Source organism: Chiloscyllium punctatum, chromosome 24, assembly GCF_047496795.1.
Source record: "Chiloscyllium punctatum isolate Juve2018m chromosome 24, sChiPun1.3, whole genome shotgun sequence".
Taxonomy (NCBI): Eukaryota; Metazoa; Chordata; class Chondrichthyes; order Orectolobiformes; family Hemiscylliidae; genus Chiloscyllium; species Chiloscyllium punctatum.
In genome coordinates this window covers 54682683-54754771 of record NC_092762.1, presented here as the reverse complement: position 1 = coordinate 54754771, position 72089 = coordinate 54682683, and the positions used below count along the sequence as shown (strand labels likewise).

General features: G+C 42.3%; 2 protein-coding genes across 2 annotated transcripts; both read left to right on the top strand.

Annotated features, from left to right (window-relative positions):
• The first annotated feature begins 22517 nt into the window (after positions 1–22517).
• Positions 22518–37265, top strand: LOC140494554 (perilipin-3-like). The gene is made up of 8 exons (XM_072593855.1): positions 22518–22623; positions 22912–22996; positions 26605–26800; positions 27996–28078; positions 30538–30823; positions 32296–32483; positions 35535–35654; positions 36686–37265. Exons 2-8 carry the CDS (start codon positions 22928–22930, stop codon positions 37046–37048), a joined length of 1305 nt encoding a protein of 434 aa, XP_072449956.1. The 5' UTR covers positions 22518–22623; positions 22912–22927; the 3' UTR covers positions 37049–37265.
• Positions 37266–47017: 9752 nt separating this feature from the next.
• Positions 47018–62254, top strand: LOC140494553 (perilipin-3-like). The gene is made up of 8 exons (XM_072593854.1): positions 47018–47148; positions 47466–47539; positions 49609–49804; positions 51189–51271; positions 51641–51926; positions 52302–52489; positions 54454–54594; positions 60930–62254. Exons 2-8 carry the CDS (start codon positions 47468–47470, stop codon positions 61296–61298), a joined length of 1335 nt encoding a protein of 444 aa, XP_072449955.1. The 5' UTR covers positions 47018–47148; positions 47466–47467; the 3' UTR covers positions 61299–62254.
• The last annotated feature ends 9835 nt before the right edge of the window (positions 62255–72089 follow it).

Genomic DNA, 72089 nt, shown 5'->3' with positions numbered 1-72089 from the left:
CTAGCTTCCAGAATGCTGCTCCTTCATCAGGTAGCTACCTGACAAAGGAGCAGTGCTCTGAAAGCTTTTACTTTCAAATAAACCTATTGGACTCTAACCTGGCGTTGTCTGATTTTTAACTTTGTTTTCCTCATAAAAATCAAGCCTTTCATCTCTGGAATTAATATACTGAACTGCCTCCAGTGCAATTATATCCGAATACACTAGCCCTAAGGTATGATGATTTCAAACCTCGGGGAACCAGAATCATGACCATTTCTGCTGTGCATCTTGTCAATTGTAGATCTTGCTGCTATACAGTATCAGTGGTTGAATGACTGAATGTTTGTTCTATTGCCAGATTGTTATCAGGGCCCATAGCATTTTTGAAGCAACCATTGTCTCCAACCATTTCTTGATATCGAGAGGTCGGTCATGGCCCACATTAACTCCAGTCTCTCAGCCACCCTCAATCCTCTACAATTTGCCTAGCAATGTAACAGGTCCCCAGCGGGATACCATATCCCTAGCTCTGCACTCATCCCTAGAACATCTGGACAACAAGGACATCTATGTCAGACTCCTGCTTATTGATTACAGCCATGCCTTCAACACCATCATCTTCTCCAGACTGATCTCAAAACTCATTGGTCTCGGCTCCACCTTCTGCAACTGGTTCCTCAGCTTTCTGACCCACAAACCACCATCAGTGAAGAAAGGTGACTGCACCTCCTCCATAATAACAATCAACACTGGAGCCGCCCCAAGGATGAATCCTCAGCCCCCTTCTGTAATCCCTATGTTGCCAAAATCCGACCAAACACCATCTACAAGTTCGCTGACGACTCCAGCATAGTATAAGAGATATCTAACAATGACAAGTCAAAATACAGAGGGGAGATAGAGGGCTTGGTGATGTTGTGCAATGAGAACAAACTCTCCCTCAATGTCAGCAAGAACTGATTACTGACTTTAGTAAGAAAGGAGGAGAACACACCCGCATTTATATCAACGGAACTGAGGTCGAGAGAACAGAGAGTGCCATGTTCGTCAGATGACGATAACTGACAACCTGGTCTTCCCATGTAGAAGCAAGGGTCAAGAAGGCACAACAACACCTCTTCTTCCTCAGGTGACTCTGGAAATTTGGCATGTCCGTAAGGACCCTCACCAACCTCTACAGATGCACAATTGAAAGCATACTGTCTGGGTGAATAACAACCTGGTATGGCAACTGCCATATCAGGATTGTAGGAAACTACAGAGCGTGGTGTGCATAGCCCAGGCTATTACAGGAGACAATCTTCTATCCATGGACTCCATTTGCATGGCTTGCTGCCGCGGAAAGGCTGCCAACATCATCAAACACTCTTTGCACCCCAGTAATGATCTCCTACAAACTCTTCCATCAGGCAGAGGATACATGAGCCTGAAGACACACACCAGGAGGTTCAGGGACAGCTTCTCCCTCAACATTACTAGACTATTGGATGTACCCTCTAGCCTCAAATAATGCTGACCTTGCTAATATTGATCTCTCTTGTACACACTGTGCAATGTTACCTGTATGCCTCTGTCTAAATCTTTTGTTCTGTACATCCTTGTTTACTATGATTCCCCCTTGTACTGCTCGTAAACAAAATATTTCACTGAATTTTCACATGTGACAATAAATAAATAAATATCACGTGGACTGAATTGAATTATCAGAAGACTGGTAACTGTGATGCTGGGGACTATTGAAGGACACTGAGATGGGTCATTCACTTGACACATCTGGCTGAAGATTGATGTGAATATTTCAGCTGAATAGGATAGCACAGAGGTTGGCATTGCTGCCTCACAGCACCAGGAGCCTGGGTTTGATTGAACTCTTGGATCTGTGTGGAGTTTGCACATTCTTCCTGTGTCTGTGTGGGTTTCCTCCCATTGTCCAAAGATGTGCAGGTTAGGTGGATTGGCCATGGGAAATGCAGGGCGTTAGGGTAGGGGGTGAGTCTGGGTGGGATGCTCTTCAAAGGAGAGGTGTGGACTCAATGAGCTGAATGGCCTGCTTCCCCATTGTAAAGATTCTAATTCTTATCTTTTGCACTGGAATACAGGACTCTCCCCTCATTTAGGATAGGGATATTTGTGGAGCCTCCTTCTCCAGTGACTTATTTAATTATCCACCACTATTCACAACTGACATAGTTGGACTTGAGAGTTTAATGGGGAGATGATGGCCTATAGTATTACCACTAGACAAATAATTCAGTGACCCAGTTAATGTTCTGGGGATTCAAGTTTGAATCCCACCATGGCAGATGGCTGAATTCAAATTCAATGAAAATTTGGAATAAGAGTCTAACAATGTCAATTGTTGGGGTTCTGTAATCTCCTTTAGGGAAGGAAATGCAATCCTCACCTGGACTGGCTGACATGTGACTCCAGACGTTCAGCAATGCCCTCTAAGCAGATAGGGATGAGCAATTAGTGCTGACCAAGAGTGATACCCATCTCCTGTGAATGGATTGAAAAATAAGCATAATCATAAAACCCTTACAGTGTGGAAACAGGCCACTCAGACCAACCAACCCTCAGAAGAGTAACCTACCCAGACCCATTGCCTTACCCTCTTACTCCACATTTCCCATGACTAATGCACCTAACCATCCCTGAACACTATGGGCCAATTTAGCATGGCCAATTCACCTAATCTGCGCATCTTTGGATCCGGAGGGAACCCACGCAGACACAGGGAGATTGTGCAAACCCCTAATCTGAGTTGTTAGCTGTAGAATCGCTTAGCTCTGTCTATCACTTGCTGCTCGTGTTGTGTGGCACACAGGGAGTCCTGTTTGGTAACTCCATCAGATTGTCACCTCATTTTTCGGTTCTCCTGCTATACCCTCCTGCACACTCCACTGAACTCCGGTTGTTCCCTCAGTTTGATGGTAATGATAGAGTGCTCGCGTTGGCTTCAGTGACTTTAAAGCGTATTTCCTGAAATAAAATAGTGCAACCAAGTTTAAAAAGATCCAACCTTTAATCTCAGTCTTGTGGGTGAGCTGGCCCAGGTGGCCCAAGTTGCACTAATAACAAAGAGCTTCGTGAAACCTGTACCCAAATTACCCACCAGAGGGCACTATTTCCTTTACATTTTCTGCATTGGGATTCGAGAAAGATTTGCTAAGTGAGTGAAGAATAAATGTTTATGCTCGAGGAGCTTCAGTTTTCACGTGTATGCAGATATGTGTAAAAAATCGCAACTTAGAAATATAAAACAAAATATCCAAATAAGATTAAAAGCAATCAGTGGTGGATTGAAGCACTGGACTTAGGGCAGGGGGTTTCTGCTGAGGGGAGCACTGTGTGCCCTTGTTTGCAACACTCCAGCTGCTCTCCCCACCCTCAGAATAAGGGGAAAACGTAAGCACCTAGGCACACATTTGCTTTGCCTCACCGATGATCCAGAAACTTGCCTGCCCGGCCGTAATCACAGTATCCTCCCAGGAGATGCTGCATGGAAGAGGTGCCGGTCTCCGATGGGTCAACAAACTCCTGCTGCTGAGAGTTGACCTTCAGCCTCGGAACCTTCATAGCAGCCAGTGACAACCTTGTCAATATTTGAGTGGCATTAGATTCATCGGGCCACTCTTGGTAGAAACAGCACAAGCCAGCTCTCCATTTCAAAAAGCCTGGTGCTGGAAAAGCACAGCAGGTCAGGCGGCATCCGAGGAGCAGAAGAGTCGACATTTTGGGCATAAGCTCTTCAGCAGGATTCTTGATGAAAAGTTTAGGCTTGAAACGTCGACTCTCCTGCTCCTCGGTTGCTGCCTGAGTGGCTGTGCTTTTCCAGCATCACACTTTTTGACTTTGAAGTCCAGCACCTACAGTCCTCACTTTCTCCTCAGCTCTCCATTTGGCTCATGGGACTCACATCACCTCAGTAAGATTCTGCCCATAGAAACACTTGGCTTGGAAAAGACCATTCAGCCCTCGTACAGCATTCATACTTAGTCCCACATTTACACCTTCCGCCTGTAACTTCCTCATTATCAAGCCAGTGCTAAACGTGGGGGCGGGAGAGGATAGGGTAGCCTGAATCCTGAATACAAACTTATTAGGATCCAGCTAACGGGATCTGGCAGAAGCCTTCAAACCAGGCATGCCATCGACAAATGGACAACCAGATTCAAGACCCTGGTACCAGCAGGTACTTCTCTGAACTTGACTGCAAGTTTTCAGGGCAAGCAGCACATACCAGTCATCTTGTCCACCTCCAGGAGAATCACTCAAAACCAAGCAGGTGCCACTAGTGCAGCAGTGGGTACCTGCCAAGTCTAAGCAATCATGAGGGGCAGACCAACTGTCTCTACAGCCTCTCGTGCCAGAGGCTCTTGCAGTGCAAGTTCTCAAGATGAACTTAGGAGCAACAGCAGAATAGGGGGACAACGTGAGCACCCAGGCACAGGGGGAAGCACACACATATCTCATTAATATTCATTTTGGTTCTTATAAAAGGTCGATGAGCTGAATTTTAGGAGGCTTTTTTTTATTTATTCATGAAACGAGGACATTGCTGGCTGGGCCAGCATAAATAACCCAGTTAATAGTCAATGACATTGCGATGGGTCTGGAGTCACATGTACCAGACCAGGTAAGGATGGCCGATTTTCTTCCCTAAAAGACATTAGCGAGCCAGATGGGCTTTTCCAACAATTGGCAATAGACTCATGGTCATTATTAGACTGTTAATTCCAGATGATTGTTGTTGGATTCAAATTTCACCATCTGCCATGGCAGGATTTGAACCTGGGTCACTGGATTAATAGCCCAGCAATAGAGCCACTAGGCCATCACTTCCTCTAATCCAAATATGAGGGGAATGTAACTCAGTGTCTGATACCTGAAGGTGGCTTCTATACACTGTACAGTCCAAACTTCAGATGTGTCCAATTAAGAACCTGCCTCTGGGTTTGCCATATACAGTATTAGTGGTGCTACACTGCCTCCAGAGGCACACATGAGAAGGGCACTTTCACAGCGGCTGCATTGAGCATGCTGCAGGAGAGAGTGGTTCTCAAGAGGTCACAATTAAATAAATACAAGAGGTTGGAGAGTTTGAGCTATAGGGAGAGATTGAATATGGTGGGGCTGTTTTCCCTAGAGTGTCGGAGGCTGAGGGGTAACTTATAGAGGTTTATAAAATCATGAGTGGCATGGATAGGGAAAGTAGACAAGGTCTTTTCCCTGGAGTGGGCAAGTCCAAAACTAGAGGGCATAGGTTTAAGGTGGGGGGGGAGCAATATTAAAGGGACCTAAGGGGCAACCTGTTCACTCAGAGGGTTATGCTTGTATGGAATAAGCTGCCAGAGAAAGTGGTGCGAGCTGGTACAATTACTATATTTAAGAGGTATCTGGAATGGTATATGAATAGGAAGGGTTTAGAGGGATGTGGGCCAAGTGCTGGCAAATAGAACTAGATTAGTTTAGGATATCTGGTCGGCATGGGTCAGTTTCTGTGCTGTACATCTTTATGACTCTATGCCATACCTTTGGCGCGAGGAAATTCTGTGAGGAAGCTTCCATGAGAAACCTCTACCTTGGCCGATCTCAGCGTAGAGATGACTGCAGGTTTGGAGTTGACCATTACCCTGTTCAGATACAATGGGTTGAGTTCCCAGTGCACAAGCATGTCTTGTGAGCTGAACAATGACCGACACCATGTAGCTTCTGCTCACCTCTAGAAAGGGCCCTTTCCTGGCAAACTAGCTAATGATTACCTCTTTCTGGATTGCACACCAAGGCAGGAATTTTACAACCCCCTCAGGGCACCCCATGAAGCAACCTGAGAGTCAGAATGAACCTAAAATGAAATGGGGCAGAGAGTGGGGGTCATAAGTGTTGCCTACCCAAAATAACTGACATGCTACTAATGGAGGGATTTGTATTGGGTGGCCTGACCACCCTGGAGTAGTTATGGCCATTAAATAACTCAACTAATGCCCACTTATGGGCTTCTCTCCAGGACCAGAAACGAGGCTGCCTTCACCTAAAGAAGCCCACAGCCAAATGCTGTGCTCTCGGACTAGGAGACATTCCACTCCCAAGCATCCCAGCTGTGCACCTATATTAAACAATGTGCTTCCTCCACCTCTGTCATCCAGACAGCCCTCCATTGCACCTTCTGCATTCCCTGCTCCACTGCTCTAAACCCTCCACCCCCCAAACACACTAAAGACAGGGTCCCCTTTCTCCTCACCTTCCAACCCACCAGTCTCCCCATCCAACACATCATCCTTAAACATGTCTGCCAACTCCAACTAGACCCCACCACAAAGAATATCTTTCCCTCCCCACCTCACTCTCTGCCTTCCGCAAGGACCGTTCCCTTCACCACTCCTTGGTTCACTCCACACTCCCCACCAACCTTCCCGAAACCCTTCCCCTGCAACCAGAAAACATGAAAACCTGCCAGCAACATCTCCCTCACCTCCATCCAGGCCCCCAAACAGTCCTTCCAAGTGAGACAGAATTTCACCTGCCTCTCCCCCAACTTAGTTCACTCTATCCAGTGTTTCCGATGTGGTCTTCCCTACATCAAGGAAACTAAACATAAACTTTTCACTGAGCATCTCATCCCTGGCCCGCAGAGGCCAACCTGACCTCTCAGTCACCACCCATTTTAATTCCCCTTCCCACTCCCTTTCCAACATGACCATCCTCGGTCTCCTCCATTGCCACAACGAATCAGATCGCAAAATGGAGGAACAAGACCTCGTCTTCCGCCTGGGCAGCCTACAGCCCATAGGACTCGACATCAAGTTCTCTAATTTCAAACAACCTTCCCACCCATCCTCCAACTCCCTTCCCAGCCTCTCCCCCTCCCCTCTCCCTTCCATTCCATCGATGACCCTTCCTTCCAGTAATGAACCGGATTCATTCCTCCCATCAACCAACCAGGTTGTATCATCTACCTGCGTTCACCTATCCCTACCTCACCACACTGCCCCCACACCCAAAACCCCTCCCTCACCCCCTCCATCTGCAGTTCCCCCTACCCCGACCTCCAGTCCTGAAGAAGGGTTATACATGATACGTCGACTTCTCCACCTCCTGACTCGGTTAGTTAGCTGTGTTCTTCCAGCCTCTAGCTTGTCTACTTTGAATTGCAGCAGCTGCAGTTTATTTTTTGTTTCTAAATGCCTCACCCCAGCATCATTCACCTAATCCTGCCACCTTCACTGTTATGATATATTGATATCTTGGAGTGTTGTGGGCTCAGAAGAGGAACAGTTTTGTGTTCATTATCTCACTGCTGTTTGTAGCAGCTTACTATGCTCAAATCGGCTGCCAGATTTCCTATAGTCAACAGCAACAACACTTCAAACGTATTTAGATAAAAATTCACACAACACCAGGTTTTATTGTCCAACAGGTTTATTTGGAAGCACTAACTTTTGGAGCGCTGCTCTTTCATCAGGTGGTTGTGGAGTATAAAATTGTAAAACACAGAATTTATAGCAAAAGTTTACAGTGTGATGAAACTGAAATTATATACAGAGGAATTTTGATTCTCCGAACGAGATGGGCGGTCAGTATTTGGAGTTTTCTATGAAATGTGCTCCCCGTTCAGAAGACTAAGCAAAAGCACACTGCGCATGAGACTCTGCTCCCTCCCCCCCCACCCCGCCCGCCCCACCCTATCCCCTACCCACCCATAACCCTGTCCGCTCTCACCCTGCCCCCTGTCTGCTCCCAATCCCGTCCAACACCGATCCCCCTGTATGCCCCCCACCTGTCCCCAACCCTGCAGCCCCAACCATGCTCCCCCAACCTTGCACCCCTGTTCACCCCCACCCACCGTCCACACCCCACCCCCTCCCTCCCCCCACCCCAGGGCAGCCCCACTGTACACCAACAGTAAGACTGCCGCTGCCTTTGTGGGGTAAGTCTCCAAATCTCTCATACACACACACACCTTTTTTACAGGTTCCACCTCTACCCTGTACAGGACTATGTTGGAGAGATTATCTAGGGTTCATCCCAGTGTAGAACTCCAGGGAAAGTGTGTGGAGTGAGAGAGAGAGAGAGAGAGAGTGGGCAGTCAGTCATTTGGAGACAGTGCCTGGACTGTTCTTAGCAGCATTTCAGTGAGCCAAGTTCATTTTTAATCATTGTATCCATAAACAAAAGATCAGGGTCGAAACAGCTCTTTGACATAATGTTTCTATCGGGACCTTGAGATCCCCTTTGGATAATCCAAAACTCGGATAAATAATATTCGGAAAATCGAGGTTCTTCTGTATTGAAAAAGACCTGGATTGTTTGTTAAGTCTCTGATCTTTTAGAATGAACATGTTGGTTTCAGTTCTTTCATAAGTAAATCACAGAACATTTTTAAAGTTACATTCTCAAGTGAAATTTAACAATTAGTGTCGTGTTGGGCCAGATAATGCATTTAAGGTGTGAGGTGCCCTGTGTGAGACTGTCTGTGCCACAATGTTTGGACTCATTCTAATCTAAAAAATGGATTTACAGAATCTTACAGGAATTCATGCGGTTCTTGAGCAAAATAAAATGTAATTCTGCAAGTACAAATTCACCCCACAAATTATATGTGTGCGTGTGTGTGTGTGTCTGTCTGTCTGTCTGTCGGAGGCTTGGGTTATGAGTGTCAGTGAGACAGTGTGTGTATGTGTGTGAGTGTGAGTGTAAAGGGGTATAAGTCTGTGAGAGGGTGTGTGTGTGTCTGTGTGTGTGTGTGTGAGCAAGCATTTGTGTGAGCATATGAGAGACAGCTTGTGTATAAGAGAGGGTCTGCATAAATCTACGGGTCTGTAGAAGCGTGTGCGAGTCTATAGGAGTGTGTGTGTGTGTGTGCAGTGGGGTCGCCTGTAGTGTGACATGAACCTAAGGTCCTGGTTGAGGCCATCCCCGTGAGTACCGAACATGGCTATCAGCCTCTGCTCGGCCACTTTGCGTTGTTGCCTGTCCTGAAGTCCGCCTTGGAGGATGGTCACCCGAAGATCCAAGATCGAATGTCCCGGACCGCTGAAGTGTTCTCTTACTGGAAGGGAACACTCCTGTCTGTTGGTTGTTGTGCAGTGTCCATTCATCCGTTGCCATAGCATCTGCTCAGTCTCACCAATGTACCATGACTCAGGACATCACACACACACACACCTACAGATATACACACACACTCCTACACACCCATAGTCTCACACAGACCCTTTCGTACAAAAGCTCTCTCTCATATATAATTTCAGCTACATCACTCCGTAAAATTTGCTATAAATTCTGTGTCTTACAATCCTATACTCCACAACCACCCGATGAAGAAGCAGCACTTCGAAAGCTAGTGCATTCAAATAAACCTGTTGGACTGGAACCTGGTGTTGTATGATTTTTAACTTTGTACATCCCAGTCCAACACCGGCATCTCCAAATCGCGATATTTTGAGGTTGTCAAAGGATATATTTCTGCACAAGTCTTTTTTTTGCATCATATTCTCATCCTTGTGATCAGATGTCCCTACAATGATCTGTAATAGGAGCCCTGGCTGCCACTAATTTCTCTAATTCATGGAGACTGATCCAAATGAGCCCCTACTTGTAAGGTTGGATCACATGGACTCCAGGGAGAGCTCACCAATTGGATACAAAATTGGCTTGATGATAGGAGTCAGAGGGTGGCGTTGGAGGGTTGTTTTTCACATTGGAGACCTGTGACCAGTGGTGTTCCACAGGATCATCACTGTTGTTCGTCATTTATATAAACTATTTGGATAAGAGTATTGGAAACATGGTTAGCAAGTTTGCAAATGACACCAAAATTATCAGACAGTGAAGAAGGTTACCTAAGAATATAACAGGGTCTTGATCAGCTGGACCAATGGGCCGAGAAGTGGCAAATGGAGTTTAATTGAGATAAGTGTGAGATGTTGCATTTTGGTAAGATGAACAAGGGCAAAATTTACACAGTTAATGGTAGGACCCTGGGGAGCATTATTGAATAGAGAGACTGAGGGGTTCAAGTACATAGAAACTTGAAGGTGGACAGGGCGATGATAACAGCATTTAGCATGCTTGCCTTCATTGGTCAGAGCAATGAGTAAAGGAGTTGGGGCATCATGTTGCATCTGTACAGAACATTAGTGAGGCCACTTTTGGAGTACCGTATACAGTTCTGGTTGCCCTGCTGCAGAAAAGATATCATTGAATTGTAAAGACTGCAGAAAGGATTTACAAGGATGTTATCAGGATTGGAGGGTTTGAGCTAGATGGAGAAATAAGAAAAGCTGAGACTTTCTTTCCTGGAGCATAGAAGTTTGAGTGGTAGCCTTATAGAGGTTTTTTAAAATCATGAGGGTCATAGATAGGGTGAGTTGGAAAGGTCTTTTCCCTGGAGTTGGGGGTTCAAAATTAGTGGGCATAATTTTAAGATGACAGGAGAAGGATTTAAAAGGGACCTGAGAATCAACTTTTTCACACAAAGAGTATCTCATACATGGAATGAACTACTAGGGAAGTGGTAGATGCAGGCACAGTTGTTTGCATAGGTATATGAATAGGAAAGGTTTAGAGGGATATGGACCAAATGCAGGCAAATGAGACTAGCTTAGGTTGGGAAACCTGGTAAGCGTGGATGAGTTGTACTGAAGGGTCTGTTTCCGTACTGTATGACTCTATGACTCTACTCCTAGTTTCCAGTGCTCCTGCTGGTTCCAAACCTGCTGCAGTTCCAGCAGCAGCCAATTCTCCCAGTGGTGCTGCTGGGACTAAAGGGCTGATGACCATCCAATTGGCAGGCAGCTTTTGGAAGCGAGATGTCTTGTCTTACCGTGGAGGTGGGACAGCAGCCGTGGACAAACAGTGAAGTGCCTGATGACTGTGAAATCCAGGTATGGCTTTCAGGGCAGGCAGAGGCAATCTTCACGCTGACTTTCCAGCCAATCAGTGGGAACAACGCTCCCCTGTTAGATTCCAGCTCAAGACTCTGAAATCAATTAGCTACAGATCAAAACCCCCTGTAGAAATCAATTTCTTCTTGAAATACAAGTGACTGTGAGAATTCCAGAAGACTAATCTTCACACCTTTATGATAATACCTTTAGTAAGAAGACGATCACACCTTTGGAAAACTTGGGATTGTACAGACATCATCATTCCATTGGGATTCATCAAGCTCCCTTTGTAAAGAGATGTAAAGGCAGCTGATTAGTATTCAAGCCACACATTCACACACATCTCAATGAAAATAGGGATTGTTGAGAAATTAAAGGGGCTACTACTTTTGCAAAGAAGCCTGGTATTCATCAAACTAGAATTGTTATGTAATGCAGCATTGCTCAACCATTCACTATTTTTCAGTTGTGTTTCAAAATGATATGTGTATAGTATTAATTTACACAACCAGCCTACCTCTATTGATTTTATTGTGTCTATTATCAGTGGGAATGATAACTTGTGCTGTGTTCTGCACTGAGTAACTTCACAGATATGAGTTGTCAGTTCAAATTCCAAAGTGTGAATCAGTGTGGCTCAGTGTAAAGTCTGAGTATATGTCACAGGAAAAGCCTATCTTTTATGCTGAGTTAGCACATTGCAGAAGTGTTGGTGTGGGCACTACAAACTCTCAATGAGTGGCAGCCAGGTCTTCTACTACAGATCATTACAAGACCCTGACTACAAGGATGAGAATATGAACACAAGCCTGTTCTTCCTCCAAACCCAAAATTCTCCAAGATAGCTATGCTCCACTAAATATGACTGTATTTGCACTCCCAATTGTAGTTACTCCATGAGTAGTGGTATGCTTCCAGTTAGCTAGGTCTCAGGTCTGGAATTCGTCACACCTACTCATTCCATTATGTCACTTTATAAATATAACCTGTTGATGATAATGACTAAGGGGTAAATGTTAGTCAGATCACTCCTGCTAGTCTTTGAAACAATTCCTTCGGATCTTGAATCCTGAGAGGGCTGACGGAATAATGTCTTATCCATAAGATTATTTCTTCAACACAACGCAGCACTCCCACAGTATCGCACAGGATCGTTAACCTAGAAATTTGCGCTCAAGCCTTTGGAGTGGAATTTGAACTCTCAAAGTTCTGATTTAGATGTGAGACCGCGAACATGGGCAGAGAAGAACATGAGGAAAGAAATCAGATTCTTAAACTAGATTGTTTAATTCTTCATTTTTGAAGCTGAAGTCTTTTCCTGTCCACCCATGATCTTATATACCATCGGGGAGTGGCCAGGGAAAGGAGAGTCTCATGAATTTCCTTACTCTGGGTCTGTTAACACTGTGTGCAGGAATATTTATCAAAGCAATAGTAAAGATAAATCAGCCCATTGTGAGCAAGGGACTAACAAAATTATTTTCCAAAAACTATTTTTTTTAAATGCACACTACTTCTGGTGATGTACTTCGTGGTTTTCTAATTTGGTACTGTTCTGAATTTTCCCAGAATTCCATCTTTGAGTTTCACCAATCAAGCTTTTAGTCCTGGAATTGCTCTTGTCAAAATCATAAATGACTATGACAATGGAAAATGTCTGTCCTTGCCCTTCTTGAATGATCTGCAGCCAATCACACAGTTGACTACGCAATCCTACGCATCTCCTCAAATGCTTCTCAATGTTGTCAGCTGTTCACACTTGGTTCCATTCTTCCAATCACATCTAACTGTAGCAATGACTCCATTTCCTGCTCACACACTGTTAATTCTGCTATCCTTCAAGGAGCTATCTCTGGCCCACTTGTATTTCTCACTTAGAAGTTGTCCAACAACACAATATCAATACCAAGCTCCAACTCACTACCTCTCGATCTCCATTGTTTCTAAGTTTATTTTTCAACAGCTTGACATTGTCCAATACAGTTCTTCCTATTAACTATTGGAAAGAGTGGAGCCACTGCACTTGGTGTCCACTATCAATTCCATTTCCTAGCATCCAATTCTCTCAGCAATGAGTTAAGGCTGAACTAGACTATTTGGAACCAGGTATCATATTTGACCTTGAGATGAGTGCATGAACATATATCCACACCATCATATGAAGACAGTTTATTTTTATCTCCATAACAATGGCTGACTCTCACTGCCTCAACTCATCTATTGGTGAAAAATTCATAATGTGCGTAAATTACCTCTGCACTTTCTTTTAAACATTCACAGAATGAAGACATTGCTGGCTAGGCCAACATTTATTGTCCATCCCTTAATTGCTGTGAGTCTGGAGTCAAATATAGGTCAGACCAGGTCAAATTGGCAGTTTCCTTTCCAAAAGGACATTGGTGAACCAGATGGGTTTTTTTTGACAATTGACAATGGATTCATGCTTACTGTTAACTCTTAATTCCAGATTTTAAAACAAAATTCAAATTCCACCATCTGCCAAGGCAAAATTTGAAATTTGGTCCACAGAACATTATCTAGGTCTCTGGATTAAAAGCCCAGTGATAATACCATTAGGTCATCACCTCTCCCAACAATTCCAACTATCATAACTGTTTAATTATAAGATTGTGCATTATCACATTTGGTAAAGACAGCCAATCTCTCTTTAAATGAACAAAAATATCTTCCAAATAAAAATGGAAAGAATTGCAGATGCCACAAATCAGAGACAAAAATAGAAATTGCTGGAAAAGCCCAGCAGGTCTAGCAACATCTGTGGAGAGAAATCAGATTTAATGTTTCAGGCTGAGTGACCTTTCCAAAGAACTCAGAACAGTTCAGAAGAAGGGTTACTGGACCTGAAACATTAACTCTGATTTCTCTCCACAGATGCTGCCAGACCTGCTGGGCTTTTCCAGCAATTTCTATTTTTGTCAAAGACTCTTCCAAAATGGCTTCCAGAAGTCATATGAGTATCCTTGTGGATTTCAGCTGGTGTTGGGAATAGATTATACTTAAGTCAGTAAGAACACAAGAAATGAATAAACACTTCCAAGGGTACACTCCTTGACAATAGTTCCCCCTGTTATGAACAGCTTGTGACAAAATGGTAATGAAGGCATCTAAGCTAATGGCTTTCAGTATTTAATTAACTTTGAGTTAAAGACAATGGCCACGGACTGCAGCCAAATAAACTTGGAAGCATGGTTTGCCAATTTAGATTGCAGTCATTTTAAGTTCTGATGTGCTAAAGGCAAGCTGTGAGCAATCATTCTGTGCACAGTGTTCTCAAGAGACTGTGTCCAGACAGCTCCAGCCACCAATCCCAGTTGGATTGGCTGTGAATAGTATGTGAGAGTTGTGTTTTCTCTTCAACACCAAGAGTAGCTGAGAACAGGTTCAGAGAAAATCTCTCTGCTCTAGTGAGAAGGATTCCAGGCAGTTTTCAAATGCCATGCCAGCAGAACCAGGAAAGGAAATACATTTCCTTGTACCCTAAAGCTGTTCTTATCTACTGAGGCTGCCTACAAAGGCAAATTCTGACAATTTGGTTGCAACAAATCTTTAACTGCTGCTGAATCTAACTTCAAATTGCAGCCCTCCACTTTAGAAAAAGAATACTCAACCAAACCCAGGTCTGTAACAATACAAGAGACTGGTTTCATTTTCAACTTCACACTTTACTGTGCTGTACATCTCTATGACTCTATGACCTAACATTTTCCCCTATTTAATTTAAATTATTATCCGCATTAAAGCAAATAGGTTCACTATAGAGTCATAGAGATGTACAGCATGGAAACAGACCCTTTGGTCCAATTCGTCCATACAGACCAGACATCCGAAACAAATCTAATCCGATTTCCCAGCACTTGGCCCATATGCCTCAAAACGTTTCCTATTCATAGACCCATCCAGATGCCTTTTAAATGCTGTAATTGTACTAGCCTCCACCACTTCCTCTGGCAGATCATTCCATATATGCATCACCCTCTGCATGAAAAATTTGCCCTTAGATCCCATTTAAATCTTTCCCCTCTCACCTTAAACCAATGCCCTCTAGTTCTGGACTCCCCCACCCCAGGGAAAGAACCTTGTCTATTTACCCCATCCATTCCTGTCATGATTTTATAAACCTCTATAAAGTAACCCCTCAGCCCCTGAAACTCCAAGGAAAACAGCCCCAACCTATTCAGCCTCCCCCGATAGCTCAAACCCTCCAAACCCTGGCAACACCCTTGTAAATCTTTTCTGAACTAACTTTAAAAAAATGTTCAGCAATAACTGTGTAACAAATTAACCTTCATCTTGTTTAAAGTGTAAAGATGTGCTGCAGATTACGTTTTAATTGCACCACTCAGAAACCAAAGGAAAGTTTAAATGACAAATTGACAAGTCATGGACCTTTCAGAACACATCTTGCTATGGTCATGACACATTGCACTCCTGATTAAAGTGGTGCTGGAAAAGCACAGCAGGTCAGGCAGCATCCGAGGAGTAGGAAGATTGACGTTTCGGGCAAAAGCCCTTCATCAGGAAGGGTTTTTGCCCGAAACGCTGATTTTCCTGCTCCTCAGATGCTGCCTGACTTGCCGTGCTTTTCCAGCACCACTCTAATCTTGACTCTGATCTCCACCATCTGCAGTCCTCACTTTTGCCTACATTGCACTCGGGGCCAATCTCCCATTATATAATCTCTTCAAACTTGATATAATTGAAGAACCCAACACAGCCTGTGTCGGCTGTGGGTCATAGTACTCAAGGGTGTCTGGAACTAGTTTCTTTCTCAAGATTAATAATCCATGAATTTAAAATTCATTCTTTTTAATGTATAACTTCAGTATTTTTTAATGTAAAAATAAAAAGCTTGCTTTTATTCAAATCCAACTGGCTCACTAATGGAAAGACATTTGTTGTGCACAGTCTGATCTATTTGTGACTCTGGTTCTGCACTACTATTGTTCACAATGTTTCCTGGCATGCTATCCAGATGTCGACTAAGAATGGGCAATAGGTAACAGCCTTGCCTGAGAGTGAATATATAAATTAAAAGCATAATTAGAAATAATTTGGCAAAAAAATGAACCTGCCTAGTTGACTTGGTGTTAAAAACCCATTATTTGTAAGAATTAAATATTATTTTCCTGAGTGAGCTCTCCATCATACCTCCTCCGCTCCAATGCCAGATTTAACATAAGCTACTGAATCAGAACTAAGTGTTTAAATGGCTGTCTAACACATCAGGCAACTGAACATTTACCCTGCAACTTCTACTCCACTGTTTTAACTGGCAGTAAAAAGACATTGAAATAATAGTTTTCAATAAAAAGTTTCTGTCTCAGTAGTTTTGAGATGGTGATCACCTCTGCCTCAAAATTTCAGACTGAGAATTCCTGAACGTCATAGAAATGCCAGCAGATGCCTTGATTGTTAGTAAACTTTCTAACTGAAGCCAACATCATTCATTGGTCAATAATGTCCGGTGCCCTTTCATGTTCTTGTGACTACCTTTGTGGAATATGGGATGGTGGATCGACTTTTCTCCATTGATGGCAAGTGAAGGATTGCAGAACCTTATCACTTTCTTGGTCTCTAGATCAGTATGCTATTAAAGCATAGAGTCTGCTTAGTTAAGGATCTTATTAACTTTATTTTAAAAACAACTTGTGGCTTCATTTTGCCACAAGGCTGCAAGAGGCTGTAAGATCATGTACCATTGCATCATTGCCTGATGGAAATATTATATAGTAACGTATATTATCAGCATGTCACACAGACCTAACCTCTTGTACTACAGTGTTCATCACTATTATCCATCCATTTCTAGTTTGACATTGCACCTTTCAGACTCATGTATTCGAGAAACAATTTACTCCTTGATATTTCATTAAAAATAAGGAAGATAATCCCAAAATTGAAGTGTATTTAACACCTAATGCAGGGCTGAGCTGTAAAATAGATTGTGTTTGCCTGCACTATAACTGGAGGTATACATTCACCGCACATGCAGCCACACTGCTAGCAGATTTTGAATGAGACAAAACCATGTTTTGGATGACTGTTGATTGCTGCCCCACTCCCAGTCCTCATTTGCCAACCCGGCCACTTCCAACTCACTGTCCTTATCGTCAATGCTGTCATTAACGATTTTACAAGTGTAGTTCAGGCGAACACTTAAAATATGGCATTATGATACTGGGTTGGCAATACAAAGTCATCATGCCAGTCTCAGGCATTATAGGAGGTAAGCTGGCGGAGGAATCGTAAGCCCGCCCATCATTTTGTAGTCACCAACTAACAAGGTATTGGGCTTGCTAAAGGATAACCTTTGTGCAATTTTTCATCACCCACTGCTTATTCAGAGTGTCAGATAGAAAAAGGTTTGGGAGTGCTTTCTGGGCGAGAATGAGAAGAGGGGAGAAAATATCTGCTGGTGAAAATGGCAGCATTTCTACAAGCTTTTATTCATTTTTTTTAACTTGCCAAAACCGATGACGAACAATTCAGAGAGCATAAATTTGTAGCCATGACCACTGTCCTACTCATAACAAAACCTCTTTATGGAATGAAATCAACCAGTTGAATTCAAGCCACCCCTTTTTATCATTGATTGGCTACTAATTGCCCTCTGATGCCTGATCGGAAGAGAAGATTCTTGTGCCAAACCTAATTGCAGAAAGAAAAAGCTTATTTTGTAGGAGATAACACATTAATTTGGAAAGAAGATCTAATAGCTAACAGAATGTGCATAAGTGAGTAATTCTCTGGTTGGAAAAATGCAACAGGCGCTGGGATCAATGCTGGGCCTTCAAATTTGTGAAATTTCTAAAGTTGCAGATGAAGAGATTTGAAGACATGGTTGCCACATGCTCTGATAACACAGGAGGAAAGCACAGCAACATTCGCCACAGCGATAGACTCTGACATAGGTGTGCCTGTCACAAGTGGTGGTGAAGATGACTCAGCCTAGCGATGAAAGATGGCACCTGAGGGGTGGCGACTTCAGCGTTATATGGGTGTGATGAGACGGTGTTGGTTCTCAGCCACCTCAGAACTTAAACGTAGATGGACTTCTCTTTAAGCAACACATATTAGTTTTCTCTTATTCTTAAACAAGCAAAATGGCGCAGGACAATGGTAACAAATGAAAGGTTTTCCCTGGATGTTATTGTATTTCACTATAAAATACATGTTACAATAAAAATCATTCATTCACTCACAAAGTAGGAAAATAAGTTGTGAAGAAGAAACAATGAGGCTACAAATGGATATAGATAGGTTACGTGAGTGTGCAAATATCTGGAATATGAACAATAATGTTGGAAAATGTGAAACTGTCCACTATGACAGAAAGATTATAAATGAAACATATTACTAATATAATGAGAGATTACATAGCTCTGAGTTGCAGCGGGATTTGGATGCTCCAGAACATAAATTGTAAAAGTTTGGTATGCAGCTACAGCAGGTAACTAGGAACGCTGATAGAATATTATCATTTGTTAAAAAGGGAATTGTGAAAAAAGAGGGAGGTTATGCTTCAGTAATTCAGGGTGTTTATGAGACAGGCTATGAAGTTTTGCTTTAAGTATTAGTCACCTTATTTAAGCAAGAACGTAAAAGCATAGGAGGTAGTTCAGAGGTTACAACACTCAACTGGAATGGATGATGAGTTTGTCTTATGAGGACAAGTTGGGCTTGCTTCTCTTGGGGTTTAGAAAAGTAAGAGGCAATTTGATTGACATAGATAAGATCCTGGAGCGCTTTGATAGGATAGGTGTGGAAAGGATGGTTCATTTTGTGGGGGAATCTCGAAGTAGGAGTCACTGTTTAAAAATAGGGTGTCACCCACTTAAAGAAAGTTTATTTCTCACAAATGATCATGGTACTTTAGAACTGTCTTCCTCAAAAGATGTTTGAAGCAGACTTTTTGAATATTTTTAAGGCAAAGGTAGGTAGATTCTTGCTAAGTAAGGGGTACAAGGTTATAAAGGCCAGATGGGAATGTGAACTAATCAGATAAGCCATGATATTCTTGAATGGCAGAGCAGATCCATGGAGCCAATATCTTACTTCTGCCCTAATCTGATTATCTGAATGTGAATCAGACAACAGGAATGAACAGACCACTTATTTTCCCTTCTCCCTCCCCTCCACACCCATCAACAGAAATAAAAATCAAGTTCTTGTCATTCACACCAGATTTGGCTGGAATCACGGTGGGTTGAGGGGTTTGAATGGACCAAGGACTCATCCTTGTTGCTCACCCCTCACTCCACCATATCCCATACCTCAACTGTTTGCCCTTCGCCCATACATCACAGCTGTACTTTGAGCTAACATTAGCACAATCATAAACAGATAGGTTGATAAGTCAAGAATTAAAATAATGTGAAAACAGTAAAGATTATGGATAGATTATGTCATCTAGTGTGCTATTGAGACTGATTACTCAAGCATTATTGAACATTGGACATTACACAATAACTTATGATGCAAGACAGACTGGTTTTAACTTCTCTGCAGTTTCCCAACGTGACACAGATCACTCTTCAGGTCAATTTCCAGTATGAAACATGATTGGGGAGGAGGCAGGGTCGTGGGTAATGACAGAATAATGAAACTACTGAAACATACTTGAAAAGTAGTCGAGGGCAGGCTCACAAATAACAATATTAGTGAATAGTCTGTATGGAAGTTGGAACAGTTTGTTGGTTGCGTGGTTTGATATCTGTATGAAGGAGAATCCTTTATTGTGCTCTCAATACTTAGGATTCAAACCAATCAGACCAAGCTTGTAGCAGGTTCATGAATATCTGAATTGGAGAAAAGGTTAATATTTGGTTCAACATCTTTTGTATGAGACGATGAATCAGAAACACAAACCTGACCTTTCTTTTTACAAATAGTGATCAGCCTGCTGCATGTGCACAAAACATTCTGATTCAGTTTTGGATTTTTGCACATGCAGTTTTATTAAAAATCTCTGCCTCTGTCACTAGCTTCTTTCCTCCCTCTTTTTTACCCTCCTCATTCCTTCCTCCTCTCATCCCGTCCCTTCCCACACATGCTGTCCTCTCTTCCGCACACCTCCTCCCTTTTCTGTGTTTTTTTATCCCTCCCTGCTCCTCCCCTTTCCTTTTGTCTCCCCTCTCTCCACTCTTCTTGTTTGCCTTGCCCCACATTGTTGAGTATAAGAATTGGAATGTTATTTTGAGGTTGAACAGAACACTGGTGAGGCCTGTGTCTGGAGTACTGTGTCTCATTCCGGTTGCCCTATTGTAGGAAGGATGTTATTAAGCTGGAGAGGATTCAGAAGAGATTTACCTGGGTGTTGCTGGGAGAGGCTTTTTTCACTGGAGTGAAGGAGGTTGAGAGATGACCTTTTAGAGGTTTATAAAATCATGAGGGGTATAGATAAGCTGACTGGTGGGTATCTTTTCCCTAGGCGGGGCAATTTCAAGATTACGCAACATATTTTTAAGGTCAGAGGAGAAAGATTTAATAAAGACATGAAGGATAATTTTTTTACAGGGAGTGGGTCATGTGTTGAATGAACTGCCAGAGGAAATGGTGGAGGTGGGTACAGTTACATCACTTAAAAGACATTCAGATAAGTATATGAATTAGAAATGTTTGGAGAAAAATGGGCCAAGTGCAGGCAAGTGAGACTAGTTTAGTTTGGGAACATGGTCAGCAAGGACTGGTTGGACCGAAGGGTATGTTTCCGTGCTGTATGATTCTGTGACTCTATCTCTCCCTCCCCACAGTTTCCTCTTTTTTCCTCTCCCTCAATACAGCTTTATTTTCTTCTCCAGGCAACCTGTCAGCCGACATGAGTGAGCGTCTTGCGGAGGAGTGGAGGATAGAAGATAGGGTAAGGGGTGGAGGATACGAAGAAATGAATAAATCAAAGAGGAGGGAAAGGATGGAAGGAGAAGAGAGGACAGCTGAAAACCACATATGACTTTATAGGACTATACATGAAATATGTTTTCAATGGGAAAATGTTAAATCTAATGCAAAGATTATCTTCAAGATTTTCATCACTTACTCTGTTGAGTTACAAGGAAAATCAGTAGAAACTGAGGATATTTTCCTGAGAGAGAACCTTACTTTAAATAGGATATTAAATTAAATAAATTGGATTCATCTAGAACACTCCGTCAATGCGTACCAGATCACTGGAATGAAATGGGTGAAATACTGAGAAAAAAACATTTTTGAATGTGGTCATTGAAAAAAAGTCTATGCTCTGACCTAGCACTTTGCAAACATTTGAAAGTAGCCCACTAGCAATGAATTTATTTTGAAGTGTTGACAGAGTTATTAACTTAAACAATCCCAATGAAAGGTCAATACTACATAAAGGTCAAACTATGAGATTTAGCTTAAAAGCAGACACCTAAAAAAGTCAACCTTAGTATTTCAGGGTCAAGACCCAAACATTTTCAGGACCTCTATATAATCCTGGAGACAGCACTGTAAGAGTAGTAAGACATCATTCTGCCTGACAATCCTGCTCAACCATTTAATACAATCAAAAGATCTCTCTTCACACGGCAATCCCACCATCTCAAGAATAATTTTGACAAATTTTCAGTGTGGTCCCTCTATGGGAACAATAGATGGTTCAGATGGTTTAAGGAGCTAACATCATTAACATTCTCAAAGTGTTCCATTTCATCTTTCTCATGGTGGTGGTGAGATTCTACAAACCTCTTAATTAAATTGAGGTGGCACGGTGGCTAGCACTGCTTGGGTGACTGTGTGAAGTTTGCACATTCTCCCTAGGTCTGCATTAGTTTCCTCTCACAGTCCAAAGGTATGCAGGTGAGGTGGATTGGCCAAGGAAAATGCAGGATTATAGAGATGGGGTCGGTCTGGGTGGGAAACTCTTTGGAGGATCAGTGTGGACTCAAGGGGCTGAATGGCCTGCTTGCACATTGCTAGGATTCCATGAAATGGCAGCTCCTTCTTCTTTAACACTTTCTTCTGTAGATTAATGATGCACTTCATTTACAAATAGCAACAAAATTGAGTAAATAAATGCTTGAAACATTTGTATGCTTAAGTTTTTTAATCCTTTTTTTTCGTCATGGATTTGGACATTGCTGGCTAGGGCCAACATTTACAATCAATAGGTTGTGCTGACTGGTAGATAGTGCAATGGAGGTGAAAACTCTGGAATCATTCTGTAAGATGCTGCAGTGTGGGATCTTCAGGCTCATCACGAATTGATGAAGTAAGAGATCTGAATAGTATTCCTCACCTAAAAGATTAGATTAGATTACTTACATTGTGAAAACAGGCGTTTCGGCCCAACAAGTCCACACCGACCCGCAGAAACGCAACCCACCCATTCCCCTAACTCTTGGCCTGCTGTTCCATCACCAGAAGGGATTAAAAGCACTGTTGTTTGGTTAAGCTGCAGTCTTTTCTGTGCCCATCTCATCTATCAACACTCTTTCAGGATAACTCCAAAGTCATTCCCTCCACAAGCGTGGACACTTGTAGTTTGCCAGGGGAGAATGATTGACATGAACCAGGCCCCATCTCTGAACTCTCTGACTGGTCGGTGCCTCACAGATTGCTCAGGTCTGCTGTCAATCATAACGCGAACCCTACCTCCTTCTCCAGCCCCACCCTGAAAGTACCCGATAGTTATTTAAATCCAAGCCTGGGGGGTTGGCGTTCACATTGTGAAGAGAGAGTTGGCTGTGAATTATTGTTTCAGGTCATTTGTGTAAGTATGAAAACTGTTGTGTTGTATTTCTGTTACAAAATGTTTGCTAGGAATTTTAGTGTTCGTGTATGGTTTATCTTGATTTGTGTTCCCTTGACACAGGCGAACACTTATGGGATTTTTCGCCCAACGTTAGGAAACTCCTTCCTATAAAAGTTGCCCCGCCTGTCCCAGTCGCTGTCTTTATTTAATGAGAAGTGACTTTTGCTTCCTATACTGTTCTAACCTTGGTAGCTGTCTGTGAAAGTGAAACTATTGGATTTTAATTTCATTTTATTCCCACTATAGGGTTAACCGATTCGTCATGGCATCAGAAGTGGTCAAAAGCGTTGAAGTCTCTAATTTAACGGGGCACCAGGAGAGTGGAGAACAGGTACTTTCCTCTAGATTGCATTATAGTGTAGAAACAGGCCCTTTGGCCCAACAAGTCCACACCACCCTGCCTAAGCGCAACCCACCCATTCCCCTACATTTTTACCCCTTACCTAACACTACAGGCAATTTAGCATGGCCAATTCACCTAACCTGCACATCTTTGGACTGTGGGAGGAAACCGGAGCACCCGGAGGAAACCCACGCAGACACGGGGAGAATGTGCAAACTCCACACAGTCAGTTGCCTAGTTTGTAGTAGACTTTCTTATAGTTTTCTGCTGTGTAAACTAGAGGCTATTTAGTTCCTCATGTGAATAGTGGCTGAGTAATCTCCCATTGTGTAAAAATAATGACCCATTTGGCACGGGTTTGAGGTCATTAGGCCAGGGAATGATTCCTACTGGGAAATGTTACTGATGCAATCACTTATAACCTTTTTTGACTGACTCTTGCAACATCCTGCAAGCTAATGTTCCTAATCTTGAAATATTAGACCACAATGTTGTATTTCATGTATATGGCAAACCCTTTCAAAAGTGGCTTCCCTTTTTTTTTAAAAAATATCCATTTTTTTTTAGATTCTTGTACCTTCTTAGTTCTAAATTTCTCCCAGCTATTGAACCAGTTCTTTTAGTATGAAAGAAATGCTCTCACTCTATGAATTTAATGCTGCTTCATACAGAGTCATAGCGATGTACAGCATGGAAACAGACCTTGCAGTCCCATGCTGACCAGATATCCTAACCTAATCAAATCCCATTTGCCAGCACTTGGCCCATATCCAAAATCATGAAGGGCATGGATAGGATAAATAGACAAGTCTTTTTGCTGGGGTGGGGGAGTCCAGAACTAGAGGACATGGTTTACAGTGCATGGGGAAAGATATAAAAAGGATGTAAGGGGCAACTTTTTCACACAGCAGGTGATTATATGGAATGAGCTGCCAGAGGAAGTGGTGGTGGCTGGTACAAATACAGCATTTAAAAGGCACGTGGATGGGTATATGAATACGAAAGGTTCAGAAAAGATTTTAAAGGATGTTGCCAGGGTTGGAGGATTTGAGCTATAGGGAGAAGCTGAATAGGCTGGGGCTGTTTTCACTTGAGCATCAGAGGCTAGGGGGGTGACATTATAATCCCTTTTAAGTACAGCCCATCAAATTGTACATCCCTTTAATGTGGGTCTTTTTAAAAAAAGTATTGCTGTTCACCCTGTTGGGTTATATCGTGATACCTGTGAAGTGAATCTTCCAATCACAAGCTTAAGAATTTTTTCAGTTGTTTTGTATGATGGATGATTGGGGCTCATTCTGGGGAAGGTGGGACCTCTCTAAATAGGATGGTCTTCACTTGAACCAGAGGGGTACTAATATCCTGGGTGAGAAATTTGCTGGTGCTATTTGGGTGGGTTTAAACTAGCTCAGCAGGAGCATGGGTATCTCAGGTGTAGTTCCAGTACACAGGAGGATGAATAGGGAGGGCATGGACAGGACTTCACGGTCACAGGAATGTGCTGGCAGACAGCAAGCTGATTTGAAGTGTCTACTTCAATGCCAGAAGTATCTGGAGTAAGGTAGGTGAGCTTGCAGCATGGATAGATACCTGAGACTTCGATGTTGTGGCCATTTCAGAGACATGGATAGAGCAGTGTCAGGAATGAGTGTTGCAGGTTCAAGGGTTTAGATCTTTCATTAAGAACAGGCAAGGTGGTAAAAGATGATTTCTCAGTTTAGATTTAAAAACTTCCTTTCTGAAAGGAGACAGCGAGTAGTGGTTGATGGAAACTACTCAGTCTGGAGTCCGGTTACTAGTGATGTGTCACAAGAATCTATTTTGGGAACATTGTTGTTTGTCATTTTTACAAATGACTTAGATGCAGGCATAGGTGGATGGGTTACTAATCTGCAGATGACACTAACATTGGAGTAATGAACAGTGTGGAAGAATGTTGCAGGGGGACTTGGATAAACTGCAGAATTGAGCTGAGGGGTAGCAAATGGATTTCAAGGCAGCTAAATGTGAGGTGATTCACTTTGGGAAGAATAACCGTAAGATAGAATACTGGGTCAATGGAAAGATTCTTGGGAGTGTGGATATGTGGAGTCCATGTACATAGATCCCTGAAAGTTGCCACCCAGGTTGATAGTGCTTTTAAGAAGGCATACAGTGTTAGGTTTTATTAGTAGAGGGATTGAGTTCCAGAGCTGTAATGTCATGCTGCAGTTATGCAAAACACTAGCATGACTGCATTTGGAATATTATGTACAGTTCTGGTCGCCCCATTACAGGAAGAATGTGGAAGCATTGGAAAAGGTGCTGAGGAGATTTACCAAGATGTTACCTGGTCTGGAGGAAAGCTCTTATGAGGAAAGGCTGAGAGATTTAGGTTTGTTCTCATTGGAAAGGCTAAAAGGGGATTTGATAGAGACATACAAGATGATTAGATACGGTAGACAGTGAAAGTCTTTTTCCTAGGATGATGACATCCGCTTGTACAAGGGGACATAACCACAAATTGAGGGGTGATAGATTGGAGACAGATGTCAGAGGCAGGTTCTTTACTCAGTGATAAGAGCATGGAATGCCCTGCCTGCCAATGTAGTTAACTCAGCCACTTCAGGGAGGTTTAAACAATCCTTGGATAAGCACATGGATGATGAGAGAGAGTAGGGGGATGAGCTTGCATTAGTTCATAGGTCGGTGCAACATCGAAGGTTCTGCGCTATATTGTTCTTTTGTTCTGTGTATTATTGGTCCAACTAGCATTTATTGCCATGGAGAATGGACCACATTGCTGTGGGTTTGAAGTCATATGTAGGCCAGTCCAGGTAAAATCCCTGAAAGGCCCTTCATAGGTGAGGGCTCACCTAAAATTCAGTGCTACGTGGTCAACATCTGAATGCTAATGATCACTAGAATGGGGTTTGTTTTCAGATTTTTGATGAATTCAAAATTCAGCTTCTCAGAATTTGAACATGACTCTAGAAAATTAGTCTAGGGTTCTGTGTCTGAGGCCCACTTGATTTGAAATTCAATTAATCAATCTGAAAGTTCATCTTTGAATGGACAATTGGTTGCTTTCATGGGAGTGTTAAGGGATCTTATTTTATAGTGACTTTTTTAAAATGTAAATTCATGGAATGTGGACATTGCTGAATAGCACTTATTGCGCATTCCTAACCACCCACAGTATGGTTGAGTCAACCATATTACTGTGGGTCTAGAGTCACACATAGGCCAGAGCAGGTCAGGATAGCAGACTTCCTTCCCTAAAAGACATTGCAGTTTGTATTGTGAAGTATTTTATGATATATGACTCTATGAAATCTGAGTTTTTAGTTGTCTTTTATAATGTTAATGTTTGTACAACTGAGTCTTTCATATTAACTATCTGGACTGACTGGTAAAAGTCTTTTTTTTTTTTGTTAGGATAGCTGTTTCATTTTTAATGGTGAAAGTATTTTCTCACACCAATGTAGGCACTTGCTGTTTTAAAAACTTACTGTACATGAATGTTGTCTCGACCACTGTCTTGAGAAAAGTGTTTCTTGGGGGTTTCACCATTGGAGTGCATTGCTGTGCAGTGATTTCGTGCCTTGTATTTTTAGAATGTGGTGGACAGGGTGACGAACCTGCCTCTTGTGAGCTCTGCCTGTGAAATGGTATCTGCTGCCTACAACAGCACCAAGGAGAATCACCCGTACGTGAAGACCATTTGTGATGTTGCTGAGCAGGGAATGAAGACTATCACAGCTGTGGCTGCCAGTGGTGCCAAACCAATCATGGACAAGCTGGAGCCTCAAAGTAAGATTAGAGTACACACCAGCTAATTGGAACCGATAACTTTTGGATTGGAAATTACTTCCATAATGGTGACTGTGTGCTTTCTTTAAAAAAAAATGGCTTTTAGGACCACCTGAGGTTTTTTAATTGTAAGTTTGTTCAAGGCTTCTAATTAACTAGTGGAAGCTAAGCTTAAGACCCAGCAGTAACTGAAAGTAAGTACATTTTCTAGTTAAATGTGAATTATATCAATCTCTGTATGGAGGACTGATTTTAGTCCTTCAGCATCATTGGCTCATTATTTGAAATTGAATTCTAACAATACCAGATGGTTCTACCTTCGGTTTCCATGCATACTGCTAATAAAGAGGGGAATTTCAGGATTTGTTAAGCATTGTTGTACTCTCTGCCATTGTGGAGATGCATAGTGATTAGAAGGAACTGGAATCCACCATTTGAGCACATGATCTAGGTAGAGACTTCAATGCCAAATGGAGGTCCCACCTGCCCTTGTTTGGCTAAACAATACCCCATGGCCCTATTAGGAAAGAAACAAAGGAGCTGGTCTGATGTATTCCTCAACCATTGTCACAAAACAAATTATCTAAATTTTATTTGTTTTGAGGAGGCCTTGCCATGTGAAATAAAAGTATTTGGTTGCTGCCATGTGTTGCTAGTTGTGAACCACTCTAGGTATCAGCTGAACTTCATTTTTAATGATCAATGCATTCTAATTGCAGTGTAAATGGCAACATAATTTGTCCCAGAGTCAGATTCATCACTAATGATGAATTTGGTGTATATTTCTATGTTGGAGATGGCCTATTTAAATGTGAATTATTATACTAAATTCTAGTACTGATTATAACTGACTGCTTGTGATAAAACTTCAGGCTGTGGCTTCCAATCTCCTGACTACTTTTCCTTTCTGGAATGACTTATGTAAAAAGCAGAGTTCCTTACTAACATGTAGCTAATAGTCACAATTATTCCAGGCAATAAATGCAATTAAGATCTATCTTCAATATGCTACCAGAGCAAGTTAACATCTCATGACTACTACACTTCTATGAACTGAAGTGTAAAATTTAATGCTTGTAATTCAACATGTTTTAATAGCTTTTTGTGGCTATAGCTCAACTTCTGGAATGAGCTGCTTAGCTCAATGTGAGCATGCTATACTTTGTCCTAAACAAGGTTGTTTTTTTGTGCTCAGTTTCAGCAGCTAATGAATATGCCTGTAAAAGCTTGGATAAACTGGAGGAGAAACTTCCAATCCTTCATCAATCCACACCCCAGGTGAGGAAATCATCTGCAAAATGATCTTTAGGATAGCACTGGGTTATCAAACAAGATTCTAGTCAAGAATGCTTCAAGCTCAAGCTCTACCATGTCAGTACTATTTCTGCAAGGACCGCTGTTAACCCATTTTCCCATAGACCTCTTTCCGATGGAGTGTTCCAAGCTTAATGGGCGACACGGTGGCACAGTGGTTAGCACTGCTGCCTCTCAGCGCCAGAGACCCGGGTTCAATTCCTGCCTCAGGCAACTGTCTGTGTGGAGTTTGCACATTCTCCCCATGACTGCGTGGGTTTCCTCCGGATGCTCCGGTTTCCTCCCACAGTCCAAAAAAAGTGCAAGTTAGGTGAATTGGCCATGCTAAATTGCCCGTAGTTTAGGTGAAAGGATAAATGTAGGGGAATGGGTCTGGGTGGGTTCTTCGGAGGGTCGGTGTGGACTTGTTGGGCCGAAGGGCCTGTTTCCACACTGTAAGCAATCTAATCTTTCGGAGCACTGCAGCAGCAATTATTGTAAGTGAAGGATTGTTATTGAGGCTACAAAATTTGAAGTTGTAATACCATATTTGGGTATCTAGTTCATTGTCACTATACATTGGTGACCAATCTTTGTCTACATCTGTCCAGGGTTCTAAATAAATTAAAGCCCCAGTTTTCAACTTTATAAAATCAGTCTATTCCTAATGACTTAATTTGCGTAAAGTAGATGTGAATGGCTCTTGGGAGTTTTTGTTTGGCTATTATCAGTTTAAACCTTTTATTCTTAATGCAATCAGCTTTAAAATCAGACCTTCAGCTAATATGGATCCACTGAATTATGAAATTGAGGTGTCCCCCTGTGGATTAGAAGCAGGTGTGACTCAGTTAATGTTTGAATACCGTCTACTTCAGTCAAAGGCAGAGAGATGAAACATTAACTGAACGTCCTAGGCTGTCTTTTAGTTGATGTCTGACTGAGGCCCTGTCCCCTCCGGTAGTTTTTTAAAAATAAAACCCCACATACTATTGAAGGCAAGGTACATCTATCACTTGCAAACACTTCTTTTGATTTCTTTAAACAGACAAAGAAATCATGACTGTTGGTCTTTTGTGACTTTTCACAAATTCCAAAGTGTCTCCCAAATAAAGTGTAATGTCTGTGATGATTCCACATCCTTTTGGTTAACACAGCTGAGACTCCACCAGCCAGTTTGAATGGGAAGGTTTTTGCCATGCAATATGAAGTTGGTAGTGGCTATTGACTTTTGGTCCAGTGTGAAAGATGGAAATGGGCAGTTTAGCAACTCCATGACCTTTAAGTGTTGACCCATCCTTGAACAGGAATTGAGAATTACTTGAATGGCTGGCTGTGAATGTCCTATATTTAAGCAGTTGACAAAACATAGAAAATGGAACAGGAGTAGGCCATTTTAGCCTGTTCCCACCATTAAAGATTGTGGCTGATCCTGTGTCTTAATGCCATACTCCTGTACTCTCCTCATCCCTGGACATTGTTTGTTTTAGGCTCTGAAAACAATTGTCTTAAATACGTTTAATGACTTGGCCTCCACAGGCATCTGGTACAGAATGCCAGAGGTTTCTTCTCCCATTCTGAGGAGATTTCTCCTCTGTCAGTCCAAAAATGGCTGACCTCAATCCTGACACCATGGCCCTGTGATTTCAACTTTCTGGCCAGGGGAGAAATTGTCCCTGCCTGGCCCTGTCAGAATTTTATACACTTCAATTTCATTCTCTCTCATCCTTATAAACTCTAGTGAATATGGGCCAGCTGCAGGATGAACCTTTGCCACACTTGTTGTATGGGAAGTGTATCTTTTCCTTGAGTAAGGAGACCATAGAGTCAAGTGTGGTCATGCCAATGCCTTGAATAGCTACAAGAAGAAATGGTACAGTGGTTAGCACTGCTGCCTCACAGCGCCAGAGACCTGGGTTCAATTCCCGCCTCAGGCGACTCTGTGTGGAGTTTGCACATTCTCCCCGTGTCTGTGTGGGTTTCCTCTGGGTGCTCCGGTTTCCTCCCACACTCCAAAGATGTGCAGGTCAGGTGAATTGGCCATGGTAAATTGCCCCTAGTGTTAGGTAAGGGGTAGATGTAGTATGGGTGGGTTGTGCTTCGGCGGGGCGGTGTGGACTTGTTGGGCCGAAGGGCCTGTTTCCACACTGTAAGTAATCTAAAAAAAAACTTTCTTGGCTCTTGCACTCATATTCTGTCTTGCAATGGAGGCTGATGTCATTTGCCTTCTGAAATGCTTCCTACACCTAGCAATGTGACTGACTGACTCTTAACTGCCCCCAGGCATTTGGAGGTGGGCAATAAATACTGGCCTATCCAGCGATGTCCACATTCCATGAGTGAAAACATTTGTGTTGACTGGGTATTCATAATGACATGCCTGTACTGAGCGTGATGTTACACAAGTTAATTTGTCTTTTTAATATACTGAATTATCATCTGCACAGGTTGTTGCTGATACCAAAGAGATGGTTTCATCCACAATAACTGGAGCCAAAGATGCAGTCTCCAACACAGTGACTGGAGCAAAAAATGCAGTGACTGGTGCTGTAGATATGGCCAAGGGAGCAGTCCATGGCAGCATAGAGAAGACCAAGTCAGTGATGGCTGAAGGAGTTAACACTGTCATGACGTCCAAAGTAGGGCAGATGGTGGTCACTGGTGTCGACAGTGCACTCAATAAATCTGAAGAAATTGTTGATCATTATCTTCCTATGACTGAAGAGGAATTGGGTAAGTAAAAAAGATCAATTTTTACTACCTCATTAAGATGCTTTTGTACATCAATTACTGTAAACATAATGTGCACGTTTTTTACCTAAAGTAATGAGGTTGTCAAGTACAAATGAATCATGACTCTATTGTGTCAACCTTGTGGGTGTACACTATTGAATTTCAGGGTTCTTCAATTTGGACTCTTGGAAGTATTATATTTTAGAAGTGCAGGTGTTATAGCATTACTATACAGTTCAAACTACAACCAAAACATCTATCCATCTTTAGACATTAAGTCATAAAATAGCTATGGTTAAAAATTCCTGACTTCTGGTGGCACATGAGCACAGGCCAAATCAAACTGAAATGGATTTTGTTGTTAACTGAGATTTAAACATTGCTGGCAAAGTGTATTTTATTGTGCTTGAGGGAGCAAATTAAACAAGTGTAATCCATGAAGTAGACATAGCTACAAATAGGAATTTCGGAGCTTTTAAATCCAGCAACAATAGGACAGCAAACTTTCCAAAAAGGCCTTATTCTATGTTTGAGGGAACTAATTTAGCCATCCTTTTGTGCTTCTGGCCTGGTTCTTTTAGGCAGTATAGGCACAGATTGGCAGTGCTATCAAAGGAACATTGGCGAACTACTACAGTACAGGCTATAGATGGCTCAAAGCCTCATCTATTCCTCACCAGTGGGGGATGAGATCAGTCAGTGAACTGGGTTGTCTTGGATAGTGTCAGCTGCACCTTTCTGGGTGCTCTGCCTATCAGAGCCTTTGAACTCAAGAGATGAGTCACTTGCCAAACTATATATCTGGACCCTGACCTTGAAGTCTGAGTTGTGATTTGAAGGCAGCAGGAGTTCAAGGGGCAGCAGTTGCTTGCAAATTTTATGATTGCTATCTGGCACTCAACACAAAGTTGCTTATCATTTAGAAGCTGAAAGTTGTTCAGGTACTGCTGTGTGCAAGGACAGATTGCTGTGCTGTGTTTATCTGAGGAGGTGTCAATTAGATAAGTTCACTTCACTTCCAGTTAATGAACATCCCTAGTTTGGACCTTTTTGGAGGAAAAGTCATTGGAAGCTGTGGAAATAGCTGCAGCTTCATAGGGCTAGGACATGGTCCTCAAGGACTCTTACAGCAATGTTCTGAGTGAGAAAATCTTCCTCTGAACCACTGTCCTTTGTGCTAACTGACTCCAGTCAGTGGAAAGCTCCTTCAACTTTCAATTTGTATTGAAGCTAACCAAAGCAATTACTCACCTGGAATTTGGTTCTTGGACTGCGTTTTAGTACTTGCTGCTTGCAACCTTTTGACAGGATTACTCTCCCTGCACAGTTGAGATTGAAAAGGTTGAATCTGTCATGGTGTTTGTGCACATGACATACCTGGGGTGCTTCCCCTTTGAGAATAATTCTGTATGCTAGAATAAATACTTGCCTCTCAAACGCAGACTTGACCATAAACTTTCTCTTTTCTTCAGCAAAGTTAGCCACTCCTGTTGAAGGTGTTGAGGTGGCTCCAGCACAGAAGCAGAGTTACTATGTGCGCTTGGGATCCTTGTCTTCAAAAGTGCGTCATAGAGCATACCAGCACTCAACATCTAAAATGCAGAAAGCCAAGCAAAGTAGCCAAGACATAATGGTTCAGCTCCATAACACAATGGACCTGGTAAGAATACACACCTGCAGATGATATCAAGTAGTTTTGATACAGACAACAAGCTGTTTTGTTTACTTTTCTCTGCAATCAGCTCTCCAATCGGAGTACATCTACAATCAGTTTATTATTGTACAAGTGAGTTGTTGGTTAAGGCTTCCCAAAGTGACAGTCAGGTCCTGGCTTGAGATTGTGGGGTTTAGTTCTGAGGAAATTGGCCATAATTTCATTCCAGCCTCAAGCGACTGTGCAAACTCCGCAGACAATTGTCTGCGTGGGTTTCCTCCGGGTGCTCCGGCTTCCTCCCACAGTCCAAAGATGTGCAGGTCAGGTGAGTTGGCCATAGTGTTGGGTGCATTCGTTGGGGGAATGGGTCTGGGTGGGTTGCTCTTCGGAGGGTCAGTGTGGACTGGTTGGACTGAAGGGTCTGTTTCCACACTGGAGGGAATCCAATCTTTTAAAAAAAAACTAACAGCTGCACTTACTCTAGCTTCTGAATTCCCCTGATCAGTTGTGACCACTTTAAGTATTGATAGGAAGTTACAGGTGGTGGGGGGGGGGGAGGAGGAGAATGTTTTGCTTTATGATGAGCCACTTCTGTTAGAAAACATTGTGTCCTACACACTCTTGCATGTTCCATTGTACAACTTTTCACAGCCAGTATCGTGATAAATAATTGTTAGACTTCAAAAAATCATGGAAGGACCCTTGTCTACACCAGCCACTGGTTAGGAGTGTGTTGATCTTCCTTTCCTCAAGTTATAAATTTAATTACTGCACTAATTCCCAAGGTCTGCACTGCAGAGATTAGAAATCTTTGCAAAAGAGTACCCCAAACAGTATCAATGGGAATGCAGTGCACAGGAGAAGGAAACATTAACTCCTTTTTAAAGCAACAGGCCAGACTTAAAATCTATTTCAAAATGTACAAAATTGTGAAAAGAACAGTAGTGGGGAGGATTATATAATGTTGTTTTCCCCCAAGGGTAGGTGAGACCAGTGCTTTTTAAACTAATGTAGTCTCTTACATTGTATAATATCAAATCTTGTGGGTGACTTAAAATTCTAATGTAGTAAAGTGAGGAGGACAGGAATAGAATTCAAGAGAAAACATAGACTGGACTGGTAAATGGGCAGATGCACATCTTTGACTAATAAAAATTCAACTGATGTGATAGTGTTTTTTTTGATAGGAAGAATGAGATAACAAATGGTATGATTTCAAAGGGACATAGGAGCAGACCTGGAGGTGTATGCATGCAATCTTAAAAATGGCAGGTAACTTGTTTTTGCACTATTATTTAGGAATTTAAATTCAGGAAGATTATAATTAAAGGCTAATAAAATACTAATTATTCAACTGGAGTACCCAGTTATGGGTGTGACTTTTATGAAAACATTTTCCATCTCTGAGATGGGACTGAAGAGTGAAATGAGGAACCTTGAGGGTGGGATTGTTTTCCCTTAAGGAAAGCGTTGTAAAGAAGTATGCCAAGGTAAAGGAAAAATTTGTTTCCAGTGGTAGCAAAGTCTGCATGCAGAAGATAGATTTGGGTGATTTAGTAGAACATTAAAAGCAGAACTTATAATATTGAATTTTGATCTGAAATTTGTTTTAAACAGGTTTAGTGACTTCCAACAGGAATTGGATGAACATTTGTGGAAAATTTTACAGTACCACGGGAAAAGAGTAAAAGGGGGGGACCAATTTGCATAACCTTACCAAAGGCCTAAGCACAAGCAGCCTCTTAAGATGCAGTTATTCCATAAACTAATCTACCTCTCTGAACAAACACCTTTCAATCACAGTTTATTCGCATTTGTGTATTCTAGCTAGACAGTTATACATTGAACCTGGCCTTCATTAAGAGGGACTGTCAACTGGAGTGTTGATCCAAAACTACTCAAAGGTACCCTTGTGACCATCCTTCTGAAGCAGTCAGCTTAAAAACATCCCTCCGAGTAAGGCCTATCCTTTTTGGTCTGTCTTGATGAACCTCACAGCTAATCTACAGGCAAAACCACCAACAGCAATTCACAATATACTCATGAAATGACTGTTTTCCTTGTTTGTTTAACAATGATTAACACTGGCAATTTTAACAACTGATTATTTTTTTCTTAATCCTTCAATTTGTTTCCTAGAGCTGTTTGTTTTGAGAAGGGAAGAATCTTTTTGACTCTGGATGATGTTACAGAAAATAAGTTAATTCATGCACAAAACTAAATTTCCTCGTAGTTGTGTCCAAATTTATTGTCTCTGGTTATGCATATCTGTTTATAATCATTGGTTCCTGTGCCAGTTGCATTGTGGGTAGGTACAGATCCCACTGATATTTGAGCATTCAGTGCAGTAAATGTAAAAGAATCATGTTTTTCTCTTTTTTTTGCAATAGAGCTCTGCTGTCCCAGCAAACATTTCTGCTAATTTTCTTTAGTCATAAGCAAACAGATTGAATCACTTTCAAATTTTGGTCAAATAGTTGGTGTAAACTGGTTGCTGTTGGCCACATCACAATGATTGTGTTAACAAAAATGCGTGTTCTTTTACCACCAGCTAATGTAGCTGAGGAATAAAAGGAGTTCATTTAGTAATATAGCTGATTCTCAACCACTGCCAGCCCAATAAATCCATAATGGTTAAGTACAATTGACATGAAGCCGTTGATACATTTAACTTTCTCCACCAACAGTTAGAGGTTCAAATCTTTCCATGGTTATGATGGTATTTTATTTCTCCATGTTTTAATTTTGAACAGAATATTAACTTGAGTGCTTTTATTGAATGGCAACAGGCTCAAGGGGCTGATTAGTCAGTCTACTGCTGTGCCTGTTTAAGATGCTCAAACTCTATTGAGATATTGAACTGACAGACTTTTAATGTCACAATATTAAATTGCTCATCAAGACTGCTCTCTACCTAAACAATATTTGATGGGTTGAAATCTGGATCTAAAAGACTAATGTAAACTCTGGTTATTCAGCACTGGTTATGGAATCACTGCATTAGGAGCTGTGGCCTGTCACTGGTTCAATTTTTAACTAACCTTTTTTCTTCTCCAGATTGAATTGGCAAGGAAAGGAGCAGATTCAGCTAATCAGAAACTGCATCAGACCTGGGTTGACTGGCAGAAGAAACAGACAACAAGCCCAGTGGGGGAAGAAGTGGCTCCAAAACCAGATGTAAGTACTTTTTTCTACTGTGGAATTCCTGGGTAGGACACTAGTGAAAAGGGTTAGCATGGAACAGTCTAACAAGAACAAGAGATCTCTACCTTCTGTTCAGTTGGTTCTGTTATTGAACAGAACATTTTGAGAAAGGAGAAAGCAGTGAATATTTCCAATTGCCATCAAAACTGAAGGTGCTTACAGTGTACTCCAGGATCAAAATGCTATTGGAAAATTGATCCTTCATAACAAAGCAAGCAAGTCCAAATGGTGATAAGGTAATTCTGGTCTGAATGCCAGGACACCAAAAAGTCAAATACAGCATGTCCATGGTTAATATTGAACATCTAAGTAAACTGACCTACATTAACAATGCCATGTCACTTTTTAGTGGAGTTCACCTCATTTCCTCTTCTGCGATCTGTACATTGTCACTCGGAGCTTCCACAAGTTCTGCCACAACCTGAAGTGACAACTTTATATAACGATGTAACTGGTCCAGTTAAAGGTTAGACTAAAACAGTGTGTTTGTGACATTTTGGACTGGGCTTCACTTCAGCTGTGGTGCAATTGGTTTGTCCAACAACTGTATACCACTTTTGAAATTGGTTTATTGGGCCTCTTGAACTGCTGTCCAGCATTTGGTGCTGGTGAATGTGGAAGGTGATCATTTCTGTAACCGTTCCATGCTGTGATTGCTGCTTACAACTCACCACTTGGGCCTAGATGTTCCACAAGGATACCCAGACAATGGTAAAGCAGGAGTTGGTAAACAATGATTTGCCTCGTCAGTGGAATCAGTGAGTTACTAAGGATTAGTAGTTTTGTACCATACTGTACATATATATCTTATCCTCAAACAGTAGATTGGTGAGTTTTTTGAGGGGATACCTTAGATGCCAGTTCAAACTGGGCTAGAAGGTGACTAGCTTCCAATACACGGTTTCTTGTATTCTGGCAAAAAATCTTTTTGGCTAAAGTTTTGAAACCCCTTGGATACACACAAGGTGACCAGATTCTGATAGTGTCTCCCTTTTGTATTGCAGCAGCTCGAATCCCAAACCCTAACCATGACTCGCAGTCTCACCCAGCAACTACAGACGACCTGCCTAACTCTCGTTTCAAATGTACACGGCCTCCCTCAACACGTTCAGGACAAAGTGCAGCAGGTCCACAAAACAGCAGAGAGCATCCACGCCTCGTTCTCATCTGCCAATTCCTTTGGCGATCTTTCCGGGCAGCTCCTGGCACAAAGCAAAGAGCAGATGCTGAAGATCTGGGAGTCCATGGATGGGGTGATGGACTATGTACTTCACAACACTCCACTCAACTGGTTAGTGGGTCCATTTGTCCCACAACCAAATGAGTGCCCTGAATCAGAGATTACAGTGGAGAGTTCTAAAGAATAGATATAATCAATACTCTAATTAAACTTGTCAAGTATAGCCTTATTTCTAAAAGCTTTGAATAAACAGCATAAACCTTCACTTGGTAACAAATGAAAGACTGAATTCTTCAATATTCCCAAAATGTTTTTGTTTCTTATTTGGATAATGCCATCAAGAGACTCTTGATGTCTGTGCTAGTATTGAATTTTCAATTTAATAAAGGTCTAATCTGAATGTTTTTCAGCTGGTCTTTTCCATTGCACATTGATGGATATCATCCCTTCTCTGTTTAGCAGAAATGTTTTTGGAATGCTTCTGCATTGTAACTCTGGATGCCTGACAGTTCAAGTATTCTTGGTAAACATTTGCTGTACAAGTTGGATTCTCTTAAAACCATAAGACATAAGAGTGGAAGTAAGGCCATTCAGCCCATAGAGTCCACTCGGCCACTTAATTGTGGCTGATGGGCATTTCAACTCTGCTAACCCACTCTCTCCCCATATCCCTTAATCCCTTGCGAGATCAAGAATTTACCAATCTATGCCTTGAAGACTCTTAACGTTCCGGCCTCCACTGTGCTCCATGGCAATGAATTCCACAGGCCCACTACTCTCTGGCTGAAGAAATGTCTCCTTGTTTCCATTCTAAACAAACCCCCTCTAAATCTAAGGCTGTGTCCAGGGGTCCTAGTCCCCCCCACTTAACAAAAACAACTTCAGAGTCCACCCTTTCTAAGCTATGCATTCTTATAAGTTTTCTATTAGATCTCCCCTCAACAGTCTAAACTCTAATGAATACAATCCCAGGATCCTCATGTGTTAGGCCTACCATTCCAGGGATCATCCGTGTGAATCTCCACTGTACACACTCCAGTGCCAGTATGTCCTTCCTGAGGTATGGGCTCAAAATTGGACACAGTATTCTAAATGGGGCCTAACAAGAGCTTCATAAAGTCTCAGAACACATAGCTGCTTTTATATTCCAACCCTCTTTAGATAAATAACAACATTACATTCGCTTTCTTGATCAGACTCAATTGGCAAGTTAATCTTTCAAGAATCCTGGACTCGTACTCCCAGATCCCTTTGTACTTTGGCCTTATGAATTTCTCACCATTTAGAAAATAGTCCATGCCTGTATTGTTTTTTTTTTCCAAAGTGCAAGACCTCTCACTTGCTCACATTGAATTTCATCAGCCATTTCCTGGACCACTATCTTAAATCCTTCTGCAGCCTCCCCCATCTTCTCCGTACTACCTGCCTGTCCACCAACCTTCATATCACTGGCAAACTTTGCCAGAATGCCACCGCCCCCCCCCCTCCCCCTCATTCCTCACCCAGATAATTAATATGTAAAATGAACAGCTGCAGCACCAACACTGAACCCTGTGGGACACCAGCTCCCATTCTGAAAAAAACCTTTTATCTCAACTCTGCCTTCTGTCAGAGAGTCAATCCATGCCGGTAGCTCACCTCGAACACAATGGGCCCTCCCCTACTCAGCAGCTTTCTGGGAGGCATCTTATCACTTTTTGGAAGTCTAAATAGATAACATCCTATGGGTTTCCCTTGTCTAACCTACTTGTTTCCTCTTCAAAGAATTCTGGCAGGTTTATCAGGCATGACTTACTAAATCAATGCTGTCTTGTTCTAATCCAAACCTGCACTTCCAAGAATTTAGAAATCTCCTCCTTAATGATGGATTCTAGAATTTTACTAACAAACGAGGTTAGGCTAATCGGTCTATAATTTTCCATCTTTTGTCTTGATCCTTTCTAGAACAAGGTGGTTCTGAAGTTCCCATTGGAGAAATGTCTTCTAATGAAGCCTGATAAAACTGGCGTTGACTGAATTTTTAGTGTCTATTTACTACTTCTCTCAAATTTGCTCACTATTGAACTTTTAAGCACAGCCTGGTAGTACATCTGAAATGTTCCACACAGCAGTTATTTAGCTTTGTGCCTTTTAAAGATCAAAGCTAGAAAAGGTTGTGCATTGCATTAATGCCTTTTCAAAATGACCATTCTGTATTTGTATTCTCCCCAGTTACAGACTACAAGTATCACCCCATTAAAGATGGGTTCGCATTAACACTATTTTCAGTAGCTTATTAGTATTTATAAAAAAAGTCAAGGTGAAGTGTATTATCTTTATCTACTGCCTTCTTCAGACTGAAGCCTCTAAAGTGGAGTGGCTGGGGGTAGATTTCTATTAATTTAATAGATGTCTTTCATGAGCTTTTTTTCTTAGTTTGTTGTGAAAAGAACTGAGTTGATGAAGTGTGGTACTGGAAAGACCACAGCAGGTCAGGCAGCTTCTGAGGAACAAGAAAGTCAATGTTTCAGGTTAAACTGACTTACCCATATGTACAAACCATATTGTTCCAATGTGATTTCTTTTTTTTCCCCCCTTTCTAACGATCCAAAGGTTTCCAGCTTAAAAGTTCCTGGACCAGTGGCAGATATGGTGCATACGGAGCTTTGTTTGTGTGTTGTCTTAGTGTCATCTGAAAACTTAATAAAAATCTTTCCTTCTGAGGAAGGCAGATGTCTGTTATAGATCTCTGGAAAGGCATGACCAATCATTCTTCTACTTTTTTGGAGGAATTGGAATTCTTTTTCTGGGAAAGATCATATGATTGTTGCCTTAGAACTTTAGATGATCCATTTTCTACATTTTAGCGTGGATGCCTTTTATCCTACTTCCAAGTCAATTCTCTGCCTAAACAATTATTATACTTATGTGTGCATCCACTGTTACTAACTTAACATGGATTTTTTTTAATGCCTTATGGCAGCCTTATGTATAGTAGCTGCAGACATTCCCTTAAACTATCATATTTAGTGACCTGGTTGCTTCATGTCTTGCATTAGATTATATGATATAGGAGTAAATTAGGTCATTTGATCCACTGGATCTGCCATTCAATCATGTTTGATCTGTTTCTCAACCCTATTCTCCTGCCTTCTGCCAATAACCCTTGATCGCTTTGACAGTTAAAAACCTATCTACCTGTCTTAAATGCACTCTGTCACTAAGCCTCCCATAGCCTTCTGTGGCAATGAGTTTCACACAGTAATCACCCTGTGGCTGAAGGAAATTCTTTCTCATTCCTGGTCTAAAGGGTTGTCCCTTCACTGAGTCTACATTAGAGTGGTGCTGGAAAAGCACAGCAGGTCAGGCAGCATCTGAAGAGCAGGAACATCGACGTTTCGGGCAAAAGCCCTTCATCAGGACTGAAGGCAGGGAACCTCCAGGGTGGAGAGGTAAATGGGAGGGGCTGGGGCTGGGGAGAAGGTGGCAACAAGTACAATAGGTGGATGGGGGTGGGGATGAAGGTGATAGGTCAGAGGGGAAGGTGGAGTGGCTAGGTGGGAAGGAAGATTGGCAGATCGGACAGGTCATGAGGATGGTGCTGAGCTGAAAGGTTGGAACTGAGGTAAGGTGGGGGGAGGGGAAACGAGGAAACTGTTGAAGTCCACATTGATGCCCTGGGGTTGAAGTGTTCCGAGACCGAAGATGAGGCATTCTTTCTGCAAGCGTTGGATGGCAAGGGAGTGGTGGTGGAGGAGGCCCAGGGCCTGCATGTCCTTGGCAGAGTGGGAGGGTGTCAGAGAAAATGTAGAGAATCACCAGGAGTCACAGAGAGTTCTTCAAGAAGTAGGTCTTTTATTTGCAAACAAAAATCCGTGACACTGAGAAAGCAGATTCTTGAATGCCCCAAACCTCAGAGTCCATGGTTTTTTATTTTTTTATTATTATGTTTCTGTTATCAGCACGTCCAACTATATTAATCAAAGTACCTCACTCTAGCTACACAATAAACCAGTGATGTTAGTTCTCATTATCTCTTTAGTTGTACATACATTCTACTTACTGTTATTCTAATGTCACGGTTAGATATTTATTGCTAACTCTTTGCAACAATGGTCTTTCATTCCAGACCCTACTTAATATTTTCCTAATGTCATGATTAGATATTTATTATTACCTCTGCTACAGTGATCTTCTATTCCAGACTAACCTGTCATGATAGATATTTAGTTATTCCATCTATTACAATAGTCTCCTGTCTCAAGCTGACTCTACTATTAATTAGATATTTTAATGTCCTGTCCAAATATTTATGGTCCCAATCCTGTCATAATAACACTTAGCAGGAAAACTACCCATACTACTGTTATCTCATCTCGCCATAGTGACCTTTCAGTCTTAACCTAATTGGTGTAAGAGCATTCCACTATTGTTATCCCATCCTGCCTTCCACAGATCACAGATTGCCAGTCGTCTTCATGCTATAACCCTTCCCATGCTTTCAATAGACAATAGGTATACAAGCAAACCATTCTGCCCTTCGAACCAGAACCATCATTCATTATGATCAGTATCCTGTTCCTGCCTTATCCCCATAACCCTTGATTCCACTATCCTTAAGAGCTCTATCCAACTCTTTCTTGAAAGTATCCAGAGACTTGGCCTCCACAGCCCTCTGGGGGAGAGCATTCCATACACCCACCACTCTCTGGGTGAAGTAGTTTCTCCTCAACTCTGTTCTAAGTGGCCTACACCTTATTTTTAAACTGTGTCCTCTGGTTCGGGACTCACCCATCAGCGGAAACATGCTTCCTGCCTCCAGAGTGTCCAAACCTTTAATAATCTTATACATCTCAATCAGATCCCCTCTCAGCCTTCTAAACTCAAGGGTATACAAGCCCAGTCACTCCAATCTTTCAGTGTAAGATAGTCCGCCATTCTGGGAATTGACCTCGTGAACCTATGCTGCACTCCTTCAATAGTCAGAATGTCTTTCCTCAAATTTGGAGACCAAAACTGCGCACGATATTCCAAATGCAGTCTCACCAGGGCCCTGTTCAGCAGCAGAAGGACCTCTTTACTTCTAAACACAATTCCTCTTGTTATGAAGGCCAGCATGCCATTAGCCTTCTTCACTACCTGCAGTACCTGCATGCTTGCTTTCATTGAATGATGTACAAGAACACCTAGATCTCGTTGTACTGTCCCTTTACCTAACTTGACTCCATTTAGGTCATAATCTGCCTTCCTGTTCTTGCCACCAAAGTGGATAACTACACATTTATCCACATTAAACTGCATCTGCCATGCATACGTCCACTCATCTAGCCTGTCCAGGTAACCCTGTATTCTCCTAATATCCCCCTCACATTTCACCCTGCCACCCAGCTTTGTGTCATCAGCAAATTTGCTAATATTACTTTTAATACCTTCATCTATATCATTAATGTACATTGTAAAATGCTGCAGCCCCAGCACTGATCCCTGCGGCACACCACTGGTCACCGCCTGCCATTCCAAAAGGGAGCTGTTTATCACTACTCTTTGTTTCCTGTCAGCCAACCAATTTTCAATCCATGTCAGTATTTTACCCCTAATACCATGTGCCCTAATTTTGCTCACTAACCTCCTATGTGGGACTTTATCAAAGGCTTTCTGAAAGTCCAGGTATACTACATCCACTGGATCTACCTTGTCCATTTTCAGAGTTACATCCTCAAATAATTCCAGAAGATTAGTCTAGCATGATTTCCCCTTCATAAATCCATGCTGACTCTGACCTATCCTGTTACTGCTATCCAGATATGTTGTAATTTCGTCCTTTAAAATTGACTTTCATGCTCCTTATTTTCCATAAGGGGGAGTTGTAATGTTGGGCCACAGGACGGTGTGGTTGATTGGTGCGGCTGTCCCAGAGATGTTCCCTAAAGCACTCTGCAAGAAGGCGTACAGTCTCCCCAGTGTAGAGGAGACCGCATCGGGAGCAACGGACACAATAAATGACATTGGTGAATGTGCAGGTGAAACTTTGATGGATGTGGAAGACTTCTTTGGGGCCTTGGATGGAGGTGATGGGGGAGAGGTGTGGGCACAGGCTTTGCAATTCCTGCGGTGGCAGGGGAAGGTGCCAGGAGGGGACGGTGGGTTGTTGGGGGGTGTGGACCTGACCAGGTAGTCACGGAGGAACGGTCCTTGCTGAAAGCTGGAAGGGGTGGGGAGGGAAATATATCCCTGGTGGTGGGGTCCGTTTGGAGGTGGCAGAAATGTTGGAGGATGATGCAGTTTATGCGAAGGTTGGTAGGGTGGAAGGACCGGGGGGTTCCATCCTTGTTACGGTTGGAGGGGTGGGATCTGAGGGCGGAGGTGCAGGATGTGGATGAGATGTGCTGGAGGGCATCTTCAACCACATGGGAAGGGAAATTACGGTCTCTAAAGAAGGAGGCCATCTGGTGTGTTCTGTGGTGGAATTGGTCCTCCTGGGAGCAAATACAGTGGAGGCAGAGGAATTGGGAATACGGGATGGCATTTTTGCAGGAGGTAGGGTGGGAAGTGGTGTAATCCAGATAGTTGTGGGAGTCGGTGAGTTTGTAAAAAATGTTAGTGTCAAGTCAGTCATCATTGATGGAGATGGAGAGGTCCAGGAAGGGGAGGGAGGTGTCAGAGATGGTCCAGGTGAATTTAAGGTCAGGGTGGAATGTGTTGGTGAAGTTGATGAACAGCTCAATCTCCTCGCGGGAGCACGAGGTGGCACCGATGCAGTCATCAATGTAGCGAAGGAAGAGGTGGGGAGTGGTGCCGATGTAACTACTGAAGATGGATTGTTCTACGAAGCCAACAAAGGGACAGGCATAGCTGGTGCCCATGGCTACCCCTTTGGTCTGGAGGAAGTGGGAGGATTTGACGGAGAAATTGTTAAGGGTGAGGACTAGTTCAGCCAAACAAGTGAGAGTGTCAGTGGAAAGGTACTGTTGGGGATGTTGGGAGAGGAAGAAACGGAGGGCTTGGAGGTCCTGGTCACGGTGGATGGAGGTGTAGAGGGATTGGATGTCCAATTGGACATCCCACTATATGGAGTCCAAAACTACTCTCAATATTCCAAAACCTGCCTGACCGGAGCCTTAATACAGCCTCAGCAGTACATTCCTTATATTCTCAACCTCTTGAAGTGAATGCTAACATTGAATTTGCCTTCTTAATTCCCAGCTGAGTCTGAATGTTAACCTTCAAAGAATCCTAACACCCACGTCCCTTCATGCTTTAGATTTCCAAAGTCTTTACCTGTTTAGAAAATAATCTATGCCTCTACTCTTCCTAACAAAGTGAGGTTATGCACACCATGAAGCAATTGACAATTGTTGGGGAAAAACTCATCTGATTCACTAATGTCCTTTTGGGAAGGAAACTGCTGGTCTGGCCTACATGTGACCCCTGACCCACAGCAATGTAGTTGACTCTTAATCACCCCTTGGGCAATTAGGGATGGGCAATAGATCCCATGATGAATAAAAAAAGGAGGAAATATCCTTTTAGTATCCTGTCTGTCAATTCCCTCAGTAATTCATACTTCAATAAGATCACCTCTTATTTATCTAAACTTCAATAAATAGAGCCAATGTATTCAACCTTTGTTAAGAAATCCTTCATCCCAAGAATGAACTGAGTGAGGCTGCTCTGAACTGTATATAGTCAAGGTCTGCAAGTCTATTGCCTGCGTTTGTGGCAAAGATTCAATTGAAGCATTCAAAACAGACTGAACTGTGATCTAAAAATGAAGAATGTGCAGGGTAAGAAGGAGAGCACATCAGAATGGCAATAAGTGAAATGTTCATTCAGAGAGCAGGTGCAGACATAACAGGCCAAATAGCCCCCGACACTGTATTACTTCTGTGATTCCATGAAATTCACATTTTTACACATTATACAGGAAGTCCCTGGGTTACGAACACCCAACTTATAAACCGGCCTCTGGCTTCTCGTTTTTAAAAATTATTTTTCAAAATCTGAGTTACGTACAATGTTTCGTCCTAATGGATGGGCGGGGTAATTAGCCCCTATCTGTTCCAAATTACACACTCAGCTTACGAACAGTGGAAAAAACAGCACTGGTTCATAACCTGGGGACTTCCTGCACTGCATCTGCCAAATTCTTGCTCACTCACTCAATCTGCCTATGTTTGTGGACTTTTTTCCTCCTGTTGGTACCTCATCAATTGACCAACTATCTTTGTGTTGTCAGCAGATTTACTGACACGACCTTTGGTCCCTTCATCCAAGTCATGAAATCCAACATCAGCTCTAATGCACCAGTGCAACCTTTGGACAGCTGAGGATCAGTGTTTGAAGTCTGAGACCTCAAATCCAGTGTCAAGCTCGTGGTCTACAGAGCATTCATAGTCCCCACCCTTCTATATGCATTAGAAAGATGTAGACACATCAGATCACTCGCAAATTATCACCAGCACAACCTTTGCAAATCCCACAAATGTACTGGCATTCGAAGGTGAGGGCATTCTCTCAGACCATTATACCCAGTATGAAGGCACTGATTATGCACCAACAGCTGTGATACAACATTGTCCCCATGCCTGAAACTAGATTCCCTGAACAAGTGCTCTGCTCTGAACTCTGCAATGGTAAACGATCGCCAGGAGGGCAGGGAGAGTGCGACAGGGACACCCTTCCTAAACAAGTGCGCCATCCCCACTGACTGGTGGGAATCACCTGCCCTAGAAACACACAAACTGGAGAAGAGATGTCTGCAAAGGCACCAGCCACTTCAAACGTCACCAAATACAGCATGTGGAGGCCAAATACAAGCAGCAGAAAGAGTGTGCAGAATCCAGAGCATCGCATCCACTCAGCCTCCTCAAACACTGCCTGGGGCTCCAGGATTGGACTATTCAACTACCACAGAAACCACCTCACCCCACACTGGAAGCCTCATCCTCACCCCTGAAGAATTTGCCAGAGAGGAAGTTATGTTGCAGTTGTACGGGACATTAATGAGGTTGCACTCGGAGTATTGTGTTCGGCTGTGGTCACCTTGTTATAGGAAGAATGCTATTAAACTGGAAAGCGTACAGAAGAAATTTACAAGGATGTTGCCAGGATTCAAGAGTCTGAGTTATAGGAAGAGGTTGGACAACCCAGGACATTGTTCTTTAGACTGTAGGAGACTGAGGTGGTGGTGGTGGTGGTAGTTGGGGAGAGGGATTCCCTATGGAAGTGTATAAGATCATGAGAGGCGTGGACAGGGTGTCTTTTTTCCAAGGGTTGGGGAATCAAGGATCAGAGGGCATCAGTTTAAGTTTAGAGGGTAAAAAATAAAAGGGAATCTGAGGGGGGACTTTTTTTTTACGCAGAGGGTGGAATGCATTTGGAATGAGCTGCCAGCAGTGGTCGTTGATGTGGGTGAAAAGGCATTTGGACAAAAACATGGATAGGAAAGGTCGAGAAGGATATGGACCAAACTCAGGGAAATGGGGTTAGCGTGGACATACATTTTAGTCAGCATGGACCAGTTTGAGGCAAAGGGCCTGTCTCCATGCTGTAGGACTGTATGACTCTAATTGAGGACTGATTCCTGTGATATTCCATTAGGTACTGAGAGCTTCACAATGAGGGACCTCCCCAGTTCCCTCAATGAAACAAGCCAGGGTTTCCAAGTCGGCTTTTCACTTGCCACCATCTGAAGGTGACATTACTGTCTCATGCATGTCTTTCATTCTGTCATTTAACCACCTCCTACTTTGCAGCTCAGTACTATATCTGTCATTCCATTGTATTTCAAAGAGGCGTGTATTTTTTCCCATTCCCCCATTTAAGAACATATTAATGTGGAAAATCTGCTAATCCTGATTAGTTTATTTACAATTCGTTTGTCTCTCTGTAGATGCTGCACGATCTGCTAAATATTTTCAGCATTTTGTGTTCTTGTTTCAAATGTTCAGCATCTGCAGTATTGAACACCTAGGTATAATGAAAACCAGTAACATCTGAAAATTCTGCACACACTGGTCAACAGACCAGTTTCCCCCAAAATACCCGAGTAAGGATTAATTGGGTGGTGCAATGGGAGACGGAATGAACGGGGATAGTCAAATTGTCATCGTTATCCAATAGTATCTCGGCTCAACTCTGTACGTGCATCAAACCCCGCCTCCGGCTTTTGGTGGATTCACACCTCCTTCAGTTTCACAATCTCCGGGTTGATTGCCTGAGTCTCTTGCCAATCATTTTGTGAGCCTCACCCAATATTGGAAGTCTGAAATCTATTGCCCAAGTTGCAGAAAGCGTGAAGAGCAGTAGGTAAGTTTATGTGAAGCGCTTTGCCTGTTTACAAAGTATTTAATCACTTTGTAGTTCTTGGGTGTGTCAATTTTGACTGAAAGTATTTTTTTTAATTGTTGGAAGTAACTCTGTTTCTGGTGAGTTCTGTTATGGGCAGACTTTTTTTTCACTGAGTTTCCGCCCAACTTTATTAACTCCGCTATTGTAAGAGCTGCTGTAAATCGGTCCTTTGCATTACTCCGTAATTCTGATCTCACTCTCAGTAGTTGGGGATAGCAGATGCAGAGTGAGTGGTAAACTGGCTGATTTTAATTCTAATGTTGTTTGCTGATTAGTTATGGCGTCAGAAGTGGCCGAGAATGTTGAAGTCTCCAACTTAGCCGACCACCAGGAGAACCGAGACCAACAGGTACTTCCTCTTCTTTAAATATGACCCCAGATTTTCTGGGTTTTATTTCCTAAAATGTTCACTAAGTACTGAAACCTAAGCAGTGACCTGGGAAATCCTTCCATTGTGTAACTTTAGTGATCTAGTTGTCACGAGCTTGGGTCTGGTCATGCAGGGGAATTGCGTTCTGTTCTAATGGGCGTATTAGAAGGCACAAGGCACAGTATTACTCAGTGCCTTATTACTCAGTGCCTTCTGACCTTGTCCAAGTTTATTCTAAACTATGAAATTCAACGCGTGATTAAGAGCTTGCGTTGTTGCTGCTTGGAGATTCAGCCGCCTTGCGATCTATTTCAACAAATTTAATCTTAAAACTAAAGGTGTAGGTAGTGAATTTAGAACCTGACATTCATTTTGAAACAATTTCTTCCCCCCCGTATCAGTCTTCCAATTGACCAACCAGGTTGTACCCTCTACCTGTGTTCACCTATTTCGATCTCACCATTTTGCCCGTCTTTTTCTTTCTCTTCTCCCTGTGCCCCTTCCCCCCCAACCCCCCAACCTTATCTTCAGCTCTCCTTCCACCCATCCCCAACCCTGAAGAAGGGTTACACCTGAAACATTGACTTCTCCACCTCCTGATGCTGCCTGGCTTGTTGTATTCTTCAGCCTGTAATATGAACTTTCTACCCATCTACTGTGAGGCCCCTTGTGATTTTTGAAAACATTCGTCAAATCTTTTTCCTGACCTCTCTTCAAGGAGATGAGACATTCTCCAGTTTACTGAACTGCGAGTCTTTTCCTGCATCACCTTGAATATGCAACCCAGAAACAGACATAGTGCTGCAATAGAGGATGGACCATAACCAGTTATAAGATTCACTTTCTTGCTTTTGTGTTCTGCTACTTTGAAGTCCATAGGACCATATGATTTCTGAGCAGAAGTAGACCATTCAGCCTGTTGAATAGCAGACTTGATGAGTTCATGGCTGATAATCCTTAACCCCCCTTCCTTCCTTTTTTCACCACAATCTTTGATTTCTTTATGGATATTTTAAAAATTTTTTTTTTGCCATGAGTATAGTTGAAGATTTGCTTGACCATTTTATTGGTCTAGCATACCCGAGTGCCTTCTGGCATCTATGTAAAAGTGTTGACAGCAAAATAAGTTCTAACTTTAATGAATTCATGGGATGTGGGATTTGCCATCGCTAATTACCAAGAGTGCAGTTTGTTCAATCGTGTTGCTGGAAGTCCAGAATTACCTGTCAGCCAGACCAGAAGTAGGGTGGTTTTGTTCCCTAAAAGCCATTCTCCAGTAAAACCTTTTTTTTTAAAAGTAAAGATCGCTTGCGTGAGCAGGTTCACCTTTTTTATTCCAAAACCAATTGCAAAGTTTGTGTCATTGCAACCAAAAGCAGATTCCAAAGGCATTTACTTAAGACTAGATAGGTTATAGAAGATTAAACCTCCAGCCTTAAAACTGGCTTGTGTAAATAAAAAAAAATTGTGTTTCCAAGAGTTAAATTTTAGGAGCTGTATATGATTAAAAGTTAATGGATATAGTAAACAGGATGGGTACTTGATTGTAGTCAGTAAACATTACGCACAAAGTTTTTTAAAATGCTGGAAATGCCTATATCTGCCATCTGTAGAAAGTGCACATTTCAGATTTTTAAACTTTTTTTAAATGACCTGAACTAGTGAGGATTTAAATAGAATTGCAACAAGGGAAGTTGACTAAGTTGCAGCCTGGTCTACCAGAACACTTGGCAGTTACTATGGTTGATATATACTGGTTATTTTGGAGCTAGGACTATTATGTGAAATCATATTTCATTACAAACTAGAGTAGCTGCAGTTGCTCACGTATACAAATTGACTTTTTATAGAAGGTTTTTTGTGTACTCATTTTTATTAGGATTGTGCAATCTTTCTATTTTGTAACTATTTCCTTGCACCATACAGTTGCTACAAAAGTTCAACTGTACACGAATGTTGTCTCTACCACTGTCCTGAGCAAAGTGTTTCTTGAGGCTTGCATCATTGGAGTGCATTGCTGTGCAATGATTTCGTGATTTGTATTTTAGAATGTGGTGGACAGGGTGACAAACCTGCCTCTTGTGAGCTCTGCCTGTGAAATGGTATCAGCTGCCTACAACAGCACCAAGGAGAATCACCCGTATGTGAAGACCATTTGTGATGTTGCTGAGCAGGGAATGAAGACTATCACAGCTGTGGCTGCCAGTGGTGCCAAACCAATTGTGGACAAGCTGGAGCCTCAAAGTAAGATTGGAGCATACGGCATTTCAACCCACTGGAATTTAAAGACACGTGTCCACCTTTTTTTTTTAAAGAAACGAGACTTGTATACAAAAGCAGAATATCTACTTTAAGTGTGTGAACGCACAAGACTTTTTCTGAAATGTAAGCTTGAGTCTGCTTATTGCACACTTTGAAAGTTGAGCTTATTGCCCAACAATAATCAAAAGGCAGTAGATGTGAATAGTGCATGTTTTCTTAGATTCCACTTGTTGCCAAATGTGATTTAGGCTAGAAATCTAACTGCTTTGTGACTGTATCAAAGTACAGAGGCATTCAGCTATAAGTAGGTGCTGAATTAGTGGTGCTGGAGCTGTGCTCTTCCAGCACCACTAATCCAGAATCTGGTTTCCAGCATCTGCAGTCATTGTTTTTACCTCCTATAAATAGATGCCTAAAGACTATCCTTAATGTTTTTATAAATGATACTTGTACTCATTCTTTTAACACTTTTTTTTAAAGATCTAAAAGCCTTGAATGGTAACCACAGGCTGGTTATGCATCAGAGTTTCAGCTAACTAAATTGTAGAACCAAACCCTTTTGAGTGCTTCAGAGAATCCTGTTCTGTTTGTTAAAAATGCAAATATCTGAAATATTGTAACTAGATAGCAACAAATATAGCTGCATTAGGTCTATACAGCACCAATATTAGTGTGTTTTTGCTTTTCATCAGTACTGAAGTATCATGTCTGCTGCTACTCCAATATATAGTCCTTTCCCTTTTTTTTTGTTTTAATAAAAAGTGAAAAGTTATTTTGGCTTTGAAAGAAGGTACATACTAATAGTCAATTGAAGTTTCGTTTTTTTTTTGTAGTTAAATGCTAATAGTTACCTATAGCTATATCTGTAAACTGAATCCTATTCTGAAGCACTCCTTCCCTGTCTTGTATTTTCAGACTATTAAAGATGGGTTCCTGGACAAACGTCCAAAGGAATCCTGAGCATTTAGGTGTTGCTCACTACAGCCTGTGCTGTAAAGAAGGTCTCAGTTGAAGCTCTGCAATAAAATTCCACGTGTCTCTAAATTGCAAGCTTCATTCCAAGTTTAGTAACTTCTTGCAGTTGTCCTCAGTCATGTTTAAGTGGTGATAACAGCGTTTACCAAATGAATTGCTGAGCTTGTAGGCCATTTCAATTTGTGATGCAGTATAGAAAATGTGTGCTTCAAAATAAAGTGCACACATTTAAGGCTTTTTATTTTAAATGTTAAGTTTTAATCTGTAAACATTTGGACCCCAGTTCTCAACTTTTCAACAACTTTGCATATGTTTACCTTCAACTATGAAATAAGGTAATTGTTCAATGTGATCGTGGATAGATTTGTCAACTTTTTTTTTTCTTGTTCAGTTGCTGTAGCTAATGAATATGCCTGCAAAGGCTTGGATAAACTGGAAGAGAAGCTTCCAATCCTTCAACAGTCTACACCCCAGGTAAGAGAAACTTCTGCAAGGTGACCTAGCGGATGGCACCTAACCTTACCATTCTATCACTATAGGAATATTGCACTTCCAACTCAATGAAGTCTTCTTTCACTCTACTGGCTAGTCTTGCTCCCTTTTAATGGCTGCTTTAGATTTTTTAAACTCGTAAGAGGGGCAATGATTATACCTTATGATATCAAATTAATTTAAATACCATGTCTTTTTAAATTTCCCCTCAGTTGTATGTTGATTGAAATGGTGTGCATTGTTTAAAATTGCTTTCTGTATGCATTAAGTGGACAATGACATTTTTAACTCATTACAAAGTATTTTTACTTGGCTCTATATTGAAGTTTTTTAAAAAAAATATAAATACAGGTTGTTGCTGATACCAAAGAGATGGTTTCATCCACGATAACTGGAGCCAAAGATGCAGTCTCCAACACAGTGACTGGAGCAAAAAATGCAGTGACTGGTGCTGTAGATGTGGCCAAGGGAGCAGTCCATGGCAGCATAGAGAAGACCAAGTCAGTGATGGCTGAAGGAGTTAACACTGTCATGACGTCCAAAGTAGGGCAGATGGTGGTCACTGGTGTCGACAGTGCACTCAATAAATCTGAAGAAATTGTTGATCACTATCTTCCTATGACCGAGGAGGAATTGGGTAAGTAACATAACTAATTTTTTGTATTGCTTCAGAGCACCAAGCCATTGTTTTGAATCAGTTAATGGTTGTGCATATTGGGATATTGGTAGGAAGGAGGAGGGAAAAAATGAGTAATATATTTAATGGCCAGGAACACTATCTATCTATTGGAAAAGCAGGAGAACAAAGTAAATCCAACAGTAGTAAATAGTGTTCAATTAGAAATTATGAACTATTCAAAAGTTGTGACTAAATGTATTTGCAAATAGCTTTTCTTGAGAACATTAATCAGATTTGGTGTAAGCAAACAATGCTAATATTATGACCAAACTTAAAATGTAAAAAGATCTGCCTTAAATATCACTGCTTTGATTTGAAGATTTCTCTTTTCAGCAAAACTAGCTACTTCTGTGGAAGGCTTTGAGGTGGCCCCAGCACAAACGCAGAGTTACTATGTGCGCTTGGGATCTTTATCTTCAAAGATTCGTCATAGAGCTTACCAGCACTCCGTTTCTAAGATGCAGAAGGCAAGACAAACCAGCCAAGATATTATGGCTCAGCTTCACAACACTGTGGATTTGGTAAGGATCCAAAATTATTGGCTGAATCACTTTTGTAAAAGTGGACTGAAATTTATTCCTTTTCTTCTAAGACATCTCAGATCAGATGTCCTGTAGGTCTTTAACCTTGCTGCTCCTTTGGCTACTAGAAAGCACACGTTCTTCTGTCAAATTGACATTTAGCTTTTTGAATGTTTATTTTGGATGGTTGTTACTGAATAAAGCTTGCATTTAGTTAAACAATATTGTTTCAACATTAAACTTTAGTTGTGTTATTCTCCAATATAATCCCTCCTCGAAACTAAGGCTTGACCTGAGTCTGAACTGGACTTTTGTTTTTAATAGGTACTTTCTTAAAAGTAGTAACAAAGGCCATTATTTTGTCTCCCAGTTGTAAATCAAAATTACAAACTAGGTCCTGACTGTCCTCTGTTCTGAAATCACAGATCAAATCAGCATTCCACATCCAAGATGCAGTAGGGCAACTAATGTAGTTCAGCTGTGTCTCAATGTGATGGATTTGATTTAAAAAAAGAACAATTATCAGACCTGCTGAATGGCATTGGTTCACCACATGAAATAGGCAGGATTCCATTGAGCTGCCTGAAGAAGTGGTGGAGGCTAGTACAATTGCAACATTTTAAGAGGCATTTGGGTGGATATATGAATAGGAAGGGTTTGAAGGGATATGGGCTGGGTGCTGGCAGGTGGGACTAGATTGGGTTGGGGTATCTGGTTGGTATGGATGGTTGGGCTGAAGGGTCTGTTTCCCTGCTGTACATCTGTGACTCTATGAACCAAGGTGATTTCAAATTATCAGTGACCCGTTGAGCAGAAGGTCTTTCCAGATCTAATGTGGCTTTTTGCTTGTTCTGTTACAATAACTTTTTAATAATTGCAAAGAGGAAAGTCTGGGGTGTAGTTGGAAAAAAAAATAGTTCATATGTCAATGACCCTTCAATACTAATGTAACTTTCTCACTTCATCTATACTCATTTAAACTGAAACCATGAACTCAGTTTTCCAGTATACTGGACTTAAAGGTGGGATTCTGCAGACAGCACTTTTGTTCCTGAGTCTGCTTTCTCTGTGGTTGAGGGGTGGATGCATTGGTATTCATCCACAATTCAGTAAGATCCTGGGTTGGTGGTTTTGGAAGGCAGCAAACTCTCTCCTATTAATGAAAGAGGGAGAGAACACTAGGAACAACAGACTAACTAAACAACAAATGCTGGAGATGACTGTGGGTCAGGCAGCATCCATGGAGAGCAAGTTAATGTTTTGAGTTTAGATGACTCTCATCAGATGAATCATTTTGGACTCCAAACCTAACTTGCTTTCTCTCTCCTGGATGCTGCCTGACCTTGTAATCTCCAGCATTTTACTGTTTTCAGTAGAGATTGCAGAATCTGCAGTCATTTGCACCTACTACAGACTAACTAGCCTCCTACCATAAAGAATGGACTCCAATCAGATAAGTGGTGTATTTGTAACTGTGTGCTTAAATGTCCCTATAAGAGTTTACTGAGGATGTTAACTGATAAATTGAAGTGGGTGTTTTCAACTGAGACAAAAGCCAATTGACTCTGAGCTGTGAACTTTCTATTCGAAGGTTGTGAATCTTTGTAACTTCCCGAGGGCTGTGAAAATTCAGTCACTTGGTTTAAAAACCTGTCTCACACTCGCTCCCTTTTAAATCATTGTTTTATATATATATATAATGTGTATGGTCTAGCCTGGGTGATTAACCACCATCTAATTGGCAGCTGAGAATTCAGGTGTTGGACTCTCGTCAGGTTTATGACTCGCATGAGGAAAATCTTGCTCAAAACCACCTTGGTTTTCAAAACTGTCACTGCACTCTACTTGGATTTTCTACTGTGTATTTCAGCTTTCAAATGTTGTATGGAGGGGCAACACTGGAAATGATTAGTCTACCAGTCAGTTCAGTCTACTAGCATTTTTGGGTTATGTATCTTTCACAGATTGAATTGGCCAGGAAAGGAGCAGATTCAGCAAATCAGAAACTGCATGATGTCCAGGAGAAACTGCATCAGACCTGGATTGATTGGCAGAAGAAACAGGCAAAAGGTCAAGTGGAGGAAGAAGGGGTTCAGAAGCCAGAGGTAAGGATTTCAATCTTATTCTGGGATCACAAGGTAGAACTTGGCAAGTCATTGTGAAGAGATGGGGGGGGAAAAAAACTGCAGATGCTGGAATCTGAAGTAGACCAGCAGGAGGCTGGGGGAACATAGCAAGCCAGGCAGCACCAGGATGTGGAGAAGTCTATGTTTCGGGTGTAACCCTTCAGGACTGGGGGTGTGTGTGTGTAAGGGGAGCTACAGATAAAAGGGGGTGGCAGGGATAGGTAAAGACAAGCAGAGGGTATGACCTGGTCAATGGGGGGGGAATTAATCTGGTTAGAGCATTGTGGGGGAAGGGAGGTCATTTGAATTTGGAGAACTCAATGTTGAGTCCTCCACACTGTGGGCTGCCCAGGCAGAAGGTGAGGTGTTCCTCCAATTTGCAGTTTGGTTTGTTGTGGCAATGGTGGAGGCCAAGAATGGTCATGTTGGGAAGGGGAATTTAAAATGGGCGGTGACTGGGAGGTCCAATCCATCCCTGCAGTCGTGACAGATGTTTGGCAAACTGTTCCCTAAGTTTACATTTTCTTCTCTCTGATGTAGAGAAGACCACATCAGGGTCTTCTGATGCTGTAAACTGGGTTCAAAGAGAGGCAGATGAACCCCTCACCTGGAAGGTCTGTTTGGGGCCCTGGATGTGGGTGGGAAGTGGGGTGGTGTACTGGTAGGTTTTGCATCTTTTCTGGTTGCTGGGGAAGGTCATTGTGAAGGGCATACTGCCAAATAAAGGAAACTTCATAGAATCCCTACAGTGCTGAAAGGGGCCATTTGCACTAACCCTCCAAGGAGCATCCTACCCAGACTCACCATTCCATCTCATCCCTGTAACCCCACATGAAGTGTTCAGCATGGCGAATCCACCTTATCTGCACCTCTTTGGACTGTGGGAGGAAATCCGAGCACCTGGCAGAAACCCACGTAGACACGGAGAACATCCAGACAATAGGTGTAGGAGTAGGCCATCCGGCCCTTCGAGCCAGCACCATCATTCATTATGATCGTGGCTGATCATCCACAATCAGTATCCTGTTCCTGCCTTATCCCCACAATCTTTGATTCCACTATCTTTTTAAGAGCTCTATCCATCTTTCTTAAAAGTATCCAGAGACTTGGCCTCCTCTGCCAAGTCTAAACTCCAGTTGGACAGTCACACAAGGTTGGAATTGAACCTAGGTCTGTGGAGCTATGAGGCGGCAGCAGTACTAACTATTGAGCCACCATGTCATCCAGTCTGAAACGTGCCCAGGATATTTTAATTGAAGCCACCACCTGCATTACACAAAGGGTTAAATCCCTTACTTCAAAGCAGTGAGTTTTAAAGAGAAACTTGTATTCTAGCTGGTAAGTGCAGAGACAGTGCAATGTTTCACGATTCTCCCAGGTCAGTTGTCAAAAATGTCTTGGTTAGCACCTTGACCATAGAACATAGAACAATACAGCACAGAACAGGCCCTTCAGCCCACGATGTTGTGCCGAACATTTGTCCTAGCTTAAGCACCCATCCATGTACCTATCCAATTGCTGCTTAAAGGTCGCCAATGATTCTGACTCTGCCACTTCCACAGGCAGTGCATTCCATGCCCCCACCACTCTCTGGGTAAAGAACCTACCCCTAACATCCCACCACCCACCCCCCCCCCCCCCCCCCCCCCCCCCCCAACCTTCCACCCTTCACCTTAAATTTATGTCCCCTTGTAACACTCTGTACCCGGGGAAAAAGTTTCTGACTGTCTACTCTATCTATTCCTCTGATCATCTTATAAAACTCTATCAAGTCACCCCTCATCCTTCGCTCCAATGACAAAAGGCCTAGCACTCTCAACCTATCCTCGTACAACCTATTCTCCATTCCAGGCAACATCCTGGTAAATCTTCTCTGCACCCTCTCCAAAGCTTCCACATCTAACCAAGGTCCTGTACAGCTGCAACACCACTTCACGACTCTTGAATTCAATCCCTCTGCTAATGAACGATAATACACCATAGGCCTTCTTACAAGCTCTATCCACGTGAGTGACAACTTTCAAAGATCTATGAACATAAACCCCAAGATCCCTCTGCTCCTCCACCTTGCTAAGAACCCTACCATTAACCCTGTATTCCGCATTCTTATTTGCCCTTCCAAATAAGAATGGACAACCTCACACTTGACCGGGTTGAACTCCATCTGCCACTCCTCAGCCCAGCTCTGCATCATATCTAAGTCCCTTTGCAGCCGACAACAGCCCTCCTCACTATCCACAACTCCACCAATCTTTGTATCATCTGCAAATTTACTGACCCACCCTTCAACTCCCTCTTCCAAGTAGCCATCTGTTTATCCAAACCAGTTAATGGGTCCTTCGTAATGATCAGTCTTGTCTCTGGGCTCCCAGCTGCATGAACGTGTATGTCTGACCCTGGTCGAGCCACTGCAGATTGCTTTTGAGGGATAGTGGGCTTGAACCACTAAGCAGAGTTCGGATCTGAACAGGACAAACAGTACAGACTACAGATTCAAAAACACCAGCAACAGTTCTCCTTCAAGATCCTCCGCTCCACGCTTGCAGCAATGCGCTGGCACCTAACCTCTCTACAGTCAGCCCTGCCTCAGCTGAGGGCCACACTCTCTCTCAGAATTGCAAAGGACCCACTCTGTACTACATCCTCAGGAGAATTCATACTCTCAACAAACAGTATTTCAATTCCATCTCAAACATCAAAAACTGTAAGTACAACAAACTTTTATCCACCCACCTCCATAACCAGCGCTCCTCAAACATTCCAGAAGATTCCCCTGGCCTCGGAAACGTCATTAGCCATGCGGCTGACGCAGCTACCACCCCCACGCTGAGTGATTATGTCACTTCTGCCCCCATCATGGCCACTCCCACAGCCACTTCCGGCCCTCACATCATCGCTGATGCCACACGCTCAGTGACTTCCGCCACCCCTACTGTCATGATCACCACTTCCGCCCCCACCAGCGCCACTCACCTGCATTCTGCTGACACGCCCCCCACAGACCCCACTGTCACTATCCCCACCCCCCAGAACCCCGAGGGGAACATTACCCCGGCTCATGCCTCCACCCCCATTCCCCCCACCATCTCACCCACTCCAGGTACTGGTTCCGACCCCACTCCCAGCTCCCGGCCCTGTCGAGTTTTCACCATCCCTCCAGACCTCCCACTCACTGAGGACGAACGATCAGCCCTCAGCAACGGACTCACCTTCATCCCCCTCCGTCCATGCATCAATGAATTTAATACACGCCGTGATGTCGATCAGTTCTTCCGTCTCCTCCGCCTCTGAGCTTACTTTCACAATCGGGACTCCTGCCCACCTTCTGAGGACACCTTCGCCCACCACCAACACACTGCATCCACCTGGACACCCCGCGCTGGCCTATTTCCTGCCCTCGACCTCTTCATTTCCAACTGCTGCCGGGACATTAACTGCCTCAACCTGTCTACCCCCCTCCCCCACTCCAACCTCTCACCCTCACAACGTGCAGCCCTCCAATCCCTCTGCTCTAATCCCAACCTCACCACTAAGCCAGCGGATAAAGGGGGCGCAGTGGTAGTCTGGCACACTGACCTCTACACTGCTGAAGCCAAACGCCAACTCGAGGACACCTCTTCCTACTGCCCCCTCGACCGTGACCCCACCCCCCCATCACCAAACCATCATCTCCCAGACCATACAGAACCTCATCACCTCAGGAGATCTCCCACCCACAGCTTCCAACCTCATAGAATGGGAACCCCGCACTGCCCGGTTCTACCTCCTTCCCAAGATCCACAAGCCTGACCACCCTGGCCGACCCATTGTCTCAGCATGCTCCTGCCCCACTGAACTCATCTCTACCTACCTCGACACTGTCCTATCCCCCCTAGTCCAGAAACTCCCCACGTATGTTCGAGACACCACCCATGCCCTCCACCACCTCCAAGACTTCCGTTTCCCCGCCCCCAACGCCTCATCTTCACCATGGATATCCAATCCCTCGACACCTCCATCCGCCATGACCAGGGCCTCCAAGCCCTCTGTTTCATCCTCTCCAGACGTCCCCAACAGTACCCTTCCACTGACACACTCATTCGTTTGGTCGAACTGGTCCTCACCCTTAACAATTTCTCCTTTGAATCCTCCCACTTTCTCCAGACCAAACGCGTAGCCATGGGCACGTGTATGGGCCCCAGCTATGCCTGTCTCTTTGGCTATGTAGAACAGTCGATCTTCCGTAATTACACCGGCACCACTCCCCACCACTTCCTCCGCTACATTGACTGCATTGGCGCCACCTCGTGCTCCCACGAGGAGGTTGAGCAATTCATCAACTTCACCAACACATTTCACCCTGACCTTAAATTTACCTGGACCATCTCTGACACCTCGCTCTCCTTCCTGGACCTCTCCATCTCCAATTAGTGATGACCGACTTGACACTGACATTTTTTTACAAACCCACAGACCCCCACAGCTACCTGGATTACACCTCTTCCCACCCTATCTCTTGCAAAAATGCCATCCCGTATTCCCAATTTCTCCGCCTCCACCGTATCGGCTCCCAGGAGGACCAGTTCCACCACAGAACACACCAGATAGCCTCCTTCTTTAGAGACCGCAATTTCCCTTCCCACGTGGTTAAAGATGCCCTCCAACGCATCTGGTCCACATCCCGCACCTCTGCCCTCAGACCCCACCCCTCCAACCGTAACAAGGACAGAGAGCCCCTAGTGCTCACCTTCCACCCTACAAACCTTTGCATAAACCAAATCATCCGCCGACATTTCCGCCACCTCCAAAAAGACCCCACCACCAGGGATATATTTCCCTCCCCACCCCTTTCCGCCTTCCGCAAAGACCGTTCCCTCCATGACTACCTGGTCAGGTCCACACCCCCCCTATGACCCACCCTCCCATTCTGGCACTTTCCCCTGCCACCGCAGGAACTGTAAAACCTGCGCCGCCACACCTCCTCCCTCACCTCTATCCAAGGCCTAAAGGAGCCTTCCACATCCATCAAAGTTTTACCTGCACATCCACTAATATCATTTATTGTATCCGTTGCTCCCGATGCGGTCTCCTCTACAGTGGGGAGACTGGGCGCCTCCTAGCAGAGCGCTTTAGGGAACATCTCCGAGACACCCGCACCAATCAACCAAACCGCCCCGTGGCCCAACATTTCAACTCCCCCTCCCACTCTGCCGAGGACATGGAGGTCCTGGGCCTCCTTCACCGCCGCTCCCTCACCACCAGACGCCTGGAGGAAGAACGCCTCATCTTCCGCCTCAGAACACTTCAACCCCAGGACATCAATGTGGACTTCAACAGCTTCCTCATTTCCCCTTCCCCCACCTCATCCTAGTTTCAAACTTCCAGCTCAGTTACTGCCTCCTTGACTTGTCCGACCTGCCTATCTCCTTTTCCACCTATCCACTCCACCCTCTCCTCCCCTGATCTATCACCTTTATCTCCTCCCCCACTCACCCATTGTACTCTATGCTACTCTGTCCCCACCCCCACCCTCCTCTCCATGCTTTAGGCTCACTGCCTTTATTCCTGATGAAGGGCTTTTGCCCGAAATGTCGATTTTGCTGCTCGTTGGATGCTGCCTGAACTGCTGTGCTCTTCCAGCACCACTAATCCAGTATTTTGAACCACTAACTGTCCTTTGTAGGGGTAGCAGGACTTGTAGATATTAATGGTGTTGCTGCTCTTTCCTTATTAGGAAATTGAAGTCCTGCATGTGCTGCGCCATGGAAATTTTTAATGCAGTGATATCAAAATATATTTTTAATTCTAACCTGGGACAGGTTTACTTGTTTTAATAGAATTGGCCCCACCTCGGTGTTGGCAGCCTTTAAGTGGTAGAAGTAAGCCAGTGCTCTTTATAGCTATGTGCTTCATAGCTGGACCTTAATGGTGGTAGAGAGATGTTCTCTACTATGGGACAGACTCCTTGTGACCTGTGTAATAGTTGCCTTCTGTCAGGCAAAGCCGGCAGTGGGAATTTTCAGCTAAGATATATCTGGACAGTTACCGTGAGCATGACCACTAGCTTTGCTCCCAGTTCTTCCCCCTGCCCCCCACCCCCCCATCACCCAACCCCCAGGTTCAACTGCAACTGAGACATTCCTTCTCCCCTTCTACCTACCCCTTTCCCACTCCAACTCCTCCACCCAATTTGCAAACAAGTAACCTTTCTACATTAAATTAATGTAGGAAACTATCCTTTTGTATTCAGTAAGATCCTTTTGTGTTGAGATCCCTCAAATTCCCCAAACCAAAAGGTGACCAGATTCTGATAGTGTCTCCCTTTTGTATTGCAGCAGCTCGAATCCCAAACCCTAACCATGACTCGCGGTCTCACCCAGCAACTACAGACGACCTGCCTAACACTCGTTTCAAATGTACACGGCCTCCCTCAACACGTTCAGGACAAAGTGCAGCAGATCCACAAAACAGCAGAGAGCATCCACATCTCGTTCTCATCTGCCAATTCCTTTGGCGATCTTTCCGGGCAGCTCCTGGCACAAAGCAAAGAGCAGATGCTGAAGATCTGGGAGTCCATGGATGGGGTGATGGACTATGTACTTCACAACACTCCACTCAACTGGATGGTGGGTCCATTTGCTCCACAACTGACAGAGCGGCCGCAGTCAGAAGAGATGGTTGAAATGGATCAAGTTCAAAATTAGACATGACGTGCTTATATTGATATTACTGGGTGGTTTATCTCCTGAGACAAACTTTTTTATTAAGTTTAGTAATCTGAGAATTTGAATTGACCTGGCTGGTTTGACTAAATTGTATTTCTGTCCTGCACAATCAGCAAATGTGTAACTTTTTTTTAAAATCTGGAGTCTCTTAATTAAAAATCCCATGCTTACTTAACTGGAGATGACTAAAATGCACAATGGCACTGGAGGGGATGACACAGAAGTATTAAGTCCAATAAGTCTATATAAAGTCTAAAGATTTGGTTCTCCATGATATTCATATCTGAATTTTGACATGTGAAAATCATATTGCAATCCTGACTATTTGACCAAAAGGTTATTCTGATCCAATTGAGTGTGACCTGTGGTGTTTTTTTTTTCCACTTCTGCTGGTGTATAAAGTTCTAAATCTACAACTTCAGGAGTTTGTCTTTTGGAACATGTACAAAACAAAATCATGTAGTTTTGATTGATTTCTGGACCTGAATTTTAAAAACTCATTATTGTTAATCTTTTGAAGCCTTGAAAGAGCTGGGTTATCTACGTCTTCAAAATATGTACAAGACGCGAGATAAAGTAAAAGTGGCAACATTTGGTTGACTTTTTTTTCTGGTTTCAAATTGCTTGTCCTTATTATTAATTTTTGAGCACTTTGCGTGCAATTTTAGCTAATTAGAACACCATATACCTGGAGATTTGCATCACTTAAGGTTTTTTTCAGTGTTTTCAATAAATAAACCAAAACCAGTGCTGTCACTATGGAAAATTTAACCATATTGTACTGTAATATTATGTAAGAATCTTATTGGCTTTTCACCTTTATAATCTGACTAACTACTGGACCTGTATAAGAGGTTCCTTTTGGCAGAGGATAAACATAAGTGGATTAGCAGCAGATTGACTTTTTTAAAATAAAGTGCACATTTCATTTCTAATTGTGACTAGACATTTTGGATTTATGCTGGCTTTTTTGTTTAAAGTTTATATGTTCAAGCTTGTGTAACCAGTATGTAATTTGGTATGGTCAATTAGAAATTTGCACAGTGGGGATCCAAGAGGGTGGCGACCCAGCAAGTCTGAGTCTACAGTGCTCCTCCCAAGACTTGGGCAAAGTGGGCCACCCACCCCCACCACACTCACCAAATCATTTAAAATTGCTGTTTAAATTTAATACTAAGCAACTAATTAAATTAAACAATCTAATCTTGGATCATTTTTACTAAAGGGAAGGGAGCCTGCAGCTCTCTGTAAAGCAGGAACCCCTCCCCCACCCTCTGCAGCTGAGGCATCCACAGCCGCCCTGGGGGATTTACCTACAGTGGCGAGCCTTGTGGAAATCATCTCGAAACTAGATGCGAAGATCGATGCTTTTATTGAAGAATCCCAAAGTTGATGGGACTCTCCCTCTCGGCCACGCTGCAAAAGTACAACTGCGACATTAAAGAAATCAAGCACCGAGTCGGATGGGCGGAGCTAAAGGCTGCGACCTCTAAAACTACAGCGCAATCGGCTGTGGATCGGGTCTGGACTCTTGAACAGCGAGTTTGGACCTTCGAGAATCATATTGATGACCTCTAATTGAGGTAATCGAAAAAATATTCGTTTGCTGGGCCTTCCTGAACGGGAAGAGGAAGGCCAGCTTACAGCGTTTCTCGAGCAGTGGCTTCCACAACTGTTAAATCTAGAGGCTGGATCAGGCCAGGTAAGGGTAGAATGGGCCTACTGGGTCGCAATACGCGGGCCTGGCTTGAACCAGCGCCCACGCCCGGTCCTGTTCCGGCTGCAGAGCTATAGGGAGAGGCAGCTACTCCTAGAAGCCTCTAGAAATCTTGGAAAAGATTCCCAAGCCATGATCTATAAAGGATCCAAGATCATGTTATTCCAGGACTTTTCCCCAGCTCTGGTCTGTAAGAGGAAGGCATTTGATGAGGTGAAGAAGTGTTTAAGGGACTTAAATATTCAGTACTCCTTACGCTACCCAGCGACGCTACGCTTTAACCATGAAGGATCCGTGTATAACTTTGGATTGCTGGAAAAGGCTAAGGAACTTTTGGACTCTTGGATAAATTGTAATAGATAATGGATGTTGGTTTGCCTCTTTTTTTCCCCCCCCCCCCCCCAAACTTCGGTTTATACCCCCCTTTTTTTTCTTACCTTACTGTTTAATATTTTCTTTTCTCCCCCTGCCCCCCAGGGTTTTTTTTATTATTGTGTGTGTGTGTGTGTGTGTGTGTGTATAATATATATATATTATATATTATGGGGGGTTTAGTTAATGTTGGTGGGGGGAGGTGGTTACCTTATTCTATTTTACCTCTGTCTCTAGGAGTGGGGTTGTTTTTCCCTTGTTATTTTGTATTATTACATTATTGCATTTAATTATAACTTGTTGAGGTTGTAATTTTATAGTTACGTTTATACGTGGTATTAACATTACCAAATATATCCAGGTGTGGGTGTGTGGGTGTGTGGGTGTGTGGGGGTGGGGGGTGGGGGTAGGGTGCTCACTGTAAACTCTAGCTTTGTATTATATCTGAATTCTCCTCATCCTATTGAGGAGCGCCTGGGGCATTGGTTGGGAGAGGATACGATGGACCTTTGGAAAGGAAGTGACACCCCCTGGGAACAAGGGGGAGAATCTCCATTTAAATACGTTTTACTTTTTTTATTTAGAAATAGTTTTTTATGATACTGTTGAGTGTATTAGAGAGCCTTTATTTTTGTGAATTTTATATGCTCTATGCTCGGGATGTTCTGGATAGGGTTTCCACTCCCAAGGGGCCTCTGATTTGCCCAGATGATTATAGTTGGTCAGTCGGTTAAGTGGTGCACCTGGAATGTCAAGGGGAGTAATTTGCCAGTCAAAAGGAAGAAAATATTATCAAATCTCAAGAAAGAAAGAGTTGATATAGCTCTCCTATAGGAGACACACCTGTTGGATAAAGAACACTTGAAGTTACGGCAGGGTGGATTTGATCAGGCCTTTTTTTCTTCTTTTAGCTCAAAAAGTAGGGGAGTTGTTATTCTTATTCGGAAGAATTTCCCTTTCAAAATCCTAAATCAGATAAAAGACGAATCTGGACGATCTATTTTGATTAAAGCCCTCATAAATGGAGAGGAATATGGGGTTTTAAATTTGTACTGCCCCCGGCACACCCCTTTAAATTTATAACGGAAGCCTTCTCAAAATTGATGGCTCTTGGTGCCCGTCATACAATTAAAGTCTCCCCCTATAATTGTATTATGGATCCGGAAATAGATAGGATTCCCAAGAGTACTGCAGGAGTATCTCCCAGATCTAGACAATTGGTGGATCTGACCAAAGAATTAGGATTAGAAGATGTATGGAGATGTCTTCATCCACAGGGCAGAGATTTTTCTTTCTACTCCAATCCACATAAATGTCATACCAGAATTGATATGTTTTTTGCCCCTTCAATTTTTTTTTAAATTCCATATCATCCTGTAAAATAGGTAGTATAGCAATTTCCGACCACACTGCTGTATATATGGAAATCAAGGCGAGGAACAATGGAACATCCCCTCAGCATTGGCCTATGGACCCTTTCTTAATGAAAGATAGTAAATTTGTAAAGTACTTCTCTCAAGAATTTAAAACGTTTTTAGAAATTAATTTAGGTACGGCTAGCAACCCATCACTGATGTGGGAGACCATCAAAGTTTACACACAAGGTTTGATCATCTCCTACTCAGCGACCCAGAAAAAATTAAAGGGAGAACAACAGCGTCTGCTCGAAGCTCGCTTAAAAGCAGCTGAAACAGCATACGCTGATAGACCTTCTATCATCAAATTGCAAAGGACAGCTCTAAACACCACGCTTACCCAAATGGCTAAGAGGGAAGTATTATTTGCAAAACAAAGGTTATATGAATTTGGCGACAAACCGGGTAGATACTTAGCATTTCTTGCAAAGAAGAAAAAGGCCCCTCAAACTATCACATCTATCGAGGAAAGTACGGGTATTTTGACTCATGATCATAAAAGGATTAATGCAACCTTTAGAAAATTTTATTCTGATTTATATAAATCGCAGGATTGTGAAGACAGGACTAGGAGGATGCAATCATTTTTTTAAAATTTGACCTTTCCGGGCCTAACTCCGGAACAGGTATCAGTCTTAAATGCTCCCCTGACAGTCCAAGAAATATTTGACGCAATCAGGCAACTTCAGAGCGGTAAGGCACCTGGCCCAGATGGTTTTCAAGCTGAATTCTATAAAGAGTTTACAGAAATATTGGCTGGTCCACTTATGGACATGTATAACTATGCATATAGTCAGGGCTGTCTCCCGCCTTCGCTGAAAGAGGCAAATATCTCTCTTATCTTCAAAAAAAAGGAAAGGATCCAGAAGATTGTGTGTCATATAGACCAATATCCTTGCTAAATGTAGATTTTTAAATCCTTTCTAAAACGTTAGCATTGAGACTAGAAAGGGTACTGCCATATATCATAAAGGAGGATCAGAGGGGGTTTATTAAGGGCCGTAGATCATCCAATAATATTAGAAGGGTTTTGAATATGATTCAAGCCTGCCATCAGTGAAAGATACCAGGAGTAGTAGTTTCATTAGACGCAGAACAGGCATTCGATAGGGTTGAATTTGTTTTACACATTGGAAAGGTTTGGCGTTGGACAGGTGTTTACCAAATGGGTCTCAACATTGTATAGTGATCTCAAAGCAGTTGTGGTTACCAATGGATTAGGTTCGGATAGCTTCAGTGTGGGTAGGGACTGCCATCAGGGATGTCCTCTCTCGCCATTGTTATTTACGTGAATAATTGAGCCACTAGCAGAAGCTGTAAGGGCTGATTCTAATATAATGGCCCCAAGGATTGGTACAGGTAAACATAAAATTACCCTTTATGCAGATGATGTTCTTCTATTCTTCAGTAATCCTCTGATGTCCGTACCTCACTTAATCCAAGTTATTAATACGTTCAGCGCATTCTCAGGCTATAAAATTAATTTCTCAAAATCGGAGGCTATGCCAATGGTTGGCCTTGCTATGATACCCCACTTAGTGGACGGATCCCATTTTCCCTTTCATTGATCCCTGGAGGGTTTCTTATATTTAGGCATTTTTATTACCCAGTATTTGGTCAGTTATGCAAGGCTAACTTTGTGTATTTACTGGAGAGGATAAGGCAGGACCTCCAGCGATGGGGAGACCTTCCAATTTGCTGGTTGGTAGAATAGCACTAATTAAAATGAATGTCCTGCCCTGTCACCTATACCCTATGAGAATACTTCCGATGATGCTGCCAAGGCTGGCACTACTTAAATTATATGGCTGGTTGGGTTCCTTTATTTAGAATCATAGACGGCCCCTCATTAAGCTGAAGAAGCTACAGCTGCCACAGGCAAGGGGAGGATTGGACTTCCCAGATTTTAGGAAATATCAGTTAAGTTCCCTATTAAGTTACATAGCTGATTGGGTCTTATCTGATCCAGAATCAATCTGGCTGGACATCAAGGCTTCTCAAGTAAAATGCCCACTTATTAACCTTTTATTTTCAGACAAGAGGAAAATCATTACGGATCACTGTAAAAACCCTATAATACTAAACACAATTAAAGCTTGGAATATAATGCGGCAAAATGAGGGCAACTCACATAAAACATCCCCCTATGCGCCGATAGTGGGAGCATGGGGATTCCAACCAGGGTTTACAGATGCCACTTTTAAACTCTGGAGATCCAGGGGTATCTCATGTCTAGGGAACCTATTTAAGGATGGGGTCTTGATGTCTTTTGAACAGCTGCGTCAGAAATTCGGATTACCTAATGGAGACCTCTATCGATACTTCCAAATTCGAGATTATATACAGAAGAAGACTACGTAATTAGATAGTCTTTATAAATCAGATAAAGAATGTAGAGTATTACGACCAATGGGGGTATCCTCCATCAGTACTATTTATCATTTACTACATGATGAAGTATCGGGAGATACGAACAGTCTGCTTAAAACATGGGATCAGGGTTTGGGACTAGAAATCTCTATAGAAACATGGAATGACATTTGGGAAAACACCAGAAGAATCACCATCTGTAACAGAACTCAGGCTATGCAGCTGAAGATACTTCATAGGGCCCATATAGCACCGGATCGATTGGCAAAATTTAAGGCAGGAGCATCTCAAATGTGTCCCAAATGTAAAATAGAGGTGGGCACTCTTGTACATTGCCTATGGACCTGTCATAAGATCTGTAGATACTGGACTAAAGTAGCAAGTACCCTGACAGAAATTTTAGGAATGGAAATTAAAGTGGACCCTGTATCTCTCCTTTTGGACTTTTCGAACTTTCCCTCCCTGGACATGTACGGGAAGAGATTACTTTCTATTCTCTCTTTCTGTGCAAGGAAAAATATTTTGGTAAACTGGGTGGCTGAGGGCCCCCCTGGACTTTCAAATTAGCACAAATTATTTATGGAATGTATTCCCCTTGACTTCCTTACAAATATGGTGCACCGAAAGACCGAATTATTTTATAAAATATGGCAGCCCTTCTTGAATTATATGAATACAGATATTTCAGCTATCCTAACAAGGGCTTTTATTTAATTGAGATTACGAACCTGGCTGGTCTGGGGCCCCTTGGGAGAGGAATCCCGCACGAATACGGGTTTTGTTACATTTGATGTTAACACATTCCGAGCATGTATCTCATTACCCAATTTCTGTGTTATCCATTGTTTTTTTTGGTTTTTTTTCTCTTTCTCTTATTTGAATAATGTAAGAGACTGAAATATACACTCTGGTTAGTTGTAGGTTAGATTAGTAGTTAGTTGAGTTTTTTTTCTCTTTCTCAGTATTTTTCTTTTGTTAAATTTTGGTTATTATATATTCAAGATTTAATTGTATATCAATGTTTTTACTTGAGAGTTTTGTTTATTTTTGTAAACTTGTAAAAATGTTAAATTTCTAATAAAAAATCTATTAAAAAAGAAATTTGCACAGTACAATTTTTCACTTGTAATTTGAACTGGTTTATGAAAGTCTAATAACTAGAGTCATGTGCTGTGATGCCACAGTTGAAAGGTTTGTAAAATACAAAATGCAGTTATTTGATTAGTGCCTCATGATCCCGAGCATTTTGGTACACTTCACGTTTTCATACAGCGACTATACAGACACATTTATCAAGTGAGCTCCTGCAATATCATCATGACCAGATGAACTGTGAATGATATCCTGAAAGATCAGTTCTGTGCCAAATAATGCAATGGATTTTTAAAACATTAAATTGCTTTAGGATCGAATTCAAAATATTGTTATTGTTCAACAACGCTACTGCCATAGTACTGAAATTTCCAAAAGGGGAGTTGAACTCTGCTTCTTTTTACTAAGGTGCTGTTACTCCAATATTGTCAACTTGGCTTTTTGCTTTGATGTCTTCAATCTATACTTTAATATTAAAAATATGTAAATATTAACTGAATTACATGTGGTAATGTTTGAAGACAGGTCAGAAATCTTGGTCAATCAGTAAAGAGGTGCTCTAAATGCCTTCTATTCTTGGAAGTTTTAGCCATGACTAGGGGCAAAAATACCAAAAGGTAGCTTTTGTATGGTACATGGAAGTAATTCTTGGATATAATGGTTTTAGTGCCTTACATTCTAACCAGAGAAGGAAAAATCTAGAAAAATCTACCCATGGAAGGTGTTCAATGAAAATGAAGGCAAAATTAGTTTTCTGAAAGCTGTAAAAGTAGGAATGTAGAAACAAGAATAGGTCTTAAACTTAACTGTTCAACCATTTTAATGCAATCATGGCTAGTTTACTTGTTTGATTCCTTTTGCATATATTACCAATTGGTGTAGAGTTAAGGAGGTCATCTGATACCTATCAATCTCTCCTTGCTATAATGGCATTTCCAAAGCCATTAGAGAATTCCAAAGATTAAAAAACAGGGTTATTCATCCTAAACAACATTCATTATTTTTAAGTTGTCCTTTAGTTCTAATCTCCACAACTTAAGGAAATTTATTACCTATGTCTACCCTGTCTGTCTATCCCTTTTTTTAGAAGTAGGTTGCTTGTTTTAACCAGATCTCCCCTTCAGCATGCTGGAGAATACCAACTCAGTTTACCCAATCACAATACAGGGGATAGTCTTGCCATCTCAGCAAGAAGTCTGGTTGCACTCCATCTGTGGCAATGATTTTTTTCAAGTAAGACCAAAATTATACATGTTCCAGTTGTGGAGCTTCAATCCAGTTGATGCAAGACTTCACTACTTCTATACCACAATAAAGGCTGACATTTCTGTTGCACCTGTAGGTTAGCTATTGGTGTCTTATAAACAAGGACACGTAGGTCCCTTTGCATATGCACACTTTCCAACCTCTTACCAACCAGGAAATACTTTTGTATGTCTGTTTCTCCTACCACTGGATAAACTCCTTTCTCAGCATTAGATTCTATCTGCTATGTTCTTACCCGTTCACTAACCCAATCATCCTCACAACATACATTTTCATTTAGCCTTGTATTCTCTGCAAATGTGGAAATATCACATTTGGTCCCCACATTAAATCACTTGACATGATGGAAAATTGCTGTGGGCCAAGTTCTGATCCTTACAGTACCCCACAAATCACAGCCTGTCCAACACAGAATGACCTGTTTTTTTCTGTGTTCCTACTCTTTTTGTTAACTCATGATCACACGTGATGTAATTTTGCTAACCAACCTCCTGTAGGGGTGGGGAAATGTTATCAAAAGCCTTCTGCAAGTCCAAGAATACTACATTTGTTGACTCCTTTATCAATTTTGTTAGTAACAAAATTGTTACCTCCTAAAGAAAACCAACTTTGTCAAACTCTGTTTTCCATTCACAAATCCAAGTGTTCATTTATCTCATCCTTATAACGGATTCTAGCATTTTCCCTTCTACTGACATAAGATCTGGAGCTTCCTGTTTGTTTTATTATCATTCTATTGTTAAACACTGCCATGACATTCACTAGCTTCAAATCTGCAGGGATCATTTGAGAATCTTTAGAACTTTGGAAGATAAATCACACATACATCATTATCCCCTTAGCCTGTCCCTTCAAGACACTGGGATAAAGAATATCAGGTTTTCAAGATTTACTGACTTTCAGACCCATTAATTTCTCCATTATTATTTTCTTAATTAATATAATTATCTTCAACTCCTCCTCCTCCCTCATCACTTGGATCTCTAGTTCTGGGAGATTACTTATACCTTTCTCAGTGAAAATAGTCCTAAAGCAATTATTTAACTTATCTGCCATTTCTCTTCATAATAAATTCTCCTGATTCTGTAATAGATTCATGTTCATCTTAACTAAACATTTTCAATTCATGTTCACTTAAGAACATATTTACTACCCATTTTTTATGTATTTTGCTAGACTGCATTCATATTCCGTTCCTTATCAGTTTCTTAGTCCTTGCTGTATTCTAAAACCCTCCCAATCATACAAATTGCTACTATTTTTGCCAACTTTATAAGCTTTTCTTAAAAGATGTTGTACAAGCCAAACTTCCTTTGTCAGTCATGGATGACTGATGTTTTTTGAGGTTCTGTACTTTGAAGGAATGTGTTGTCTCATCCTAAGTAATCGCTCATCAAAGACTATCCATTAGAAATGTCCGACATGCCTTTCCCAATTCATTTTAGCCAATTTGTGCCTCATATCCTCATAATTTCCCTTATTCAAATTTAATCCCCTTGCTTCGAAATGAACTAGCTCACTTTCAAACATAAAATTCTATCATATGGTTTTAACTCATTCCTAGATTTTTTTTATGCCAAGATTATTAATTAGCTCTTTTACATTACATGATACCAGATCCAAAATAGCCTGTCTTCTAGTCAGATCCTCAACGTACTCCTCTAGAAAACCATTCAGACACACTCCAGAAACTCACCTTTCACAGCTTTTGTGGTCAATTGGTTTACCCAGTCTATACAGAGGTCACCTATGATAACTGTGCTTTCCATTCTCCAGTCACCTCTCAACTTCTCGATACCATTAATTGCATTGAATTGAATTAGCTTTATTGTCACATGTCCTCACATGAGTACAAAATTTACAAGTCACCACTTATAGCGCCATCTTAGATACAAAGGTATTAAGGTACAGATTGTTGAGTATAAATTCTAGGAAAAAAATTTAGAAAAATAAAGAAATGAAACGTAATTAATACAACCACCACTATTCAGTGGGTTATAAATCCAATCTAGGTCTACAGCTCCTTGCTATTTCTGAATTCCACTCAAATAGATTTCATACATCGTTCTCCCAATCTGAGATTTTCCCTTACTAATTATGAATCCCATCCCATATTATCGGTGCAACTCCACCTTCTTTTCTGTCAGTATTTCCTGAACATTAAATATTCAGGAATATTCATTTTCTGGTCACCAGGCAGCCAAATGTTTGTAAAGGCAAGTAGATTATATCCATTTATCTCTAATTCTGACTTTAGATCATTTATTTTGTTGCAAACACTCTCAGGTAGAGTTCCCTTAACTTTTTTTTTGATTAGATTACTTACAGTGTGGAAACAGGCCCTTCGGCCCAACAAGTCCACACCGCCCCGCCGAAGCGCAACCCACCCATACCCCTACATCTACCCCTTACCTAACACTACGGGCAATTTTAGCATGGCCAGTTCACCTGACCTGCACATCTTTGGACTGTGGGAGGAAACCAGAGCACCCGGAGGAAACCCACGCAGACACGGGGAGAATGTGCAAACTCCACACA

Bases quoted from the DNA above. Each gene is read 5' to 3' on its own strand.
- LOC140494553 (XM_072593854.1), top strand. From the start codon at position 47,468: ATGGCGTCAGAAGTGGCCGAGAATGTTGAAGTCTCCAACTTAGCCGAC. The intron at 47,540-49,608 runs GTACTTCCTCTT...TTTGTATTTTAG, and splicing joins AGGAGAACCGAGACCAACAG to AATGTGGTGGACAGGGTGAC. The intron at 51,272-51,640 runs GTAAGAGAAACT...ATATAAATACAG, and splicing joins TTCAACAGTCTACACCCCAG to GTTGTTGCTGATACCAAAGA.
- LOC140494554 (XM_072593855.1), top strand. From the start codon at position 22,928: ATGGCATCAGAAGTGGTCAAAAGCGTTGAAGTCTCTAATTTAACGGGG. The intron at 22,997-26,604 runs GTACTTTCCTCT...TTGTATTTTTAG, and splicing joins ACCAGGAGAGTGGAGAACAG to AATGTGGTGGACAGGGTGAC. The intron at 28,079-30,537 runs GTGAGGAAATCA...TCATCTGCACAG, and splicing joins TTCATCAATCCACACCCCAG to GTTGTTGCTGATACCAAAGA.